Here is a 72,089-nt window from a genome sequence, read left to right on the forward strand (position 1 = left end):
GAGAAGTCTTTCCTCGCTTGGGTTTATCATCCCTGCACCAAAAGGCAGAGTTTCACTGTTCACCCAACACAGAAACCACTTTGGTGGTTAAGGTCATGTCTCCACATTCTTATTTTACATGTTCTTTAGCTCTCTGACAAACTGTCAAAAAAAGTAAGTGAGAAAAATGGAGGAACTTGGATTTATACAAAAGGACACCTTAAGAAAAATAATGATGGCTCTGGGGTGCTGTACAGATTCTGATAAAATTAAGATAGGAGAAGAGTTAGGCACATAGGAGAAGAGAAAATATTCCCTTTTAGGCCAAGACACAGAGACACAGAAAAGAAGACTCTTTACAGAATTACTTCTCTTTCTTTCTTTCTTTTATTTTCTTTTTTTTTTTGTTTTAACTCATTGGCATTTGTAGCACACCAGCATTCCCTAAAATCATGAATGTAGTGTTTACACCTTCTTCTAAATCATTAATAAGACTGCCAAATGAGAATGCACCAAACACAAATCCCTTTTATAAACACTTTCCCCTTGGCTTGCTGCCTTGTTATTTATCACCAAAGCTTGTTTATATACCTAGGGCACTTTTTACTCCATCTGACGGAATTCAAATTCAAGTCAGCTTGGATTAATTTTGTTCATCAGCTAATTTTATAATTTATTTTTAAAAGTCAAGACTTTCTGGGGTCTGTGTTTTGGCTTTTTTCTTGCTTTTTCTTGTTTCTTTTTTTCCCTTGCTTTTTTTTTTTTTTTTTTTTTGTCTTTCTTACCTGCTCTTTTCTTCTGCCTGTAAGCCAAAAAAAGGAGGACATACATATTACTGATAATGAATATGCTATTCAAATGTATTAAATGATTTTCAGATGCTGTCCCTGACATGATGCATTTACACAGTGAAATTAGTGAGATAATTGTAACAGTTGCCCTTCACTGAGGATGACTGTACTCACCAATTGTGTTATTAAACTAATGACTTCACAGGTGCTTAGGATCCATCTGCTGCTGCCAAACATAAAAATTATTCCAAATCTTAAAAACTGTAAGGGGAGAGGAACCTGAAAGAAGACAGGACACTGAATAGATAAGTAAGGATTAAACAGATGCTCGAATACTTAAATTATATTGTGCTGCACAAATCTGCAATGGAATATTTGGCTGGAAAACACTGCGTGTCCTAAAGTATGTTCTGTATTTCCATATTTGTTTTATAACATTTTGGGCTGTTCTTGATACTTGATAGCTTTGTGTCACTAAGGGTCCCACCAGCGTGGGATAGTGGGAGACAACTTCTGATGAAAGATTTCACTGTCTTGGCTAACAACTTGATGGTATCTGAAGTGGAAGCTCTCATATCTCTCTTTGGACCTATTTCTTCTGCTGTACATGATGGAACAAACTGTAGAGAAGAAGATTAAGCCTAAAATTGAATTGAATTTAATTGAAATCTGATCCAGTGATCTTCTCTCAGTGTGTCTCTCTTCTTTCTTTCTCTCCCTTACATATCCACATGTTCAGCCCTTCCTGTTTTTGAATAACACCAGTCCAGACATAGAATAGAAATACTTAAAAGACTGCAGCCAAAGATTGAAGCTCTGTTCCTAATGTTGCCTTAAAAAAAAACTCCAAAACAACACTTTTTTCTTGAGAAAGTAATCCACTAAAGAGAGAATCATAGAATGGTTTGGGCTGGAAGCGACCTGAAGGATCATTGGAATAAGGTAGTTCCAACCACCCTGCCATGGAAGGAACACCACCCACCAGACCAGGTTGCTCAAAGCCCTGGATACTAAACTGATTTTCCAAAAGCCCCAAGAGGTGAACAGCAGAACTCAAAACCCAGCCCAGAAATTTACTGTTCTCTATTTTGGCAGTAGCGCTACTTCTACACACTATATTTCAGATTTTGCCAATGAGGGATGTTTCTGCATGTATGGTGCTCCTTCCCAAACATTTTTCAGCATAGCACTTTATGACTTTCTATACTGGGATTTCCTGGAAAAAAAGAGCAAGCGTCTACACCAACCTGCACCCCAAGGTTTTTTAATAAACTCCCAACAAATCCCTGTAGATGTCTAAGTATCTCATTGTCAGAAATGCAATAAATTTCTGCACAAAAATGGTAACACTTTGAATTACTGACTGTCCAGACTCTTCTTATCTACCAGCAAAAATGATAAAATAATCAATATTTTTCATTTTCAAAGAGTCTTAGCAATAAAGAGATAACATTTTGCTCTACTTTATTTTTTCTTTTTCTTTTGAGGGGGGGGAAAACCAGCTGGCCTCAAATAATGCCATAATGACAATTACCACCAAGAGCCAGCTATGTGCCCAGGTGTAAATATCTTTTTACTTCAGTACTGTGTGACCACACCTCACTTCACATGGAACATGATTGGACATCATCATGGAAGACATGCTTGAAAGTCTTGGTTTCACCACAAAATCCAATTTTAGGACATTAAAAGTTTTCAAAAACCTAAATTATTCAAGCTAGGTAATAACCTTGGCTCCTCTGTCCTTACATGTGTCAAATAATAGCAAAAGTACATTCTTTGAAGCCTTACACGAGCTTTCTGTCAACAATCTTGCTCAGTATAATTGAATGTAGGTCAAGCTGGCTAAACACTGGGGAGAACATTTAGTTGTCTATGCATAGTCACCCAGAGCAACTTCTAACCTCCTTTTGTCTCTGGGACATTCACCAGTGACAAAAGATCTACAGGAGATCGATGCCCTTCTGGAGAGGCACCAAGAACTCAGGGGAAGCAGGGGATGATGAGCTCAGAATGTCATGAGGCAATGACACTTAGGTCAAAGACTTGTATCTTCAAACCATCCCTGGACTCAGGAGCATGTTTTAGTCACAAAAATTGAGAGAGTTTCATCTGGAGCTAAATATCTGCTTGGAACATTACTTAACCACATTAGAAACCATTTGGTTTGCTAAATAACAAACTCCACATTTTAGAATGGTTGACCCAAATTCACATGTAAGCCTACAGCAAAAGTACATAATACAATTTTGGAAGCCTGGCTCCTTCACTTGAGTGTTTTCACCTGCCAGTGCTCAACATGGCAAAAGCCCAGAGTTCTGTCACTCTAAGAAGCAGCTGGGTATTGGGCAGAAGTGTCTTTAATTTATATATTCTGGCTGTACTCCAAAATCAGTGGTCATCTGAGTTCAACCTAAAAGGTAATGAAGGTTGAAGCAATTGGTTAAGGTTCTTTTATTACATCTCTGTTTAGCAACTACACATGAATACATGTTTTCACACATGTTGAGTATGGTTTTGACCTTATTATCATGTATTTCAAGGTTTCCATGTGCCTGGACACCAATTAATTTTGTTTTAACAAGTGATCTAGTCTTACCTGTTCCCCAACCTACATATCTCACACTGAGCAGGTCAAAAACCTTGACCAAAAAAATGCTGATCTGATAAAAGAGGAGGAGAAGAGAGAGAGAGAGAGAGAGAAAGAGAAAGAAAGAGATAAAGAAAGATAAAAAGATTTTAAAGATACACATTGAAAAAATGGTTCATGTTCAAGAAGTCTGTACATCAAAATTCATAGATGGTATGAAGATGCTTACTTGATATATTACAGGACATTCAAGTTCTTTATTCCATAACAAGTAGCGCAGGGATTTAATAATGTGCAAGGATCTGAGGCTAAGTGTTTAATATTCAAGCAACTACTACATTATCAGGTTATTTCAGGTGGAAATCAGTGTTTCTGGTGGATGGGTGTTTGTTGGTTTGGTTTGGTTTGATTTTAGTTCTGATTAGCTTTCTCAAATGAGTCTGATTTCCCTCCTATACTTAAATGCAACCACAGTTTTAGATTATGTCCTCACATTCTTTCCTCCTGCTGTCCTAGCAATTGGCCCTGACTTTTTTTTTTCTGAAATATAATGGAAATGTACAGAAAAAAAAATTAAGAATCTTTGTTAATTCCACCTGCAGTGGGATTTTTCCAAATATATTTTGGAAATGTATATCCTTGCAGTGATTCCATTCAATCCTGGATAAAACAGAACAGTCTTTATTATTCTTTTTGCCATCCATCAGTGAGAAAGCTCAGTCACAGATAACTGTTTACAAGTCACTTCACCTGAGCATCATCTCGGTGTACCATTCATGACAGCCAAAAACATGTGCCTCCGTGACAGCAGAGATCTTTGATGTGGACCATGAAGCTAACCCACCCCTAGGCCTGTATCCTTGACTGTGACAGACTCAGTTTGCGAGTTGAATGTCTGTCATTCTTCTGCATTTCTGGTTGTCTGTTTTGTGTATCTGTTTGTCCTAATTTTCCCCTTGGGAAGACAGGACAAAAATTCAGTGTCAGTCAATCACTGAGGGATCTCTGGTCCTATCAGAACAATTTTAAGTATATTCAGTGTCACTTGGAGCTCTGGATATATTTTGTTGGTGCTTCAGTAGCCGTATGCACTGGCCATGTGGAAAAGCGACGCTTGGGGGAACCAAGGTGATATCTCAGTGTGGTGGTGCAAAAAAGTATTTTGCTCTTTAAGTTGTTATAGAATTTGTTTGTAGTTAATTGACCAAATCAAAAATCCTCATCTAATGTCAATGCCTCATCCAAATTGTTTTTCTTCACGGATTTCTACTTCAAGTTTAGTCTACTATAAAGCATCCAGGTATGAAATACAGGGCTGAAAATCCAGGGAGAGTTTTTGGCTTAGTACAGCTAGAGTTTGAGGATGGATACTGTGCATCCAGTAACAATGGCAAAACAATGGCATGTCTTTATTCTTTCGTATTTCACAGCAGCAGACTGAAATATCAAGCTAGTGTTCATCTTCATTCTGACTCGCACAAATCCAATTCTGCACAGAGAGAACAGAAATAAAAATTAGATTTTAGGATTCTGATCCTTTAAAAAAATCCAAAAAAGAAACACATTACTATATTTCATTATACCTTTTCAAAATAATGTGGTTATTGAATGGTCATAAGTACAACTTGGCCTCTGTAGTAACTGATATAGATTACTAGGATTCATTGAGTTAATCCCAAATTTTCATTGGTAAAAGTCTGTTGGGTAAACAGGGATTCTATGATATAGATGAAGATATTCTGAGCCACACATCAGCTACTTGGACCAGAAGAAAGTAGATCAATTTGTGGTTAGTAAATGACTGACATTTCATGTAAAATTGCAAGATGATTAGTGAAAGATTTAAGAGCCTTTTCCTTAAAAAAAAAAAAAAAAGTCATATATGGTTGGAAACTAACATGCCAGCACTTACAGGAAGGTGTAGGTGTAAATTTTGCTAGTTCTTGCAGCCAGCAAGATCAGGAGCCACCTCTGACCTTCTGTCAGTGCTCTGAGCTCAGTCAAATGCTTGTAATTCTCACAGTAAAAGGGACATCTATTAAAAATGAGGAAATAATGTTTACTGAAATTGTTAGCTCCTTTTTCTAATCATATCTAGTGCCACTGGGCAACTCTTCTTCTTCCTCTTCCTCTTCTTCTTCCTCTTCTTCTTCCTCTTCTTCTTCCTCTTCTTCTTCTTCTTCTTCTTCTTCTTCTTCTTCTTCTTCTTCTTCTTCTTCCTCTTCTTCTTCCTCTTCTTCTTCTTGCTCTTCTTTCCTGACTTTTTTTTTTTTTTTTTTTTTTAATAAAGTGAGGAGAACAGTTGACTGGGGAAGCCTGGGATAGCCAGGATTTAAGCAGAAAACTTTCTTAGAAACAGAATGCTAAATAACTCTATCAAAATGATTCAATGCTTGTACTGAGATACAAACACTTTGCAGTCAAATGTCAAGTCAATCTGAATATGCCCTGGCAAATCTACCAAAGAATAGTCTTATCTGGAGAGCCCTGAGGTTAATGTGATGCTTACACTGGGTTTTAGAGGTGAGTGAGTAACAGCCTGGGGTTTGGCCTGAATTTAGTCTTTCCAAGTATGAGAATTTTAAGGGCTTTTAGCAGGCGGAGCACTATGAGACTCTTGACAAACTTGTGTCTGATCTGAGAGGGATTTTAAGAAGTTATTTCAAAGGAGGATAAGCACAGCCTTCTTAACAGATGGACAAAGCTGAAGAGACTTTGCAACACTGCTAGCCCAATAATAAATGTTTATTTGTTAGCATTCATAGAAATCTACAGCAAAAGGATGTGGACTTTCATTTTCCTCACTTTCCCTGTGAGTTTGTATGGTGGTTTATAAAGAGAATAATAAAGTGATTGAGTGAATATTTCATATATAACTTTAAAGCTTACCTAAAATCCTTCAATCTGTCTATGTAGGGAGCTACATCAACATGATAACCTGCGTACCTATTTTAATGATATATTTTCTGAGCAGAAAAGCCATATACCACCTTTTTTTCCTGCACAGTGAAACCTAATGAGGAGAAATTCAAGCTATTGCAGAAAATTAGAAAGGGGTAAAAATTCTCAGATGCTGTGGATGAAGATTTGTAAAGTTAGCTGCAAATACCATTTCATAGCCCCTGACCGTTATTTTTAATCTCTCATTGACAAGGAGAAGCTTGCTGGGAGTTGGGACTTGTTATCTTCATTTTATGGGCCACTGCTCTCCGAATAACAGCGCTGATAGAGCGCTGGTGGTGAGTCGGTTGGGAAGGAGAAATGGACAACAGAGCCACACCACACACAGAGTGTGAGGACAAGAGAGAAAAGTGCTATTAATGTTTCTGGCAAAGAATAGCAATTTCTTCATCAGTGGAAGGAGCCCTTCTGAAACAAAGTATCATGTAAATAATTTCTTTCCTTATTTACTCATTCATTTTGATGTTGATCTAATTCAGAGTGATGTGAGCTTACTTTTATTTAAAACCAGTTAGATGAGAAATGAGAAGTTTTGAGACACATTTGCAAGGAAAGGTTTGAGGCATGGTGTGCTTTCTTTTTCTTTAAAATATATTAACATGATTGCTATGAATACTGATATCTGAATATCTCAGTTTTGATGTCATTACCCATGACATCTACCCATGGTAGCTCCTCTCCTGCTACCAGCTCCACCGTCCCCCACATCAGAAAAGGAAAAGCAGTGCAGGCAAAAAAGGACAATGGAGATAATCTGTCTTTTAGTTACACCATACCTCAGCTGTCAGGTTTTTCATACGAGGTCATTTAGAGATCCAGGAACACGGAGTGGAGATGAGAGCTCCCACTCACACTTCCCTCTATTGAGGACACAAATATTGTGTCACACTTTAGTGAAGACTGACCTGTTAAAACCAGCAGAGCTCTCCAAATTGTATGTAGCACAATTTTGTGCAAATCACGTGTGATATAAAAGTCATTCATGTTTCATCCCTTCAGTTTATGTGGTGTTTAAATGACAGCCCTTGCACTAGCAATACTTTATATGCCACTCATTTCTCTAATTTTTGGAATAAAGCCTATTTTCTGCCACATACTCATTGACACTAATGACAAAACTTCCACCAGTCTTAAAAAGCTAAAGTTGTTAGGTGAAGGAAGTTAAAAACCATTGCTGTGTGGAGAGCTCCAGTAGTACAATTGCATGTAAGATTTCAGTTTACTGTCCTCATTGACTTCTTTCACGGAAGTGGGGCATATGTTTATTTATTTGTTTAACTGAAAATGAGATAATTAGCTTAGCTCGTCTGTGTAAAGAACAAGCAGAAGTTTTGTTGGGAAGTAGGCATGTGATGTGAGCATTAAATTCCTATACTTTACCTCGCAGTGAAAATTTAATGTCTGACGTCCACTGGGATTTTAGTTTAAGGTATATTAACTACCCCATGGTCAGGATTTGCAAGAAAGACCAAAGTAAAAACAGCAAATGGGATTGGAAGATGATTTTATACTCAGTACACAGAAGCAAAAGGGCTGCTAGTTCATAGAATTGTCAACATTTTTGACACAGATAATTCTGAAAACATCCCCCAGTTTGATATCCATCTGGACCTAATGAGATTCGACACAGTAGACCCCCTTGAACTTCCATCCCCAGAATGTTTTCACCTTGCCTTTTGAATGTGCTCACAAGGGAGATGTGTTGGTCCTTTCATGTCTGACCTTAATTGGAGCATACATTCCCTTCCTCACTGCATCTGTTTCACTAGGGACTTTCATCAGACGGAGTAAAGGGCTTTTTCACTCTCTCAGCCCCCTTTAATACAGAGCATTCAGCTCCTTCCACAAAGTGTCTTCATTTTTTCCCCCGTTTTTGAGGTCTCCTACTCATTCTACGATTGAAATGTTGTCTTTGTGCAGTCGGTCCTCTGTATTAACTTCTTCTTGTGCATGGATCTGTCTATGGAGTCTGCATTGGAGGGGAGAGTGAGGGGTGAGGCTAACTTTGCATTTCATTCTTGCTTTCTACATTTATGAATGTATTTTCCATCAGCATTGTATAATGTGGGAGATTTTTGTGTTTCATCTTTTAACCTGTTCTCCACATCTATTCATCTCTGTTCCCTACATTTTTTAGACCCAGAGATCCACTTTTTTTATTACCCCAAATCTCTCTACTTCAGTCCCACTTGCCTTATCACTTTTGCTTTGTAAGTCCTTTTCAGTGGGTACTCCTTCTTTTTCCTGTACCCTTTCTTTTTTCCTGTACTTTCTTTTTCCCCTTGTTAAATGCCACACAAAGATGTCTTTCAGTAGACAGAAGGGTCCCTATCGGTCTGATAATTGTGTTGGCTGTACTCATATAAATGTTATTACGAACCAGAAGATTTGACCTTGCTGGGTGTTTCTCAGTCACTGTTGTGGCTCAGATTTTGGATCTCAGCTGAGCAAATCATGTAAACATCTGCTGTTTTCTGCAAGACTGCTATTCTTGCTGATTTGATTCAATTCGATTTGATCCAATTCAACTCTATGTAGAGCACTGCAATTCCCACTGTATCACGGTATTTAATGCCTCCTAATACCACAGAGACCAACAAATGTCTACTTCTTAAGGGTTATTCTGCTTCTCAGCTTCACTTCTGTCAAAAGAAACTGTGCTCTTTTTTCTCAAATCCTGTGCTGAATTATGATCTCTACTCTTTGACTTCTGTGAAACTGTGTCTGCCTGCAAACTGTAGGCAAAAAAAAAAAAAGTGCACATGTAATAGGCTAATTTTATCCACTCCTTTCTTACAACCTGTTTAAGAATTCAGTTTTGTGAAATCAAATAACAATACGATGACAACACTGAAGATAAATCTATCATCTGTGAAACAAAAGGTTTTGCTTTATCCATATTTCTCCATTGCTTGGATTGTAATAAATGATTTTGAACTTAACTATGTCATTGCAAACCCATATATAAAGTACATGATCATGTTTGGAATGCATCCTGAATTTCAGCTGTGGTTTTTTTAAAAATGTGACTCTTAGGTGACTGCTTCGAAAACTGCAGCAAACAATTTTACAATGACTGACTTCTGAAAGCAGCCTTTAATGGGACTGAGACAGTGAGAGTCAATCTGATTTTACTAGGCTTTACCATACTGTTTCACTGTTAGGAAAGTGACTTTCAAATTCACAAAAAGAATGAATTTCATAAAATCCAGAGGAAATTTATTTTAGGTGTATAATTTAACATATATTTGACATGATTCAAATAGTTACTTGTAGAAAAACAGAAAAAGCTCAATTCTAAAATAGTGTTCAACATTTATCGCAGAAGAAAGACAGCCAAAATAGAGGCCACCACTCTTGAGACTCTGAGATAGCTGGATAGATCTGACTATTCATTTAGATTGCATTACTGACCAAAGCATACCTTCCAAACTGGGTGTAAAACAACCTCTCTCGCTACAAGAAGGTGTGCTCTGATAATAAAATCTAATAATTACTTTTCTAAAGTGTCTTTCTCACCCAATTAACAGGTCATTACTGTCAAACACTCAGGACTTAACAGGTTATGTATCATAATGTAGTGTACCGAGTAACAAATGGAGTGCAAGGACTTTTCTGTCCAACCTGATTTTGTAGGATCAGTGATACCCAGTACATTTATTACTGTTGCACTAATTCTAGGATGCTTGACCCTAAAATCCAGATGCAGAATGATATGAGTCAAGCCTCCAAATAAAGTTGACCAGAGGTGTTCAGAGAGATTTGGTGTTGTATGCAAAGACAGTCTTGTAGGACAGCACAAACAATTCTTTCTATAAAGGTGTGTGCATAGCAGAGGTTTAACTGCTCCAATTTCCATGGACAGGAATGACAACTCTATTCTGAATGCTTAGTGAGACAGACTTCTAGAAACTCTTCCAACCAAGAGCACACTTCTGAAATAGTCATCATAGAATCACAGACTGGTTTGGGTTGGGAAGAACTTTAAAGATCATCCAGTTCCAACCCCCTGCCATGGGCAGGGACACCTTCCACTATTCCAGGTTGCTCCAAGCCCTGTCCAATCTGGCCTTGAACAGATCCAGGGCTGGAGCATCCACAACTTCTCTGGGCAGCCTGTGCCAGGGCCTCCCCACCCACACAGGGAAGAAAATAAGCTTTTTTTGACACTTTTGTGCAATTATTATGAGCAATAAATAAACCCCAAAACTCCAATATTAGCGAATTGTCAACATTAAGAATTTTTTTAAGTCCTGCAAGAAAATAAGTATCCATGAAAGGCAGAGGTTGAGCCTAAGATGAAGCTCAGCTTTCAAACAAGCATCAGAGACTCCTCTGCTTTGGGGAGAGGAAAATGGATAACCTGAAAGAAGCCCCAGTAGAAAGTCACATTGTTCTAGACATGACTTCTTAAAATAAAAAATAAAATTCACAAATAAAATCAGAGGTATGATGATCTACCTTAGACCATCATTGGAAACACGCTGTAAGAGGCATTTTTTTGTGTAGCTCACTTAGTTTCTCAATAGTTTGAAAACAAAATGCCTTTTTCCTTTTCTCAAAAAAAATCCTCCCTTTGTTTCAGCACCTTCTGCCTAAGCACTTCAGCATATTGCATTATACACACTGTGAAATTTGGGGGTGTAAATCTTCTCTCTGTGTAGAGTCCTTGGTTTTTGTTTATAAAAAATAGAGTGTAAGGGGACATAAAATGTAAGTGAATCAAGCCCTCAGCTAGCATTTAATTGATAAGAACTAAAGCTAATATTAGATAACAAATAAATGGTCTGTTGCACAGGCATTTAATTAAACACCAAATTAATGCAGTAATGACCTACTGGAACTAACAGCCAGAAATGCTTTACTGCAGGCAAGCATCTGGAATGTTTCACCGTTTTTTTTCTCCCTCTTCCCTCCTGTAAAAATATATTGAAAAGACACACATTCATTTTTAATACTCAGTCTGGAGGGCTTCTACTATGTCCTTTACCCTGCCTGAAACCCTAACATCACTGGACACCAGACAACCTTTGCCAGTGCCTCTTTCCTGATAAGCATAGCAAACAAATGGTGCATTGGTGCTCCTTCCTCGTCCCCCTCTGCACCGCTCTTCTGTGCCATTATCGAGTTGAAACTTAGCCCTGTACACCTTGGGTGATTACACACTGCCCAAAAGATTAATTGCTGACGGTACTTTGGATAATGGTCTCAGGTACGAAGCCTACCATGCCATGGAGAAGGCACAGGAATCAATATATTTCTTTATCTGTACAAGTCCATGTCTATAAAAGTGCTTTCAATCATACCCCAGAATATCTGAGAGGTGCAGGAGATTAACTCTGCTTGGACACACTCAAAAAGGTTTTAATCCAAGCCAAAATATGCGAGAGTCTTTAAGGGGACCTCAGCCATGGCTTGTTGTCCTCTGCCATGCCTTATGGAGCTGTACTACAAAGCAAACTTGTGGAGCTGTTAGTGTGTGAATATATATATGTAAAAATACAGATTTATATGAGTTTCTGACTCTGCTGGCTCTGAACACTGAACAGGGTCAGGTCCACAGTCTCTCTGGTTGTCTCTGCATTCACTGGAGAGAGATATCCACCTCCCCTGGCAGTGCTTTTCTCTCCCCATGGGACTGGCAAGGGTCCTGTGTCCCTGTCTCAGCTAATTACCAATATTTATAATAGATGTGTCAGGGCCTATGTGTCTTTCCATAAAAACCTATCAGTTTTATGCTTATTAGAGTAGATTTGTGCTCTAGAGATCCAGGTTCTAGGCGAGTCTCGTCCCAGTTTCAAGTCTCTCTAGTTTCTGCTCTTAACAAAATGGAGATCCCCACATGGAACAAGTACAGTCCTCTGTCCTGTTGCAACATCATTTGAGCTCAAACACACATGTAAGGGTATGAGGTAAGAGCTGAGGCAAACATAGCTTCAGCTGTTATCTCAGAGGGAGTGAGGGGACAGGTATTTGTTTCTCCACCCTTCACGTAGGACTTGATGCTAGTTAGAGGCATAGATTATTCTAAGGTCTTGAAGCAAAACTCAATGTCTCACAGCAGCACAGAGGATGTGAACCATATCTACCCAAACACATTATTCAATAGAGTGCATTTTCCAATCAGAAGGGATTTTCTACCTCCAGGTTTTGCCTCTTTATTTATCCATGGGCTTCGCAGGCTGAGATAGAAACAGAATCAATCTTACATTCAGCATCTCTGGTGTGCTCATCTTCAGATTTTTAATTCATCAGGCTACACTGAAAAAAATGTTCATATAATACTTATTGCAATGTGCTCCCATCTCTGAAAAAAAGCAGTTTTGGAGCAGGACTTCAGATATCTGTTCTACAAATCTACATTATACCAAGTGACAAAGATTTGTTGTATTATCAATAGAATACTAGTTAAAATAGCCAGTGAAGTCTAGAATACCTTTAATTTCACTGTAAAACACACACTTGTATGTGTAGAACAGGATAATGCTCTAGACTACATTCTCTATACTGATTAGGTCTTCACTGCCCGTGGGTTAAATGGGAAATCTGAAATCAGGTGAATTTATCACAAACTTGGTACTAGCATAATATTTATCATGGTAATAACAAGAATCATAGTAATAATAATAATCACAACAACTGCAGAAAAATTGAAGAGGTTTGTAATGGTCCTGATGATTCAGTAGGTGCCTGAATGCTGAATGAATCTTCCAGCTTGTGCCTGGGCATTAAGTGTCACCAGAGTCATTGTTTTCTTGGATGAGGGATAAATCTGAGACCTTTTCTTGCCATTACAGGCTCTTATCATTTTATAAGACGTAAGTGTTGACCTCAGGGTCTTTGCCACAAGACAAAGGGGAATTATAATCTAGTTACTTAAATTTCTCTTGCAGCTTTCAGTACAGACCTTCTTTTCGTATCCTCTACAGTTAGGAACAAGCACCATCCATTGAAAAAGCAGTTCTTGTGTGCTGTATAGAAAGCAGCAACTTTTGAAGGCTTTGATGCTAAATGCATACACAAACACGTCCATGGAAATCTATGATTACTCACACACTCTTCAGGCAAATTCCATTCCTGTTTATAGTCACTAACTCTTACTGTGATCACTTTGATGCTTGGCTTGAGAGCATTTATACTGATATAAGTAATGCAAAAACTTCTGAATGAGGAGAAAATTCTCTTTTTTTTTTCTCAGGCAATAGATAAAGTGCTAGCTACATCTGCTCTAAACAAAAGTACAGGTAACACCTCCCATCAGAGCATGGAACAGTACTAATTAGTTCATTAAGCATCCCAGCATCCCTGCGGGGTAGGTATGTATTTTATTATCCCCAAGTTAGCAGACAGGTAGAGTTGACTACCTCAAAGACACACTTAAGGTAAATGAAGGAACTCTAACGCCTATTCTTTTGTCCTACTGGGTAAACAGGCAATAGTTCAAGGCAGCTTTAGTTCCATGTCCCATTATCTTTGTTGTTTTCTGTGTGTCACGTGGCAATGTAACAATAACATACGAAGACACTTTTTCCAGTGGTGAAAACAGGCGGTTTTAAAACTGGATAGATTTCTGTTATAGTAAATGCAAGTTTGTTGAATATTTGGGGCTTCTATTAGCAGCCCCCTTTGTCCCCCATACTCACACACCTTTTCCTGTAAGATTTGAAGGAATGCATGGTGTAACTTTGACAACAAACCGGAGCCTTTCCAATGCAGCCTGCATTGTACACATGTGTACACAGTATATGAGCTGGTGCTACTAGGGATAAGGCATCTGGAATATCAAGTTCAGATGGCTCAGAACCAGATTGAGCTCATAAAATGAACATTACCACAGCCACAAAACTAACCAAGGTAATCATGTAGTATTTAGACAAGCAGCAGCATTGCCCTTTGTGAAGGGCTTTGGAATGTGCAAGTCAAGTGTATGGTTGCATAAAGATTGGGGATATTACACCCAGAGAAATCCTCAGAAGACAACAGCGTCATTAACTATTTACATCGTGACTCTACCCATTATCACATCTGACAAACAGTTTAATCTGAAGGAGGAAAAACAAAAATAAAAAATAAAACAAATACACAAAGACACAAAGAGGGAAAGAAGAAAGTTGTGCATCAACAAAGGCAGTTCAGAAGTGAAAAGCATGCAAGATGTCAAGCACCTTGAAGGAGAGAAGTGGGAAATAAAAGGTTCTGCTGTTTTCCCTGTTTGCTTACTTTCATTTGGGATAAATCATGACTATTTATCAAATTTAGAATTCATTACAACGTGACATTAATTTAAAGACATGCACAGAGAAACAAAGAGCCTTAACTCTCATCCCCTTCCTTCACAGTGAATTGAACAGTCACTTTCAGCAGCAATTGACAACAGTCAATTGTCCCATATATAAGCAGCATATATCACACCCAAAATATCCGAGTAATTGTTAGATTGAGTGTTTGTGGTATATAAAATTAGCCCAAGGAATAATCTGGTCTTTGTGTGACTCAGCTGCTACTTCCTTGACCAGACAAAGTTCATAGTGTAGCAATTATTTGAAAAGGCTGAGGGTATAGAAAGCTGATGTGATTTTCCTGGTCGTTTAAAAAGGCTCAGGAATATGTACTGAACAACTGACAACAGCTAATGTATGAAACACAAAATGCCTGAGCAATTTCAGCCACTTAAGTTAAGGTCAGAAGACTCCTGAGGAAAAACAGACTTCTTAGACATGAGCTATGGAGAGTTAAGGCAATCCATTGTGTTCCTTTCTGTGTCAGACTAAGGTGAGAATAATTTTTTCACATAAGCAATTGTTAGAGCTACCCAGACAATCTGCTAGGCTGCTCAAATCTTGATGCAGATATGCCATGAAAATACAGCACTAGGATGAAGGAAACAGAGTCAAGTTGCACCAGGGGAGGTTTAGATTGGATATTAGGAAAAATGTCTTCACTGGAAGTGTTGTCCAGTCCTGGCACAAGCTGCTCAAGGCAGTGGTAGATTCGCCATCCCTGGAGGGATTTAAAAGATTTAAAAGGGTGTGACGCTTGGGGACATGGGTTAGTGGTGGGCTTGGCAGTGCTGGGTTAGTGGATGGACTTGATGCTCTTAGAGATCTCTTCCAACCCAAATTATTCTATTATTTTAATTGGATAACATATAGATCTGAAGAGTAAGCTTCTCAAGAGCTGTAGGGTAGCTCAGACAGATCCAATGACAACGTGAAACTGTGACCAAGAAGGTGGCATTTTCTTTTTAATCAACTCAAAAAAACTCTTTGCAAATCATCCAAATATTATCTCCTTATAGATGGGGTTTTCTCTAAGGAATCATGCTTTCATTGTTCCCATTGCCTTTGGTAGATCACAAAAATATTCACAGGGGACAAGTTATATGGCATCATGCTTTGGTCCCATCAATTGGGGATAATATGCGAACATTTCCATACCCGTATTTTAAGGGTGAAGGTATGAATAAAAACGTAAGCTTTTATGCCAGTCTGCTTTTAAATATATGATATACACACAAGAAAAGGAATTAAGGCAGCACACTTCTTTAATTCTGTCCATTTTAGCATGTCATTAATTGTTTTCCACGGCATTTTTCATTTCCAAAAGGAGAGTATCTGCTTAGCGAGCACTTATTAAATGCTTTCTTTTTAATTCATAAAGGAAAAACAGTCTCATATGTTTATTACATATTATTCAACTTTTATTTTGAAGACAGATTCATTTATTTCTTCACAAGCTTTTCAGCAGTTCTCAACAATATACCATCTGTCTGCTTTGTAGGCATGAATATATTTAACTTCACAACAAGACTAAAAATGTACTCTGTAGGTGGGGATATTGAGGCACAAAGCACTAAGTTGAAAAATGTTACCTAATTTTGAGAGTGTGCTTTTTTTATGAGAATAATATGGCCCAGTCTTTCCTCTAAGTCCTTTAAGGATGGTCACAACCATTTCTGAGTGCTTCTTATGCAGCTTGACCTCAGCTGCCCCAAGAAGGAGGATGAGCCAAGAGGTGTGGGTAAACCAGCACAGGTACAGGGGGACAAAGATGAGCTGAAATGTGGCTCTGGAGTCATGGGCACAGGTCAGATGAGGATCCTGACTGGGGCTGGTCTAGGCCATGAAGGCCTCTGACTATCCACAGGGCTCAAAAACAAGTTGTAACCATTCTTCCCATCCCTTTCTGCTTTTCTAACACCCTTTACACAGTGAATTTCAGCCTGCTTCTTTTGCCTCTGCTCCTTGTCACTTTTAAAGCCTGTCTGACCTGGACACCTGTCTCAGACTCCCATACTCAAAGCCAGATTTCAGGCGCAGTTGCAACATCATCTTCATGATATCCTCCAGGCTGGCTTTGTGTTCCAATAGATTAAAATTCTCTGTCACACCAAAGCCCATATAATTTGTTTTCTTCCTACCCATCCAGACCAGCTGACTCCTCACGTCAACAAAATCATTTGCTTTTCTTTTGACCCGCTTTTTTTTTGTCATAGAATCATAGAATATCTTGTGTTACAAGAGACCGAGAAGAATCATCAAAATCCAGGCCATGCACATTGCAACCACAGCAATCGCACCATGTCCCGGAGAACATTATACAAACACCCTTTGAACTCTGTCAGTCTTGGTGCTGTGACTACTGCCCTGGGCAGCCTGTTCCAGTGCCCAACCACCTTCTGGGGGAAGATCTTTTCCTAATATCCAACCTAAACCTCCCCTGACACAAATTCATGCATTTTCTATGCATCCAGATCAGAGTATGCTTAAGCACTCAGGGTGAAGATGATTTTTTTTTTTTTTTTTTAACTGCAACTACTAAATTCTAAGGTATCTTTGTTAAGCAAATAATTTCATTTTGGAAGAACCTACAGTCAGTCACAGAGAGACTCCATAATAGCAGTATGCATACACATGCACAGATATAGACATGAAAAACCATCTATGAACAGCTACATAGCATAGAAAATTTAAATTTGATTATAAAAATTGTCAAAATTATTATTAAAAGCACATGGGAACTTTCCAGTAGGTGTTGTCGTCATCCTCAATGAGAATATTTTATTCAGCGATCCCCACTCTATCTAGAATAAGCTCCAAAGTTAATGTAAAAGATAAACAAAACATGAAATATGCATACCTTACACAACATATGGCAACTCCAGTTATATTTAGACCAGCAAATTTCCTTAATCTGAATTTAAATATTAGCAGACTAAAACTTTAGGAGATTACCTTCAGGATTTTCATGCATTCATGCATAAATTTAGACATTTAAATCAGTATTTAAATAGCTAAAATATGTCTGTTTTAAGACTTCTCAGTACACCATTTCCTCCATCTTTTCTGCAGAATTTTGGATAGTGTTTGTTTTATTTCTGGTTTATAACAAAATTCTAGAAAAGTACAGTTTATGAAGTACGAAGTTATTTACTTCAGAGAATTGAGAAAAATTTAGGGAAGAGGTTTAATCAAAAAAAAAAGAGCAGAAAATAAAGTACTAAAAGGTTAAACCATTTTTTAAAAAAATCACTTTTCTCTTTTTAAATGGCTTTTGAACTTCACTACTGACTCACTATCACGTCAAAGAGAAAAGGCATCAAATGTAAGTAATGTTTTATGATAATTAATGCTCTTGCACACCATATGGTTGGGAAGAATAGGTGATCCTTCTTTTCCTTTTTTTTTTCTCCTTTCCTTTTTTTTAATAAAATAACATAAAAAATTATTTCTCTGCTCACAATTTATTTTCCTTTAATTTTTTTTTTAGCTTACCCAGGAACTGAACTTTTTCTTACTTTCATAATTCTCATGCAATTAATCTGAAAATGAGATGCTGTTTTAAAAAGACATAGTCAGAAGCCTGCCAGCATTTTAAATGATGTTGTTTAATATTTTTATCTTTAGGAAAGCATGTGGCAGTGATAATTACCTGAATTTGATGATCTGCACAGCTAACAACACTACATTGTTCTGTGTCAGTGGTATAAACAGTGCCCCCACAGTGCCCTGTGAAACATCCCATTGCAGTAAAATCAAGCTGTCATGATTTCATAAAATGCAGATGAAGGTTTTTTTCACTGTCATTCTTTGGGTACAAATCAGGGAAATCTATAGAATGAATATAAAATTAAAAAAAAAAGAAGTTACATGTTCTGCAGAACAGAGAAAACACGGTTTTAGACTGTGGGGCAAGTTGTCTCTAGAACTCCTCTTAGGTGAGTCTTTAGAATAAGTACTTTAATTCAAAAAGCAAAATGAAGACAAAATGACACAACATTTCAAAAGGCACCCACTAGTTGCTGGGTATTTTTTTTTCCCTAAATTGATGCCTTGAGCTTGCTTCCTTGACATGATGCTGCAGTGTCTTATCTCCTGCTTGACTAGACAGATAGGCCATGTCTCCTCTGCTGCAACTGCTGTTATATGGTATTTATTTTGCTGTCACTACACATGATCTGGTTTAATCTTTGTGGACAGCACTGAATTTTATTAATCCACCTCGCCAGACACGGAGAGGTACTGATTCACCTGAATGCCTGTATTCCAAATGTACAGAAACCAACCCATTAAGTTGTTCATGGAAAAGCCGACGAAAAGCCATATCAGAATTTTCTTAGGAATAATCCAAATGTTTCAGGAGGAAAACATTACAGGGACTTATTCAAAGCCTATTGGATTGACTGCCACTTTACTGAAGTCAACACAGCAATATATAAGCACAATTGCTGTACATTCCTTAAAAAGGAATTCCAGTGCAGCAAACACTTCTAACAAAGTAAATTTTATTGTCCTTACATATTTGCTGTCCTTTTTTGGGAGATGTTTTTCTCCCTAGCTGATGTGGAGCAGAAAGTCATAACTTCAGATAGTTCAGGAATAGAGCCAAAATGCCACAACTTGATTATGAATGAAATGCCATCTGGATTCCACATTGGGGCTGATCGACAAAAGTCACTAGAACACTCAGTGCCTCCATACCCATTTCTAAAGCTAGGCAAATGGTAATAAAAACAACCTTCCAATAGGTCTTTTTTTTTTTTTTTTCTTTTTCCCTATGCAGTATTTCTAAACCTCTGTTAGATCCTAGGACAAATAATGTCATACTTCCTCTCATAGTACAACTTCATGTGTTTCTTTTTCAGATTGGACCAAGGACTTTAATTGAATGGTCTTGCCATTTTCCCACACAGATTGTTTTTCTCTGACAACTTCTCACAAATGCTTTTTTACAAAGCATAGTTATGTTAAAGTGCAAATGTCATTCCCTTTGCTGAAAAGTCCTTATTTTTATTCTTCTTGTTAGATCTTCCATGTTATTCCTGGGTCTCACTTCACCTTGCAGAGCCTCATATGTCCCACTAAACCTTTCAAAGACACCACAGTATTTTTTTTTTTGCTAGGGACACTTTTCTTCTTACCATGTAGATGTTTGATAGCCTCTCCTTAAGATTCCCTTTTAGTGTGTGCTAGAAGACGTTCTTGAACTTGTCCACAGCTATTTCTAATTTGTCTCATCTTCATCAGTCAGTTTAAGGGAGCATAAAATGTCATCTGCCTCATCCGTCACCATGTGTGTATTAATGTATTTATCTGATTCACTTCCTCTTGCTCATCTAGGCTTGATGCAATTCTGAATCTTTCAGATCTCCTAATTTATTTCAGTCACTCTTTGGGCTTACTGAAGTTGAATTTCTCAGGTGCGCTACGCTGAAGTGATGTCATGCTTTAGCAGTTCTATAAGCAATTATCATCTTAATAGCCTGTAAGCCCTGTTTTGTATACTCTCTTTTGGTCTGCAGCCAAGCAAAGAAGTCTGTTTACTCCCAAAACTCTTCACTTTCTTTATGGAAAAGAAGCAAACCAAACAAAAACTGGCAAAAGAAACCTGTCTTCACTGGCTAGTTTGGCACTGACCTTTATCTTTGTGACCAATGGCAACTGATCTATTTCATTCCAGATAACCTGAGCAGCACATCTGGTTTAGGTAGTCAGTACACGACCTCTTTGTCTCAAAGTCTAGACCAAGTTGAGCTCAATCTTGCGTGAAGTTACAGATAAAGTTTGACAAATTTCCTTAAAACTTTGTCACTTTGGCTTGGGTCAAAGAAACTTCTTTAATGAGGATATTTCACCTCATTTAAACTTAGGGTATTGACTCATGAGTGCTAAGGTCCCATCCCTGGAAGTGTTCAAAGACAGGTTGGATGGGGCTTGGAACAACCTGGTCTAGTGGAAAATGTTCTTGCCCATAGCAGGGGGTTTGGAACAAGATGATGTCTAAGTTCCCTTCAACCCCAAACCATTCTATGATGATTCTAAGCCTTATTCTCCACTGAGGCAATTTTTCGTAGTTAGGAGATATGGATCCATTCACCTCCAGAGCATGACTCTGTCTCCATACAGAAGGATCCTCAGTGGCCAGTTCTGAGCAAGGAAGAATAGGAATTATCTCATTAAATATGTGTACCTATACCTGAAGGAACTCCTATAGATTCTTTTTTATGGGGCTAACCAACATGTCTGATATGTAGCTGGCAGAGTTCTTAATTTCATCTTAAACTGGAAATCTGCATTTTGTCACCTGGGCTGCACTGTAATCTTCATCAGCTGTATTTAATAAGTCCATTTTATGTTTTAAGAATTAACTTTAAGTGAGATGGCTCTTCTCCCTGCAGAATGAGGCAACCAAAAAGCAAAATCATTAGGACCATAAGCTTGGATTTTTGGTATAAAGCACATGGATAATTAAGGTGGGATGGATGAGATTTCCATCATTAACAACTCCGAGAACTTTTGATTTTCAACAGCAATTAACACTAAAACAATTCTTGAAGAGAACGCTAGACTCCGTGTGTTTCCAGATTTCCCAAGTCACCTTGTAATTTGTTGTCACTTTCTTTCCTAGTCAAACTTGGAATCTTTCCCCCAAAATGTCATGTTTTCAGCAGGATAGAGATTTCTCCCTTCCTCACACCTTGCACACAGAGAAAAGCACAGGTGTGAGCTTCAATGTAATTATCAGGAGTTCTAAAATATAAAAACATTGATTAATTTCCCCTTTTCCACTGCTCTAGATAACTTTTACTAGAGTGGAGTCTTTAGGAATATTTGACAAATTTGAGAAATAAAGAAGAGTTTTATTTAAATTTGCTGGAGATATTTTTGCTGGCAATGGAATATATACCTTCCCTGCCATGTTAATATGTCCTCTTTCTGCTGTTTTTATAATACTACACTAGTGCATCTGCTGAAGCTGACCTGAGAGTTTCCATGATACAAACACAGCCCCTTGTGTGAAGCAGTGAGCTTTATTTATAGTGACAGGATGCTCTTTGTGCTTTTTTCTATTTCTGTGTTACGCACACAGATTTATTTACAAGTGGAAATACAGCAGCAACTACCCTTTGCTGCCGACAGCAGATGAGCTCTGCACTTTATTTAACTGACTTTGTGTCAGCTTCAATTTCTTGACTGCTTGGAGTGCAGGTTCTGTTGGTCCTTCCAAGGTACCCTTTGATCTTGCTCTGTGTTTGGTTTCCTGGTTTACCCCTTGGGCCTGTGGTTTGCTGCAGGACTCCTTCCCCCACCTCTTTCCTTTGTGTCTTGGAAGAACACAAGTACACTTTCACATGTATTATTTTACAGACTGCTGTGATCATAGACAAAGGGGAAATCAGCTCTTCCATTACAAGACTACCATCACTGTAGTTCTGCTTTGCAGTCATGTCAATAGTAAAAATTCATTTTTTATAGTTTTGAAACAATCCTTGCAAGGAGAGGTCTAATTTTCTGTTGCATCACTTAATTCCTGAACACTGGGCAAAGCTGAATGAGGGTCAAGGGGACTAAATTTACATTGGTCTATCTCCTTTCTGGAATAATGGATGGATTTCCCAGTTGTGGGAAGACATTAGATCTTATGGCTACTGTCCTTCCTGACTCATGGGAAAGGAGAATTTCCCTGTTTCTATGGTGCCTGGTCAACTTCTGCCATATTCCCTTGCTTTCTTCTGATTCAGGTTAAACACGGCCTAGAAATGCTTTGTAGCTTCCAAAGACCATGGAAACTCCTTAAGCAAGGAATGTTGCTGGGGCCTTCCCCCCTGCCATGAAGCCCTGGGAGATCGGCCCTGGGGGGGGAGACACGGGGTTTCCCTGCCCCTGCTCAGTCTCATTCCCCATTGGTTGGTTTGTGTTCCCCTGCACAGGCAAGGACCCTCGGGTCCCGTGACTGGGGGAGTTCCTGAGGAGAGCCCTGGCCATGTGGCTGGAGAAATAAACATCTCTGAAACATCTACCACGAATCTGTCCATATATACTTCGTTTCCACAGGACTCCTGGTTTGAAATATGCTTGTTGCAGTAATCCCCGCTGCAACAAAATGTTCTCTGGTTCGTTCTCCCAATTACTCTAGTGCACTATGTAGGGTGTATTTTCACCAAGGTGAAATAAAAGTATTAAGGTTGAGTTCAGATGCAAGCTCTAGTAATAGAAGAGCTAAATAGAAGAAAATGTGAAAAAAAAAAAAGATAAAGTATGAGAAAATTATTCTTTTAGGTTTCTTACCAGAAAAAGAAAATTGTAGACTTCTCAGTCACAAAGCACTTTCCTCATATTCCAGAAGGAACCCAGGAACACAAAATCAAGCTACTCTAACCTTACAAGGTATTTAGACATCTTTTGGGGATAGTTTTCAACAAGCTGAAGTTTAAAAAACATTTAACCTTCTAAATAATTCTACTGTGAGTTCCTCCACAGTTAACTAACAGGAAAATAAAACATACAATTAAAGTAATACATATATTTTTTACATCCATGTCTGTGTGTATATGTGGACAATTTTCTGTGTTCAACGGCATATTTAACCATGGTATCTAAGTAAGAAAAAAAATGAGATATTCTTTTTACAACAAAGACATGGGAGAACTGTACTTTTGGTTCTATAAGCAGGAACATATCTAAAAATGTAAATGAATGACCCGTAATAAAGGGCATCCTCTGTTGACAAACAATACGTTGGCTCCTTCCATACACAGCAGAGCTGTCTGTGACCTGTGTGCAGAGTCTATATCGTGGTTTTAGTGCCAGCCAAGTCAGTGTTTGTCTGAACTAGGCATGAATAAAAGAAAAAAGGCATAGATACTGGAAATGATAACTTGATGTAAAACCAAAATCACTGTTTATTCCTTAAAAGTAGGGAAGAAATGTTTTTGTTTTTTCTTGCAGTGTTACATCAGTGGTCTACATGAAATAAGTTTTTACGTCTAGTCCGCAACAACTATGTATGTGTGCCATTAACCACTATGTCAACTTCAACAGACTTCCTAAAAACTTCCTCTCATCTTTTTCAGCAGTTATTAACGCAGCACGTATTTTTCACTTTTTTTTCTCTTTTTCCCTTTTTTAAATTAGATTAGGAGAGAAGTTGGCAATAGAGGGCAGGACTGACTGAGCTACAAAAGTGGTTCCTCTTACAGCTTGGGGTATATCCCAGCCATACCTTGACAACCTTCTCTTTTTTTTGAATTCCCCATAAAAGAAAACATATGTAGAGAGATGGAAATAATCTGCAGAATGATTCATCCAGGTTCTTGACCTGCATAATCAAAGCACCAGGTCTGCTGAGAGCATCACTGAGCTCAGCAGTTGTTGGAAACAAGTTGGGTTATAGAAATTTGGGGCTTCTCAGACACTCTGTGAATTAAATTACTGTGATTTAGGAAACCACTGAGTGATGCCTCTGCAACTAGGAAAAATCATATTTGGAGAAGACAGATGATGAGATAGATAATAGAAATTGCATTTATATACCACAGAAATTAAGAAAAGAAATCTTGAGGAATTATGGTAAAGGACGACAAAGGTAATATTCTTTTCCTGTTTGAAGTCTCTGACCAAATTCAGGCTGACTTTGAGTTTCATCATTCCTAAACTTAGCAAATTTTCAGTCCATGGATAAATGAAGTCCAGTAATGGCATATAATGCCTTTTCTTTTTCATGTTTTAATCGATTTTTAAAGTGCATGACAAAATAGGACACAATTGCCAGTTCATATGTTACTGCAACTATATAGGGAAAATGTATTCATATTTAATCAAAATTTAATCAACTGTGATAAAAGTGAACTATATAAGTTAAGATTAAGTAGAATTTCATGTCTGTATGCCAAGGATGCTCCACATTTTCAGGAAGTCTCTATGCAATCTTTCTACATATCTGTGCTTAATTACTTAATTGAAAGTTTCTTTTTGAAAGGGCAAAACCAGGAAAATATTTCTTGCACCAACCTCTTCCAAAGCCCAAAATCTGACTTTGAACTGCATAAGCCAACAGTCTAGTAGGAGAAAGTGAGTTATCTGTATGTGATGCCAACAGAGTGCCTGGAATTAATATGGACATCCCTTAGTGGCTTTGAATGACCATGACTGACTATGGTCAGTAGGTTTTGTCTTTAATGTCAGAGTTTTTGATACAGGTCACAAAACTTGGCTGAGAATTGAAGGAAGCCCTTGGATCATCAGAGTGTTTCTGCTGTGTTCTGCTACCTGTCCAGACCACAATCACACCGTGAACTGCAGTGTAGTCATCCTTCTCATACGTGGGACTGGTATTGCCTTCTTTACATTCTCAGGCCAATTGTCTCCTCTAATACTTTTCCATGTCCCAGACACATCCTTCATTCATTCTTATTCAAGTGCTTCCCACTCAAACCATGTCATTACTGAAGATATTTATTTCTGGAGTACTACTAAATTTTCACGTCTATGTCACTTAACATAACCCTGGAAAATATGATTCTCCAGAGAAGGTATAAATTCTACTTATCGATACTCAATGTGACCAATTTTCTTACAAAATCCTTTGTCACTACTTGAGTAGTTCTATTAACCTAAAAATCATATAAATTAGAAGAGTTCATTTTCTGTTCAGAGCCTTACATTCCCAAGAGTTCTTTGCACAACATAAAACTCTGCCTTGCTTACAAGCATTTTCAGTCTTTGTCTGAGAACTTAGGCAAAACTGTTTTGATCTTTATAAATAAAATAACTGCTTCCAAAAGGCTGCACTCACATGATTTTTGGCCTCTGCAGTCCTTCATGATGCTTCTTACAAAGTCACATCACATTTCTCTTATATGATTCTTAAGCAGATATCTCACTCTTTTCTCTCTGTATTTCAAGTATTGCAACAGTTTATGTTATTTTCTTATTGTCAAAATTTGAAATTTTGTCTTCTTATTATCTTAACTTGATAAATTTTAATGGCTTTTTCTAAGTTTAGGTCAGAGTGCTCTAGGACTCTTGTCTCTCTTTTTAGTCTTTGATTTCTACTGTAATCTGATCTCCCACTGGAGATTCATTGAACTCTCTGAAATTATTCCAACCACTCATGAATTTTTTTCCTCAGCTGTGTTTCAAGGGATCCAAAGTTTCTCTCCAAAGTCTTCTGTGAAACCAAGTTCTTTCAAAAGTTAAATTTTTTGGAAGATCAAAAAAGTCTTCAAATTTCTTTAGTTCTTTTTGAGAGGTACCTTACATTTCTTCATTCATGTGTAGAGTATTCAATTAAATTTCCAGTGGTAGCTCCTGTTCTTTGTCCATAAACCCCCATTTTCTAGTTTTTGCTCTCTAGGTGCAGTTATCTGTCTGTAATTCTATTCTATGTAAAATGTAGGGTTTCTCATGTGGCAATTAATACAGAACAATCAATGCTAGTAACTCTGAATAAAATAATGTAAATTATGAAATATAACAGGTGAGCTAATTTGTCAGCCTTTTAGCCTTGGGAGGGTCCTGCAAGAGGCAGGAACTTCTATATACACCATTGTTTGCCAGCCCATCAAACCCTCCCAATTAACCAGAATGTTTAGCAAATGTAAATTTAGAACTTCAGTCCTTGAAGGGCAAGACACCCTTTCACACATAAGTATTCTCATCCCTACAAGACCTTAAAACTGCAAAGTATGAACAGAATAATGCACTCATGTGTTCGTGCAAAAGCAAGACCATGATACAACAATGTAGATTGAAAGATATTTAAAGCCACTGTTCTACTCTATTTTTTGTCATTATATTCACTGATGAAATATGGTGTTCAAGAAAACTGTAAGATAATTAGACTGAGTCCAAGGAATAGCAACAAGGATTAGAGAGCTAGAAAACACACCTTATGAAGAAAAAACGGAATATCTGGAGTTGTTAGACTTTAAAAAGGGAGGTGGCTGAGAGGAACGGGATAACCAGTCTCCAAGTACAAGAAAAGCTGTTGCAAAGAGTAAAGGCAATCTTCATTCTCTGTATCAATGGACTAGGAAAAAATGGGATTAAGATTTGGTTTGATTAAATTCCTGAATAGAAGGTATACTGGAGAACTGCCAATTACTTAGTAAAGTTGTGGAACCGACGCCATTCTTGGTCCATTTTTGGACCAGCCATCAATGCAGTTTTTCATAGATTTCAACTACTTTGCAAAAGTTTTGTGCCTCAGGGTGCTCTCTGGCTTCTGGTTCAAGTGCTTCACAGTGATTTATATCTACACTAAACAAAGGCATCCCTCCTTCAATGGTAAATGCTGTGTCCACACTATCTGTAGGTCTTCTCTGGGCCCTATCTGTGCTCCTATATAGTTCTAAGATAACTTGTGTTCGTATGTTTCTGGTTTATTTCACATTTAATGTATCTAAAATACTGGTGCAGCCCCTTACAGCTGTGTCTTTTTACAGTGTGAAACTGAGACCATGCATTATGCCCCCTTGAGAACAGCAGGAAAACATATGGCAATGTCTGAGGATAAAAAGGAGAACTGTATAGGGCAAAAAGATCAAACCAGTACAGCCTGGACTGCATTGCCTGGTCTCAGAATGCTCCACCTCCCAGGTTATCACTTGGTTTCATCCCTGAGGGAGTGAACTGTGGTACTCCAACACACACCCAGAAAACAACAACTGCATTATGAGGTAGAGGATGCTCTGTTGCTGAGGACTGGCTCTGAAGTCCTCTACTAGCAGGTGTTTTGTTTCCTGCTGTGGAGATGGCCTTTATTGACTTGTATGCACTGCCTAAAGATCACTCAAACATACACGGAGGTCTACAGGTCACATATGTTCCACAAGATCCCCACCAATTCATTCTTTATGATTTTTTGTTTAGTGGGGTGTGCTATGAGCCTAACTTGAAGCTGTGATCCCACTTCATAGGGAGGTAATGGTGGCTGGCCTTCAACTCTGCCATGGATGGCTTTTGTGCATGGCTAATATATTCCCAGAAATGACAGAAATTATTCTGATTCCTAGAAAAATGATTTCTCAATCCATGAGAGTGCAGGATCTCTGGGATGCAGAAAGTTGCATCCACGCCTGCCTCCATTGCTGTATCTCATACTTTAGCTTTACTGAAGGATGTGAGAGTAAGAGCTGTTTGGACTCCATTCCATCTGGATGGATATCAAGGCTGCCATGCACAAACAATGCAGAGGGAGTGTGTACCTTATAGCATCACCACTATGGGTCCCTGTGTTGCCTTCTACACTGGCTGTGCAGAAAACACTGTGACGAATTCAGCCAGAAAAGTTTGTCCGACAGCTTCATGTAGTCTCACTGTGTGTGAATGGGTGCCTGATTTTTCTGCTCTAAGGTTGATTGAAATCATTCCCTTTTCTTAAAATGATTCAGTCACTTCACAGCAGTTTAAGCAGGCACTTCCCAGAATTTCCACTGGGCTCACCATGTGGCAGTGGCTTGGTTGTTGCAATGTGCAGCACTTCATGAAGCCTTGCTTTTATCTCCTTACACCAACACTGATTTGCAGCAAACTTTTTTCCCCATTGCCCTTAGAAAAGGTGAAGTCAACAGCATCCCACGCTGAATCCAACTGCTCTTACTCAGGATGTGAGAGCTTTGCTTTGTAATAATCATAATAAACAGAGAATCCCCCACTAACATTTCCAATGCACCATGCAGCTTGGCATTTTCAATATATATTTAAAACAACAAACCAAGACAAGCAAGTGCCTTTCCCAGAAATTGCCAGTGTATGCTCCGAGATCTCTTGCATTTTGCATTGTGTCAGTCTGTGTCAGAGGCTTCAGGAAAGGTAATATAGAAGATGAATGGAAGTCTATCATTGCAGTGCCAAGATGAAAAAGTGACAGCTCATAATGAAAAGAAAAATAGTTTCCATTTTGGGCCTCTGTAAGTAAGAAAGTGACAGAGCCATGGGAACTGTGAGGCTGAAAAATGGTCCCTTTGACAGACATGCCTGTAAGTGAAAGTGCATGGGATATAATACTAGCCATAATATAGGGCATAATGATTATTTTAGGGATCACATGATTTTGAATAAATCCTTGACTACTCCATGGAAAATGAAACTGAAAGAAAGTTAGGAAAAACTGTAGTTTCATTTACAGAATAAATGACCTAAGGATGTTTTTTGGTTTCTATATCTGTGATTGAAGCTTGTGAAATGACTTCGGATATACGCAGGGTAACCAAAATGAGAGTCAAGATCTTCCTGTAAACCTAAAATGGGATGCATTGCTTTTTTTTTTTAAAAGACAAAAAAAAAAAGCTGTAAAAGAAGGCTCAGGATGATGAGGGTGAAGATTCTGGTTATAAAATCTTTCATAAAACATCTTTTTATTAAAACCACATATGAAATTTGTGGGTGGGGTGAAATAAGAAATATTTCCTATTTATGGAATTTCCAACTCAAATATCATCTATAGGGGCAAGTCATACCATGTAACTTAAAGCTTAGATTGAAAGTGCTTCAAAATGCTTCTGGACATTCTTATTGTCTGTCTAAATCAGTGCTTAAAGTCGGTTTAAAGTGACTTGAGACTGTTAAGTCCGTGTATATCAACATAAGACCTTTTACAGGCTTCAGTGTATCTGGTTTAGAACTGACTCTGGTTAAACCCGTGTGGCATCACCTGATTGCCAAGGCCTTGGGGCAATATTCACCCCTGTGCAGAGGGCCAGCAATATCGCGCTTAAAAGGGAATTACACGGTGCGTGAATTCCATCCTAAAGCATATTTAAAATAGTTTTCCCTGCATGGCTTCTTTCTTCACTAGCTTTCCTCAGGAGGAAAGGTTAATAAGGATAATACTTTCTCCTTCCACATGAGTGTCTCTTTCAGGATCTCAGTGAATTCTGAAGTTCTTAAAAAATCATTTATAGATTTTTATAAGACATTGCATTCAATTCTTTTTGCAGGTTCTTTCAGAAAAGAAAAATTCTAATAATAAGATGGGGAAAGAGTAGATAAAGGTGTTGCTTGGGTTTTCTGTTTGGGTTTGGGGTTATTTTCCAGACAAGGAAACTGAAGACCCAGATGGATCTCTGCTAGGAATACTTTGTGCTCATTTAGTGCCTTGCCTTCATATAAAAATTAGAACCATCTTAGAATAGTTAAAATCAATGAGAAAAATTACTGACTTCAACTGGAATAAAATTATGGTCTAGGGAAATATTTGAAAGTCACACCATGCACAGTGGGAGGATTCTTTACTGTGTGAAGATTAAAAGCTAGCTCTTTGCCATTAAGACAATTGTCTTTCTAGCTTTAAGAGAATTTTGACATAGCTAAACAGCGAAGGAACATGGATTCTATGGTCTAGCATTGAAAGAATTTAAACCTTAAGCATGAAAGGAAATTTTAGGCTACTTAAAGAGACTACAACTAGGACAAATGGGATGAATTTAAGGAAAGAAAAGGCTGACAGTTAGGGAAAAAAACCTTTCCTAGCAGTGAGGACTATTAGACTGCAGGATAGTCTCCCAAGGGAAGTGGTGAAAGCTCAGTTTCTTGACTCATTTAAAACTGGACTAGACAAATCACTCTGGAATATACTCCAGGGAGCAATCCTCTCTTGGCAAAGGGATGCACAAAATAACCCAATAGATCTCTCCCATCTTTCCTTCCTGTGATTCTCCTGTTTCATAAAGCTCTGTGATTGAATGGATAGAAGAAAACTTTAACCCCTTTTTCAGAAACAGAAAGCATGTTTGACAAGATATGGTGAGAGGAAAATCCTCTAGCAGAGAAGAGAAAAAGCTGCATTTTTCATAGCAAGTTACCAGCTTTTCTCTATTTAGGGTGAAGAATTGTAAAGGATGGTCCAAGACTCCCTACTGGATGGCTGCCATTTTCAGTACAAGTCAATGTTCGTTTCTCATCTTCTCTAAAAACTCCTGTGGTATAGGTATCACTATCTATACCACAGGAGTTTCGTGTTCACAGGTTTTTCGTGTTCCTCCTCCCCCCCACCCCCCACAAAAAAAAAAAAAAAAAAGGAGGCAACTAAATCCCTGTTAACTGAATGATTATTCTTTTAAAACAGGACTGACTGGCTGCTTTCAGAAAGTTGGACTTTGATTACACCATATCCCTGCCCAGACTCATACTGAGAAGGAATTACCATCCCTACCCTTGCATGACCCAGGCTCTGAATCAACGTTAGGAGCTATTGGGAGCAAGGAGATATTACACTCCACTATTCCCCTTCTCCCTCGAGCAGGTGGGGAAGCAATGGCCTTGGCTTCTGTCTTGCAAGACATCAGCCAAGGGCACAGAGCAGGTGCAGGTGATGCTGTAATCTGCTGCTGCTAGAACCATAAATTTGCTGCACCGCCTACACCAAGGAGAAAAGTTGGGTGTCTCTGCAGGGAGAGAGGAAGGGAAGCCAAAAATCTGAAAGAAATTCCAGAGATGGCCAGACTCCTGTGTGAGTATTCAGGGAGCTTGAAGAAACAATTTTGTTGCCCTGTGTTACAGTAATGGAGGCATTCAGTAACAAGCATTTTTTTAAAAAAAATTCCATCTGTTGGTGCTGCTCTGAACCCCACTGATGCAAAGATCAGCCCATCCCTCCAAACTTGGAGAAGGCAGCAGTAGAAATGGCTGAAGTGAAAATTTCCCAATAACTTTTTGAAACCTTGAAAAAATTTAACATCCATAATATCCCTGAGTGAATATTTCTAAAGATTAGATACAACCACCTCTTTTTGAAGCTGTGTACAACTTCCTTTGATTCTTTCCCCACCATTTTTGCATGGCAAAGCGTGTGACAATGGATACAGAAGTATGTCAGCTGTCACTACTTCAGATGACATAATTTCTTATTTATGAACAGAAAAGTGCATAAGTTTGCAACTGTAAAAATGGTCTTTTGGGAAGAGGATTCTGATTATGGCACCCACAGCAAAAATAAGACAAACAAGTCCCAGTTCTTCCCACATTTGCAGATATACCTGTAAGAAAAGCATGTGACTGAAGAAAGAGTCATTTTAGTTATTCAGATGCCAGTGGAGAGTACCAAAGCACTCACGGCTTAGACCTTGTCTTCCTTGGGAAGACAATTAGGCATGCAACTGAAAACTTCTTAATCTGAGTTTTAAAGATATACAAATTTGGAATTATTACTTATTACTCAAGAAGAAGAGAGACGAAAAGATAACTCTCTTTCCTTTTTAAGCTGAGTGGAGCTTGGTGACTCTGGATGATGTTTGAACTGCTTAAGCCTTTTCACTCCTTCCTAGTCAATGGGACAGGAAGGATCTTCAGCAGCTCAGGCAAACCTCTACATTGGAAATATTTTGATTGAAATTTCCATTGGAATGGAAATATTTTCTCAAGGGAAATGTCCATTCTGAAAGAATTTTCAATGTCCTCTCTGGGATAAGGTCACACTGACATTCTCATTTCATTGTTATTTTAAAATATTAAATGATCGTCCTATATGTCACTGTTCAGCCTCCCTGTTTGAGAAACATGTATTGTAGCTAGTTCTCTGTTGATCCTTGCTGTTCTGACAAAACACAGCAAATCTGCAGCACTCTGTAAGGATTAGAGAAATGCTGCCCAGAACTGGAGTTGGTAATTTACCAGGAACCTGAGCTTTGTGCTGGATTTGCTCAGAGCACGCATCTGTTACAGAAACCTAGCCCTCTTTTTGTCTTCAAAGCACTCTGTAAATATTGAACCATGCTGAATACTCCCTTGGAAAAAGAAACATGGGGCAACTTCACTGACTTTGCTGTGTTATAGCTGCTTTGCATTTGGGTATGATTTCCATGTCTGAAGGAAAACCAACATTACAGCTGTTTTTTTCCAAAGTAATCAAAAGTATTGAAAACATTTGGTAAGGTCACATAAGGAAACGTGCATTTAAAGCCAGGTTGGAATAACTCAAAAGTTGTGCCTCGCCACTAAGGGCTACCAGAATTTAGTTCTCCATTCCTGACACAGGCTGAAGATATCTTGACAGGATCCTGACAGGATCTTTCAGTTCTGGGACTTCTGCCATCTTTCTCCCCAAATTTCCTGTTATTCTTTGTAGGCAGTCTCTAAAAGATTGGCCAGATCCTGCAGTTTTGGCAACTAAAAGCCTTTTCCCAGTGAAGGAGAGGCTTACAATGGCAGACTCTGAGCTTGCCATGTGTCTGCTGATGACCTAGGAGCAGCATACTGGACATCTCCAGCCTGCCTGTTCTGGAAGAAAATCACTGTTCCTAAACTTTGCGTTAGAAAATAGATTCCATGCCACTCGTGGCAGCTGCAGTTCGTATGGATGATTGGTTAGAATGGATAAAAACAGATTTCCCAAACCAACTGTATTCAATGCAACATATTTTTCATATGTTTAATGGAACAGAAATTTTTATTTTAAGAGACATTTATGAGCACTACTAGCTCTCTGCCTAGGGAGTGAGGACCTGGTAGGGGGGAGAACTAGCGGGTGTAAGGATAAAATTAGTTTTATCACAAAATTGGAGAGGAACTGAGATTTTCTCTCCCTACTTCTGCTCTTAGCCACTGATGAAACACAGTCTTTAGGCACAAAAAGATCCTCCTGTGTTCACTGTTTAACCCTTTCCTGTAGGAGCTCAGGCAAAAAAACTTCACTCCAGTGCTGGCACAAGCAACTCAACAGTGCTGGCATCACAGCCTTCTGTTTGAGCCTATACCATTAAACAGAACAATTCTTCATTATCAATCCTGGAAGCTTTCTCCATTGCAATCCATGCTTCAGAGAGTCAGGGAGCATTTTGTACTTCTGTGGTGAGTCCTTGCAGCCCCTCAGCACAGGAGATGAGACACCCTGTCCTCTGTCCTCATACCCAGGTTCCCAGGTTAGTTTTAGGGAGGATTTAACACTTTTCCCACACACCCCCTTTTTCCTTCCATTAACTGAAAGAGTATGAACCAGAGATAGAAAAAAAACCTTTGAAAATGGCTTTTCTGTCACTCGATTCCTATTAAAATTATTTTATGGAACAAAAGGAAGGTAGCAGAGTTCCCAGGTTTGTCTAGATCTGGATCTTACCTCAAATGTGTTCACACATCACCTGTTAATGTCTCCTTGCAGTCATAGGGGATGTATTCAGAGAGCATGAGCACTGATTTTTTTCTTCAGAGAATATAGTTAGGGGTCTGTTTGCCCATGTTGCAATGAGTTTGAACAACTGATTTCATTGAAAAAATTAATTTCGACTTTACGTAGAGCCCTGTAACCCTGGCCAGTGTTATACTCAGTCTTATTGTAATCATTTTTGCCCAAAACATCAGCCAAGGGATCTTATTAACACAAATTCTCTCAAAATTGTACCATAATTTCTGGGTTTTGTGAGTTTGAAGCTGTGGTAAAAGCTCCTTCTCTTGGTAAAACCAAAAAAATTATTCCTTCTTGGTCAAACTTGGAGAGAACAATTTTAATTCTAAATTTTCAGTTTTCCAAACAGAGGGAAAGGGTGAGAAAGAAATTATTTGTGCTTCATTCCTCTTTAAAGCTGAGGTTCAGGTTGGGGTAAAAAAAAAAAAAAGTTTTCTTTCTAAATTCAATTAATTTTGTGTGTTAAAAAAATACGCTACTCCATATAGAAAAATAGAGAAACAATTTCTAACCAAATTGGAGAATAAACACATCAAGAGTGGGAAAAATGATGCCTCCCAGCAAGAAGAGTAGGAAGGAGGAAGATGAGTAAAACTCCCTGAAAATAAAAGAGTAGATAGAAATTGAGAGTCGTATGAGATGAATAAATAAACAGAAGGTTACAAGTTCACAAGCCCACCCTGCAGGCACTATTAGGACTTTAATTTGCTTCAATCAGCAGTGTACGTGGTGTGTGTTTACTTCAAGGGGAATGAAGTCGATTTTCTGCTTCTGACTAAATATGCTACCAACATATCATGATGCCTGGCCAAATTCACCAAAGCATGTCTTTGCTGCTCTTCACTGGATTGTGTTCAGAGACACTTGTGGTACCTGTTAAAATACTTTAATGAATCTGATACTCATGAATGGTGCTGAAATGACAGCCTTGGAAATTGAAGTCTTCTATCAAACTACAGAACTCGCACAGTATGGATGAAAATACTGCCAGGTTCTGCCATGCTATACTCTCGATGTGTCTCAAATTTAACTTGGAAAAATTATTTCTGGTGGGAGCAGCACTTCGGCCTCAATGTCTGGCTATTTCTTCCTGCCTCAGCTACAGTTGCCAGCAAGTGTATGGATTATATTGGAGATTTTATACTGCAGACAGAAGCTGGGCAAGATATTTTCCACAGAATTATTTCTTATCAGAAAAAAAAATGTTTCATTTGAATCAGGGTGTGATTCACTGAGAAACACTGAGAAAGTGTTAAAACTGCAACATTATCAAAAGGCAGGTGCTGAAATGAATGGGGTTTTATATATTTCATTAATTCTTTATAGTTACATAATGCCTTAATTGTATTATAATTTTCCCTGTAATATGTTTTATATTATGTACCAGATTTTGCTATTTTTGAAATAAAGCATTTTATCTTATTAAATTTAAGAATTTCAGTGCTTCTAAAATGAGTCACTTCTGAATTTCAATAAGAATTTCAAAGTCAGAAAATTTATTTTGACTGAGAAATAAAAATAAAAGTAGACCAAATAATCTTAATTAATTTGTTGTTTTGTTTTTTGAGGGGTTTTTTTTGGTTTTTTTTTTTTTTAATTTCTTCATCTTTAATCTTTTGTGGAAAGGGAAGAGAGTAGCCCTGTTTCTGTGTACTCTATATCAGGCAGCAGTGATCTGGGAAGCTGGAGGGAAAGGAGACTTTGGGGCAAATTTTAAGTTTTGGTAATGCAATAACATTCAAGAATATTTTGGAAATATTGGAGCCCCATGTCAAAGTAGAAGGACAATAGTCTTAGTATTAGAACTTATTTTTGGTTATTTAACAACTTTACCTCTGTCCCAAATGCTTTAATCTGAGCTGGGTCTAGTGATGGGAGGGGGAGGAAAGGTTGTGATCTCAGTGCAGAGAAGAGACTTCAATTTCTGCTTTCTGAAGGAGATTATAGCAGGAGAGGAAGAGAGGGTGGATCCCTCTGGTGCAGTCACAGAGGCAAGGGTGGGAAAGGAGACACTGGTGAAAGCCACACAGAATGAGCAATGAGAAAGTTAAGAGAACTCTGAAAAGACCAGTATGCTGATTGTGCGGCTCTCCCCTTGAAAAAAATATGTCAGCTTAAATGATAGGTTGAGAAAACAAGCGGAAGAAATAATCCCTTAAGGTGGTGTCTGAGAGTTGATACAGCAGACCTTTACACAGAAAAACAATGTTTGTGGTGTGTACCAGCTGGTAGCTGTTCTCTCTTCTGACCTTTATCTTCAGGTGTGTGGACAGACCTGAAAACTCACTTGTGGCTTTTCCATTTGAAACTTATCTTTCTCTTCTACTTATCACATGCCTACAAACAGTACTTGGCCATTACCTTCGTCTCAGATAAAAGTATTATTGCATTCTCAGTATCCTCACTCTCACCCTACTTGATTTCTCCAAGTAGATTGATTTCTTCAAATGATGTACTGCACATCGTTTTGGGGGTTTTTTATACTTAGTGAAACCTTTTGGATCTGCCAGCCTTTATTTCATCTGACTGGTTTCTGAAATAACCTGTTCTGTGAGATGCAGCTTTCAAAGCAAGCATAATTCTTGCCTTGTGGGTTTCAGAAGAGAAATAATCAGTGAGCAATTAGTTCAAAAACAAAACTGACATATATTGCCAGCACCATGGGCATGACTGACTCATTTCTACTGTAAGTATCCCATTTGCTCCATTTTGCTTCTAGTTCTCCACTGCCCAGTCATTGTGGGTACCCTAGTTTGAGTGGGGCCTGAAGGTTGAAAACAGACTAACCAAGAAGGCCAGCCCTCGAACTGTGTTTTTTACACAGCATTTTTAACTCAGATGTTCAAAAATAATTTCTTACCTTTGCCACTCCCCAGAAACAGAGTTTGAAAAGTCTTTTCTTTTCGTGACATACAGACATGGCTGCCAGCCCTGTAATTTTGTGGGACCCAGTACCACCTGGAAGACTAGATGCCATGGTCAGTTCCTGACTAATCTTGTCAGATCAGCTGTGAAAAACTGACATTCTGCCATCAGGAGCATACCCAGATTTGTTTTTCCACCCTTTCAGGTTTTAATGACTCAGGCTTGAGCAGCCTTCTTCATTAGCTCATCAGGTACAAAAGAATCTCAGAAGCAAGGTCACAGGCCCTGTACAGCTTTTATCTCCTGGACAGATCCTGTCTTGTGGAACTGTTGAAAAACAAACCACAAAGAGGCCTAGCATTTTTTTGGGTTGGTTGATTTTTCTTAAATCTTAAGAATTAATGCAAAGCTAGTGTTGCAAGGTCATGAATTAACTCCCTCATTTAACCCTGGGGCTGAAGAAGGGTAGGATAGGATAGGATAGGGTAGGATAGGATAGAATAGGATAGGATAGGATAGGATAGGATAGGATCTCTCATATTCTCCAAAAAATGTTTTCAGATATGCTTCTTATCAGATAGCCATACCAAAGGGACTGAGGGATGGTGACTGTGCGTCACAGAATTCATGCGACAGCTCAGATCAAGCACCTTTGACACAGAAGCTGATCTGTTCTCAGGACTGATGAGACCAGGCCACAGACACATGGAGTCCCCACCCCTGGAAGTGCTCAAAAGGTGTGTGGCACTTGGGGTCGTGTTGTAGTGGTGGGCTTGGCAGTACAGGGTTAAAGGTGCAATTTGATGATCCTAGAGGTCTTTTCCAACCCGAACAATTCCATGATTCTATGAGTCTAGGATCCTGACTAATTGGCCTTGCAACCTCCCAAAGGCCCAAGCCACGTCTCAATGAACTGAACAAACTCAACAAATTCAACAAACCGAAAAAAAGTTAAACTCCTATACTTGCAATGTGGGGTACCCAGAGCTGGTCTGGACCTCCTGGCTCAGACCTCCTGATCTGATTCGACAGAACTCCTGCCTCAGACTACTTTTCTCCTAGTTAAACCCTTTGTTGCAGCTCCTGAGCCAGCCCAGTAGTTCTGGGTCTTGGCTTCCCATCCTTCCTCTGGCTAATGTATCAGTGCAGGACTTCTGCAGACCCTCCTCTGGGCTCATCACAGAGCACCATGCAGATAAGCTGTATTTTAAGAACTTCTCCCCGTCCTAAATGATGCTGAGGCCACTGTCAATAAGCTCCATGCTTTGGACAGGGAGTCACATCCCTCCTCCCTTAAGAACTGAGAGTCATTCTCTTCCTCAGGTGGAAGGAGATGACAGTCTGTAGTCTGGGATCCTCCATGGCGTAGCTTTTGGGGTCTAGCTCTGCAAGACTGTGCACAATATCCTTTTTCTCTATTTTAAAGCTATTTGTAGACTCTCACTCCAATGATCTATAATTGGAGTTATGCTAGACCTAAATTAAATTCAAAACTAACTAGTAAACAGGTTGTTTTGCACAGGTATTTCATGCATGCAAATATCTATAATTATGCAGTAGTGTGTGAAATTCATACATATTTAAATATATGGCAATAGAGATCGTGTTAATCCTTTCAAAACTCAGGCTATCTAAGAAATGGCTGAGTTAACATTACCTTGTTGTTCAGGAGCAACCAGATTATTTTTCTGCATTGTTATGTTTCTTAACTTGCCGTGGTTGTTTCCTTTTTTCCTTTGTCTGTTGCTCCTGGCTGATGAAACCCATGCAGATCCGAAAAGCTGCAGAACCGCATTGTCTGCATATTCCTTTTGCTGCTTCTCATCTGAAAACAGTACCTCCTGGCACCTGGAAAGCCATCACAGATGCAGAACAGGTGATCTTTACAGAATGCTATTCAAAGTGAACAGTCTGCCAGGCCCATAGACAACAAAACACATTGCTGACTCCAGCTGGAGCGAGCGATTACTTTGATAACAAATTAAAACAGGCTCAGAAATTGGAAATGAAGGAGCTGTGCAAGGATGAATAAACTCCTCAGATGGCCCCAATTTTGTGCAAGTCTATCCAACACATGTGCTATAGATTGGCGCTCTTCATTAATAGCTACTGTTTAGACACTCACATCTTTCAAAAGGACGAATCAGGATCTGTCTCCTTCCACAGTACTAACTTCCATCCTGATTGAGGAGACTATTTTCTCTTAACATGTTCAGAGCACTTCCTTGGGATCTTAAAAATTCTTTATGTGTCATTTTGCTTCTTGCATATGCAGACAATTGTAATGCTCAATTTAAAAATGTTCATATATTTTCTGTCTATGGGATTTTTACAGCACTGGATAATTCCTGGATGATTACTGTTTTTAATAACCACATAATTACTGTATTAATCAGAACTGTCCTATTGGCTTTTGTGTGACACAGAAGGGCAGAAGCAAGATAGAGATAAAGATACACCGTATTTAAAAGAGCCCTGAGACGTTTTTTTGAACTCGCTTTATGGTATGGCACACATAGAGGTCAAAATACAGGAACAACCTTAGCAGACATCAGAAGTCCATGGAGCCCAATGCCTTTCAACAATAGTCAATTTGCAATAATTGAAAGCAGGTATGATATGTGAAGCTATCTCAAATGACAGCTAACAAGACAGAGTGCTAACATGGGAGTGGTCCAGGACTCTGGGTAAGTGCACTGGATCTCGTGGTGTGAAGGGGCACGTAAACACAGATGAGACCCATTCTTCTCCAATAACTAATGTTCTAAAATATGATTAATTGTTTTTAAAATCAAAGAATAAAAAGAAAGGACAGAAAACTACAGATTATGTAGGAAGAAAATAAGTGGGTTGCGCAGGACAAAAAGTAAAAATAGCAAAAGGTCAATTTTACCAAAATATGATGCTTGACTGATTTGGTGCCTCAAGGTGAAAACTTTCCTAAAGTTGGGTGCACTTCTTGTTCAGTACACTCTATCAAAAACTTCTGGGATGGTTGTAGGGTGTCTACAGAGCAAAATGCTTTGATTTATCACAGAATCATAGAAAGGTCTGGGTTGGAAAGGACTAAAAATCATCCAGTTCCAACTCCCTGCCATGGGTAGTAACACCTTCCACTAGACCAGGCTGGTTAGGTCCCCATCCAACCTGGCCTTGAGCAGTTCCAGGGATGGGCCAGACACATCTTCTGTGGGGCCAGGGCCTCACCACCGTCCCAGACAATAATTTCTTCCTAATATCTAATTCAGATCTCTCCTCTTTCAGTTCTAAACCATCTCCCCTTGTCCATAGAACCTTTGTCTCAAACTGAAGGGGCAGGGAGGAGCGAGGGATGCCAAGCTGAGTCTGTGTGTCCATCCTCAGGGAACAGAAAGGGCAGAAGCAGATCATGCTCAAGTCATGAGGAATCACTGCAGATCAGCAGCATTTGAAAAGAAGCTTGAAATTATCAAATGCAGTCCCTAAAGTATTGTCAGTTATGATGAACAACATTAAAGAGTCCTCTTTACGTATAGGGAATGAAAAACAACCAGAGTGTTTAATTCTAAGTAATTACCTTTACCAGTCACTTGTAAAGATTAAATATGTCAAAGACAAATTTCCTTTCTGTTTTTGATATCTGCTTGAGCCCTCTATATTTCTTCTTAGGATACGTGGCAATGCTTTTTCCCAGCTGCTCAGCTTTCCTTTACTGCAAGCATACATAAGCAGGCAAGATGCTCAGTGTTCACTATCTGAACCCCACACCCAAGAGGCATCCTTTAATGGATGTGAACCCTGACAAGAAGGTTACTTTCATTAGTGGGATTAGGAAAACATCCCCTGGTTTGGTTTGATCATCTCCTGCTTGAGTCTGATTGCATGAATCTGAAATGGAAACATCATCTCTTTCTTTTTTTTTCCCTTTTTTTATTTTTTTTTAACCAACTTTGATGGACAGATCCTTTTTATAATGTACAAATAATCTTTGTGACCCTGATAAGCAGGTCTGATGATACTCAGCTGAGTAATGTACCAGAACTGAAATTTCCATCTACTTGATGTTTTGCATAGGGCTTTTGATGAAGTCACTGTCACCTGCTATTAACTTAATATCAAGTCTTAATAGGGTCCTTTTCTTTCCATCTTCACGCTGTGGGGTCCGAATTAATTACTAAGGGGGAAAAAAAAATCTTCACATAAATCCTTAAGCTTCACAGGAAGGAAAAAGTTTCCAGTGCTAGTTGAGATCTAATAGCTTATTAGGAATGTCTGTCTCAACTAAACATCAGTGCTGCCCCTCCCCTTTCATGTACCTTTCAGAGAGACACTTGAAAATGTGCTTAACTTTAAGCTGGTGCATAGTTATGTGCAAAAGGATATCTGATGTATTTGAAGTTAAGCACATGCTTAACCAATTTGCTTAATCAGAGACATATCCTGGCAAGAGAAAACATCTTCTTAATGTTTCTTTATGTTGTGTCTCCATCTACATCCTGCCTGAATGCTCTCATCTTCGCTTTACCTCACAAACAGGAACTGGCAGCTTTAGAGAGATTATCAGGGAGATTGACTCAGAACTGAAGGGCACATGATAATGGAATCAGATTTACCTACAGATACTAAAATCTTTATCCTTGGAGACTCTGCATGGGCAAAAGGTATTAAAAAAATGAAAATACTCTTTCCTTTTTAAAAGGAGCATAGCTCTAATGGTGTATATATCTCAAATACATATATCATATATATATCAAATTATAGAATATTAACAACTGTAGATATATTGATTTTACATGAGTTACTTCACTCTGGTGGGTCTTACTTTGTGACAAGTTGCACTTCTGCTAGGGTCATGCAATTAAGATTATCATTAATAGTAATAGGAAGAGGAAATAATTCTATTTTGCTTGTGGAAAAAGCATACTTAAAATATAAATTTGCATTGCAAAAATATTTTACTATTGTTCCCTCCATTTCCCTCAATGCTCTAATGACCAGGGATTTAAAGGCAGCTGTAAATAGCTGAAGTGTGTTCTAAGCCTTTCTTCTTTTTTTGTGCATTTCCAGGTATGTTGTATATCTAAAGAGGAAATGAGTGACAGCCCAGTCTGCAGCGTGTTTTGTAGAAATATATGGCAGGTTTCTGTTATGAGGTATTTACTGCTTCTCAATTCTGTGCTCGCTTTGGGGGTATGTTTGAATTACATACTTCTTTGCTGTAGAGAGGGATAATTTCACTGAAACTAGTGGAGGCAGGCTTGCTGGCAAACAGACTGAACTTGATAATTTTCCCTCTTATCCTGGTCATACTATTCATTTGGCATTTTGCAGATGGGGAAATAGAGACATTGCTATGCAGAGGGGCTTTGAGGAACTCTTTCTCATCTCTCTTTCAACACCCCTCACATTATAGCAAAATAGGAAATTACATGTTTAGAGCACTCTGTCTATTCTTTGACAAGCAATATTCTCTCCAGGAAACTCTACAGAATCTAAAACCAGTAAGCACATCACTTCCCTTAGAGAGAAACACCCTGGCCCTTACAACAGTGGCTTCAAATCAGGTTTAAACCTTTCATGCCATGATGGGGGTTACTGGATGTTACCCAAGTGTAAATAAAAGGTATTGAGAATTCCTTTCTATTAGAAATATAGCTCCTCAGGAAAATGGGGTTTGCTATATGGAGCAGATGACACCCACATTTATTTAGGTTTTTTTAGGTGCTGCCTGTTGGGGCATATTCTCTGCTTCAGTACAGAAGTTTAATTCCCTCTCAAATAAGCTGCCAAATGCTGAAAAATACCCCCACAACAGAAGGAGGCGAGCTGCTTTGAATGCAACCTTGTTGTATCAGGGCAAGGTTGTCATTCCCACCCCCAGGAGCTGCTCAGGAAGGTGTAGGATGCTGAGCAGGGGGTAAAACACAGCTCTACATCAGGGACAGTGCTGGGCAATGCTCTCTGTTCCCAGCTCTGAGTGCACAGAGACTGCCAGCATGGTGCTGCTTCACATTTAGCTCAGGATAAGCCAGAAATCTTTGCTGGCTTGGATATGCAAAGAGTTCCTGGTTTTTCAGGCACACTCACAGAAAATTGTCTTTTCAGTTTTCCTGGTTTGTTGCAATGTCAACTTGAGCCTGGTCCCATCCAGCTGCATCAGTCAAACTGAGTTCCACAACATGACATAACCTGACACAGCTGACACAGCCAGGTGTTACAAACCAATGGACACCATGGTTCACAAACTATTCAAATTACTTTCAGATACATATCCTACCTCTCTGTTCAAATCCTTCCCAGCTGTCTCTTTTCTCAGCTCCATATGAATCAGGGTTGGAGAAAAGAGAAGCGGGGGGAGATGGGGGAGGAAAGAAGGCTGCAGGAAAGAAAACATCCTGCCTGGCAAAAATATAAAAAAAACCTAGCTGAATTCTTGCAAACCATATTGCCTGAAAACAGTAACTCTTTGAGGGAGGCTCACCACAGCCTTGGAGCCTCTTTCAGGCTTTTTAGGAGAGGGTTGTAAATATAGCAGCTGTAAAAGCACATCCTCTAGATTAAACATTCATATTCTGGAGTACAGTATACTATAATAATAATAATAATAATAGTAATAATGAAAATATATCTCATGTTTATAGGAGGTCACAAAATTGAAGACTTGAAGCAATTCCACAGTCCTGGAAATAATCAAGCCTGGCAGCACCAGAGAGAGAAGCAGCCAGCCTGGACATCCACCCATGCCTGGGCAGAAGAAGTGGCTGCAGCAAGTTGTGTCCCAGGGAAACCAGTGAGACAGTCCATGGGAACTACTGCTTGACAGCACCAGCCTGGGGTGGTGCTGGCCCATGTCAAGGCAGGCCACCTCCACACTGCAGAACAGAAAAGATGGGTTGCAGAGTTGAAGTGACTTGATGAAGGTCATACAAAAAGTCTGTGGCAGAGTCAGAAATTCAGGCGTGAATTTCATTATCCAGATAGCCATCAATCACCTTGGGGGAAGGGAGAGGTTCAAATGCAGAAAGAATGGCTGGGTACCCAACTTCCAGCGAAGATCAGTGAGAGTTGAATGCCTCATGTCTCCCATTACCACGGAAATCTCCCCCTCAGAATACAAATGCTAAAAAAGGCCACCTCCCTCCTGAATATAAATCTCTGTGATTCTCTTTTGCTCTTAATTATAATGGTCTGAAGCAGGAGAAATTGGTTGGCAGCCAATGAATTTACACCTCCTTAGTCAAAGAGCAGAATTCACCCTATAACCTTCATGTCTTTGCTTTAATGTTTTGTCAAAAACAAATAAAAATATGGGTGAAACCAGCACCCTAGGCCATTAAGCAGCATTTCTGACTGGTCTTTAATGCAGCATGTGTAAGAGAGCCCACAGTCCTCCCCCAAGGTTTGTGCTCCTTTTATCTATTACAGGCTTACAGGCGGTCCCCGTGGGATGCATCTCTCTGTTCCAACTTATCTGTGAGCAGAGAGGAAGAGAGAAAGAGGGAGACACTGAGAAAAAGGGAGAGGGAAGAAGGAAGGAAGGAAGGAAGGCAGGAAGGCAGGAAGGCAGGAAGGAAGGAAGGAAGGAAGGAGAAAATAGAGAAATAATGAAAGAGAGAAAATGAAGACAGAATAAAAATTAAAAAATGAAACCCTAAATATTAGTTTCTCTGATTTTGTATATGTATCTCCTTAAGAAATACAAGGAAGCAAAACAAGCACACAAAAAACCCCCAACACCAACATTGTCTGTGGAGCAGCTGAGCCAGCTGAGTACAGCAAGCAGTGTACAGGTGTCTTGTGCTGCTTTTATTCGTTGTATAATAGGTGCCTACTGGAATGGGAGAGGGGGCATGAGAAGCTGTCCTTGTCTTTGCAGAGCATGAATAGCATTTATCTCAGTGCAGTGGGCATCGCCAAGTTGGGTTTTTGTCAACCTGTCAATTCCTTTTTTTTCTTTTTTTTTCTTTTTTTTTTTTAAACAGAAGGCAGAGTTCAGTAAATAAAGATAAATGATTGTGCTCCTTGTCTGCAGACCCTGGAGCTAAACTGAACAGGCCTCTTATGGTTTGGACCTGCTTCATTGACTGTTCAGACAGCCCAGTAATACGACAGATGTACCCAGCCGTTCCCTCTTCCCCGCTGTCCATTAGATTATGTTCATTTTGTCTGAGATGCCATTATAAGTCTCAAGGTCAAATAAGTCACAGAGAAGAAAGAGGAGGACTAATTTTTTTCCCTGCCACCCTCCCTGCATAAGGACTCATTCGCAACTTGCAAAGCACATTGTCTTTTAAGGTGCACATACAGCTCAGCAAAATTTATTGAAATAAAATGCAGGTGTAACATTCACCCAGAGGCCGTTCTGGCACGACAGCAGAGGAGACTTCTCAGGAGTGATTTGGACTGCTTTCCTAAATTTCTAATGAATTATTTGTAAGTAAAATACATTAAGGGAGAGCTTTCAAAAAGAGGAAAAGAAGAAGAAAAAAAAAAAACCCAGAACAAAAATGCAGGAAAGAAGACTGAGGGGTCTGAAAGCTTTTCAAGGGACACTGGGCAAGTTATCACACTCTGAGCAGAGTAGTTGAAATGTGGAGATGGGAGGGGAGGAAGAAACAGCAGCACTGATGTAAGAGTACTAAAGATTCCTAAAACCCCAAACCTGTTAAAAATATGGGAATTAACTTTATTCTTGGATACAGCAGGGTGTGTGTCATCCCACTTGAGTCTTGGGTAGTGACTAGAGATCTACATTATGCTTGTAACAGCAGAACTAAACATTAACACATCAGAGACTGAATTTCTCTTCTTTATGGAATTATTTCTATTCTTTAAAGAAAATTAAAGAATGGATACTGAGGAACCCCAAATAGGATTATTTATGCAGTTAGCATGATTTTTGTTTTCCCAGAGCTTGATTTTCAATAAGTGGGAAGAAGTCTATTTATTTCTGTGACTTTTGGATTGTGTTGATACAGAAAGATTGAGTAATGAAATTTAGGATTAGGAAAGAGGTTTTTGTTTTGTTTTTTCTAAAATAAATTATATTTTCCTTTTTTATTCACTTTTACTGTTAGCAAGTAGTTACATTTAGGAAAAAAAAGATAAATACTATTTAGGGCAAACCATTCAATAATCAGAATACCCATCACAAGCAAACAAACAAACAAACAAACAAAAACCAACAAAAAAGCCCCACAAAAAACTATGACAATTTAAAATTCTACAAAATTTTAATGTTCTCAAAATTGACTTATTCACTATGATTGGGAAGAAGAAAAGCAGGGTTACTCAGATTTTACTGATCAGTCATCAAGGACTAGAGAGATTAAGGGGCATAGCAGACCTGAATCTGGTCGATTCCAGCAGAACCTGGAACTAATTCTGCTTCTCCTGTGTGTCACATTTAAATCCTTCCATTGGACAGTCTCCCTCTTCAGACTGAGGAGAGGGCAGACGTGAGGCAAGTAAGCTAGATCCAGGACATCTCTGAGTAACTTTATTTTAAAAAACGAAAATAATATGTTTTTAAAAGCATGTTCAGGAATTAATTTGTAAGGGCAAGTTCTGATGCCCAGGGCATGTCAGGGGAACCAAACTTGACCCAAAATCTCTTAATATTCAACAGCTGAAAATGCCTGACTCTCCAAGCCCAGCCCTTTAGGAAATCAGAGTAAGAACTAGACAAATATAAGGAGTACAGAGGTATTTTAGAAGAGAAGCATAAACTACTACATTTAGATCAAATTTAAGTAACTTTTAAAGTCTACTACGGTTCAGTTTTACTTAAAAGAAAAAAAAAAAATAATTCAAGCACTGAACCAGTAGCATTCCCAGCGAGATAATTCCTACTTGTGGCACGTAAAGCTGCTCATTCCTGCCCATGCTTCCCGAGGCTGCTGAGCGCATCAGGGCAGAGCCGCGCTGGTGCGCACGGGGAGGCTCAGCCCACCCTGCCCCTGCTCTGAGTCTGTCAGACATAAACCAGTTCTTGCCCAAAGCCCCACAACAGCACTCCTCTGTAGTTTGAGCTAATAAGTCTCCCTTTGTTAGGACTGTACAAGGAAAGAAGCCTGAGGGAAGCACGGGGAAATTCTCAGCAACTGAGACACTCCCCGAGGCCACCCTTGTGCTCCAAAAATGCAAAAGGCAAAAGGAGCTGCTCTGCCCTTATACCACGGCCATAACCCCCCACAAGCTGGTCAAGACATTGCTCTTCCCCCTTTCAAGTCCCCATGGGAAGTCTTAACATTCATTTCTTTGCAAGGCTATTTTAGTCTTTGCAGTTACATGCTATGGTGATGAGAGTAGATTATTCCTTAGGGGAGTGAGGAAGGACCGCTTTGTAGACACTTTCCTCACCCTCTGCATGCAAGATTAAACACAAGTTGATATGAAGTATGCAGGGTTAGAAAGAATAGAGCCATAAGATTTTTAAAATATGAATCCACTCAAGTGAAACATAGACTAAAGTCTTGCAAATGCATTTTTGAGTGTGCTGCATTACTTCCCCATCGAGAGTTCTCCACATGATCCCTTGAGATATGCAGTCCTCTGAAGCCTGTAAAATTATTCTAATCAGCATTTGCTTAGCACTTCAGAAGTTCTGGCAAACACAAGCTAATTAATTCTCACAGTTCCCCCAGAGAAGGAAGATCTCATTTTGTTGATGGTAGCACAGAGGCAAGAATAGTATAAGTGACATGCCCAAGGCCGTATTTTGGGCTGGTGTCTGGCACAAAATCAGAAGTTTGGGACTAGCTACCAAATCAGGCCAACTCAACCATTCTATGACTCAAGAACATCAGATGCAACCCAAGGTATCTGATAAAGTCAAATACCTTTACCTTGTTCTTAGCATTAAGTGAGTCTGACAGCACTTCTGCCTGCAGTTATTCAAAGGAAGATGTTTCTCTTCATCAAATGCACAAGGAAGCTGTGCACAAACTTGAGGCAGCTAAAATGTAGAGGTGTTTTAGCAGGGAGAACTATATCCATTACTTTTGCTGCAGGGGGAATTATGTGAAACGGACATTGGGAGGAAAATAGTGGGAAAGGCAGGTTATGTATCATACTTTCTTTTGATCATCTACTTTTTATATTTGTGAAAATATTTTGGGTGTGCTTTATGTTTTTCCTCTTGGTATGTGACATAAACTTCTGGTGCAGGAAGCACATTTTATGGAAAACAAAAAGCAATCATTCAGACTTGGGCTGGATGGGGATCTGAGTAGCTTGGAGTGGTTGAAGATGGCCCTGCTCACTGTAGAGGAGTTGGAGTAGATGGACGTTAGAGGTTCTAGCCCAAACCATTCCCTGATTCTGCAATTCTGTGAAATCAGGAGGTGTCTGGAGTGTGCACTGGGGGATTGGAGCTGTGAAAACCTGTGATGGGTCATGTTGCATAATGTACATCATATTATACTAAGGTCAGGATCATAAACCCCTAATTTTTAGAATTATTCATAAATATTAGAAAAGTAAACACTAAGTAAAACTCCCATCAAGATGATCTCAAGTAAGGGCCATTCACAACTGTTTATCATTAATTTGTCCTGAAAAGTCTGGAATAGACTGTTTTAGACTGTTTAAAGTTTGTCAAGGAAATGGATTTCCTGACCTACTCCAACCCCCCACCCATTTTTTCGAATAACCTTCACAATTTTAACTAAACAGGCATGGAGGGATGCCCTCTGTGAGTAGACAGTTGAGCAAAGACTATCCTCAATCTAATATGTGTTGATAATTGTTACAGTGCGGATACTGCAACACACGTGTCAATCAATGAGGCTCATGGAAAAGAAATATATATGGACCGATTCTTGATAGATTTTTCAGAGAGATGTTTATTTCTCCAGCTGCATGGCCGGGATCTGCTGAGGAACTGCTCAACCATGGGACCTGAGGGTCCTTGCCCATGCAGGGGAACACAAAACAACCAATGGGGAATGAGGTTGACCAGGGGCTAGGGAAACCCTGTGTCTCCCCCCCAGGGCCCCTCTCCCAGGACCACATGTCAGGGGAAGGGACCCAAACAACAAAAAACAACAAAAAGAGATTTAAAACTTAACATTAAAAACAACTGGATAAGCATGAGATAACAAGGACAGTTTCAAAACAAAACAAGCCACCCTCCTGAGTCTTTAAATGTCCAAACAGATTCTCTGGAACATCTTAAGGCTGACAGAAGGGAGACAGGACTCTCCGGGCATGCTTTGTGGGGAAACTGAGGCAGGAGGGGATTTCTTCCATTTGTACCTGTTGGAACTCTAAACAATAATTAAATTCTTCCCTCCCCCTCTTCATCCCCCACTCAGCATTGGAAAGGGATTTTTGGGGAAACAATTGGCAAAGGCATGGTTTTGTGAAGGAAACCATGGGTGGAAAAACGGATTGGGAATACACTGGGGGTAATAGGATATAGGGTAAAAGGGAAAGGTGGGATTAGGAAAGGGAGACTTTAGGGGGGGCTTACAATGGAGATATTGTCTAACATGACTACGATTTTTAGCATATATACTGCCTTTTACAGGAACACCATCAGGCCCAGTGACCTGCGATGCTTGTAACCCTTTTCTACCTCGTATAATTTTGAATTCCACGACTTCTCCATCTCCCAAGCTTGGGATGCATTTTTCAGGGTTATTCTTTTTAATAGCAGTTCTATGCACGAATATGTCTTCTTGGTTGTCACATCTTGTTATAAAACCATAATTTTGTTTAACATTATACCATTTTATTATTCCTAAAACCTCGACTACAATGGTATTTTCCTTTTTCCAAGTGGCTGCTGTTTTCTGTCTCGCTGCGTTCTTGCTTTCTCTTTCGCTTGCTCCCGTGTTGGAATTGAGAGAGCTGCTAGTGCTGCTGGGGCCGTCGGGGCTGCTCGTGCCTGCGCGCTCTTCCCAGGGTCACATTCGGGGCCGCGTGGTCCGGGCTGGGCCGCGCCACTCAGCTCCCTGCGCGCTGCCGCCTGTGCTCTCAGCTGCGCTGCTGCTGCCTGGCACTGCACGCACGTCTCAGCTGGGCCCCTGAGCGACGACTCCCCTGCACCTGCTCCAGCGCGCTTTTCAGCTGGGCGCGGCTCCACTCCACCGCCACCGCTGCCAGCCGCCGCCTGCGTGCCGCCCCTCTCGGTCGGGCGTTCACGGGGCTCGCTCCACCGTGCGCTGTGTGGGGCCGGGCGGGCACCACCAGGTCGCGCCGCTCCCACCGCGCCTCACTCTGCTGCCGACACCACAGCTCGCGTTGCTCCCCCCATGTGCGGGAATTGCCTCGCTGCTGCTCGGAGAGCGCTCGGTGCACGTGGCCTGTGTCGTACGGACTCTGAGGCTTGCTTCCTTTTGCCAAGACACAGCTGACATTGCTCCACAGTCTCGGTAATTAAATAATATCCACAAAAATATTCTTCCATCGGCATATATTTTGACTCAGAAATTAACTGTGTCCAAATGGTCTTCCAAAAGTCTTTGGTAAGAATTAAATCCCAAGAAATGTAGAAAAAGCTCTTAAACAACCATGAAAGGAAATGTTTCAGTTCCTTTTGAGCTTGAATTAAGCTAAAATTTACAAATCGTTGTTCAAGAATCTTTTCAAGTTTAAGATAAATGTCCATATGTGGCTCTGAGAGCCAAGAGTCTTTCCACGGTTCCTCCGTAATTTAGAGATGGAACAGCAAAACAAAACAAGAAGAGGAATCCAGAGTTTACTCACAAATCAGTCACTGTAGGGATCGGGGATCATTCTGCTTGCATTATCTACCATTTGTTACAGCAGGGAAACTGCAACACGCTTATCAGTTAACGAGGCCCGTGGAAAAGAAATATATATGGACCGATTCTTGACAGATGTTTCAGAGAGATGTTTATTTCTCCATCCACATGGCTGAGGATCTGCTGAGGAACTGAGGCAATCACAGGACCCGAGGGTCCTTGCCCACACAGGGGAACACAAAACAACCAATGGGGAACGAGGTTGACCAGGGGATAGGGAAAACCTGCGTCTCCCACCAGGGCCCCTCTCCCAGGACCACATGGCAGGGGAAGGGCCCCAACAAATAATTCCTTTTTCTGGTGGCTCAATGTGACAAGTGATTCTTAGAGGGATCTCTAAGAATTGAATAAAAGAGAGTGTGAGAGTGGTTAAGTAGGCGCTGAAATTCCAATGGAGGGAGAAACACATTCCTTTGGAGAAAAGGAAAGGGAAAGAGAAAGGGAAAGGGAAAGGGAAAGGGAAAGGGAAAGGGAAAGGGAAAGGGAAAGAGGAAGGAAGGAAACATTCCACCAATTCTTGCATTTAAATTTGGGTTCAAAGTTAGAAGTCTCAAAAACATATATTATAAATATCTGGGGAAAAAATCCTGAGTATTTCTAATTATTGTTTCAAAGCTTTTATTCACTGAAACTTTTCTCTTTTAAAATTCTTTATCCAACAAAAAAAGAATAAACAATATAATTTTTACACAATAGTGTTATTTTTATAGTCCCCTATTTTGCAAAGAAGCAAGTCAATATAATCAGTCCTTTTTATCAACAGTTATCAGTGAAATACTCTTAAAGGGACAGGGTCAGAGACAGACCCATTTTTCTTTAAATTTCCACTGATAGGGATTGTTGTGATACCACTGGCTTCAATCTGCAGAAAACCCTGCAAACTTTGACTTACTTTGTTAGCACCTTTTTTGCAGTGAGAAAAGCCCAGCAATAACAGTAGATTGAAAAGAGAAGGAATATGAAAAGAAATGTGAGTGCATGAAATGAAAATTATTTTCCCAGGGCAGGTTAGATTAAAGATCAAACCAAAAAATTTTCTAAGTTTTCAGGAACTTAGTGTTATTTCCATTGGATGGTGCTTCAGTGTTTTGTTCTTTATCTGCATTCTTACCATTCTTACTTCTATATTTTTACATTTTTTCTCTTTTTTTTCCTTTCTTTTTTCCCCTTTCTTTTTTTTTGTTTGTTTGTTTGTTTGCTTTGTTTTTTTGCTTGTTTGTTTCTGGGGGTGTGTCCCTTTTTTTTTTTTTTTTTTCTTTTTTCCCCTCGATACACTGGGAAAATTACAAAATTGCATTCTCAATCATTTGTTTTATACTACAGCAGCAGTCAGACCTTGCTGAGAAGTACTGCCATGTGGTGGGTGCTGTCCTGTAATGGCTGTAGCTGGAACATGGAGACAGGGAATCCTGTAATGCATGAAACTGGAGTGTCATGAATACATGGGAGAACATGAGAGGAACTGGAAGCACTACACTCATCCCCATGAATTTCCAATTTAAAATTATGTGTGAGTACTATCCTGGGGTCTAACAGATTAGAATTTTTTTTGTCTCTGATATATCCCTTTCTCAATTTCTTCTTATCCCTACATACAACACTAAAGAATTCCTCTGCCCCTTGTGATATTATTTCATCTTTATGGTGTCACAGCTAATTACAACTGGCATATGGGAGAAGTTGGATTTGTAGGGATGATGTTTTGCTGCAGGTGGCTGCCAGGAGAAAAGTCCAGCCAAACTAGGGAAATGAAATAAACAATTTTTCCTACAACAGGGGTGAATGGCATTTGATGGAAGCAAAATTTCAGCAGACTCATATTAGAAACTGAAAAATGATCTATGTCTCAATCTTTTGAGCAAAAATTAACATCAATGAATGCTTGATGCATAATAACTACCCAGTGTTTTCTTCATTATGCCAGTAGTTTATGAATCCAAAGAGCTGCACTTACATCATGTAATTTGTTTTCCTAAGATGACTCGAAGAAGAAAAATGTCAAGTAATTATATACTTGTTACTCTCAAGAATTTTCATTTCAGGCTCAAGATGAAGACTAATACAAGAATTTGGGAAATAGTCTATAATTTCTGTTCTCTTATTTGATGTAGTTTACCTTTATTGCTATGGGGTTTTAATTGATAATTCAATAGAATATTTATATTCTGTCTTGAGGTTGCTGCACTAATTCTATTAATTCCTGCAGTGGCTACACGACATTCTGTTAGAAGCATTATTTTCTTTTTAATAGAACATAGCACCAGACAGCAAGTGATTCAGCATACGGTAGATTGTTCCATTTATTGAAAATCAAGATACTGTATTTGCTCTATTACAATAATGAAGTTGATGATTTCCAATCTGTTTAATAAACTGTTTCTGCATTTGAATATTTATATTAAATCAACCAGCTGGTGAGATCACATCAGTGGTTTTACTCTGAAATATATACCAATTATTAACACTGAACATATTATTTGCTCTTTTTGCCTTAGACAGGATTGCAGGATTTTTATGCCCATCTCATGCAAAGCAAAAATTTAGAGTTCAGCCTTAGTTTTTCAATTTTAAAGTTCCAACTATGGATATTTACAAAACTGCATAGAAACATCCCTTGGGGAAACTGAGGCATAAGGTAATCATAGAGCAGATGTCAGAATGGACTCCAATCCTCTCCAACCTCCCATACCATCCCACATTTGCCCTTAATCACTTGAATGATTGCTCTCAGTCATGCGGCAACAGGAACAGTTTAACAGCGGGTGGTGTGATGTGATGTCATCAAGTCCACTTGCCCTTGACACAGTGCCGTTGAAAATTATCATGCTTTATATCCAATCCCCCCCAAAGGCAGGGGGGTTGGAACCAGATGACCTTTAAGGTCTCTTCCAGCCCAAACCACTCCGTGATTCTATGATTTATGTGGGTATGTTGTCAGTGACTTGCAACCAGCTGTTGCTGATAAAATGTGCTAAAACTTCTGTTTCTTCACTTCCTCACACTGTTGGTGCTCCAACCCTTCCATTGCCTACATGCTTCTCACCCCAGTGCTGATTCAGCTTGCCATAACCTCCTGTGCCATGGGTTTAAGCATGGCACTGCTCCCACTCTGAAGTCTGGGATTTGAGACTCCAGATGAATGCAGTCAGTGAAAACAAATGTCAAAGAGGCAAAAATTTATTGGTAGATGTAATTTGCTGGGTATGTGGTGGTTTCCACCACTGAACAATGGGCCAGATTGGTATGCAAGTAGCAGATACTATTTGTTTTACACATATCTGCTAAACAAAAGAGCAGCCAGGAGAGTAATGGTGAGTTTTCTGCAAGCCATTGGGGGGACTGAAAGCAGCAGGAAAATCTTATTATATATAGATCCATAGAGAGAAATGGCAGAGCAGTGTTTTGGTCCTATTTCTGTGCCCTTTCCAAAGGAGCCTACGGACATACAGGGGAGTGGAATTGGCAGAGCTCTAAAGAAACTTAATAGGGTTATAGAAATTACTCCAAAAACCTACAGGATGTATTAGAGAGTTATTTCTTCTCCACAGGTTTCTTTGAACCATCTCAATAGAAGTATATTTCATTGTATGTTTGATTTTACAAGGTGGTTTAAAAAATTGTATGAGAAAGTTTGTAATTTTCTATGAAGCCCTATAGGATCTTTCCATAAGGGAAATATCTCTCTGTATCTAATACATGCAGGATATTACACTGCACAAGAATTCCTAATGAAAAATTTAACTCTTGGTACTTCTTTTAACACTAATGAGAGAAAGACTGCTCAGGAAAATGTGCAAAGCATCCAGTAAAGTGCTACCCTGGATAACACTGTGACTTGGGGAAAGAAGCAAAACAAAACAAAGGAAGCAGTCTGTGAATATTTAAGAGTTGATCTTATGACTTATCTCTGTATTGACATTTTCAAGCTAAGAAACATTTGACTAAAGGAAAATTGCTAGTTCTCAGCAGCAACAGCAGCATTCTGCCAATTTCCTAGCCTAGAGGCAGCATGCAGAAAGAAGTAAGAGCAAATGATGTATACTTTGATATAAAGTGTAACCTGGGGGGACTGCCAGCCAAAATGGGGGGAGGGAGATATGAAAAATTAAAATGAAACAGAAGAATAGGTCATTGCCTGTAGGATGAAGTTTAATCTCTCAATATTATTAGTTTTAAGAATGGAAGGATAATGGGGAGAGGGCACCAGAAAAACAAGTGGCTCATTGTTCTTTTGGTTTAAAATTGTTTACTTCAGATGGTTTCAAGTAATTAGGGGAAAATGGGAAAATGCAGTCTCTAACTATAAGAGAGATTGTTAAAGAAAGTTTGTCAGGGAAAAAAAAATATATATAAAGTTCATTGTCCCAATTAGACAAGAAGTGTTTTCCTTGTGAAAACCACCCAAGAAAACCTGGAGGGAAAAGAGGGAACAGGCATAATCACAGTTAGAGCTCAGAGAGTCAGACTGAAGATCAATCTGGGAAAAAAAATACCCATTGATTTATAGTTTCACAGACAAAGGTCCCCCAAATGATGGGTTGTGTAAATCACATCAGACACAAATTTACCATTATTGCTGTCCAAAACTAGGAAACAACATTGTCAGGATTCTGAGGCTGTTAATGGCAGCCCTAATCCTATAAAGACTCAGAAATGTGCTGATGTAAATAAATATACTGTCTTCAAAAATGCCTCACAGGTTTAAAGTTAAGCACATGCTTAAATATCTACAAGATGATAGCCAAAAAAACCCAGTTATGTTCTTTTTTCCTAACCAGCACATTAACAGTCTCTATTTTGCATAGCACAGTTGGCATCAGGGGATTCGGGGGTTTGTTAGCCTATCACTGAAAAAAGCATATAATCATAAAAATTAAATAGCTTGGGAAACCAGAAGATGGATACTAACAACTTCTTAAACTTGTCACTCATGTAGCTCAGATTCCTGCTATGGTACCCCCAACAGTCCATCTTAGAGGCTCGGAATCAGATTCTTCCTCACACAGGAGGTGTGTGACCTGCAAGGAATAATGTAGAGTGTGCACTGCAAAGAGGGCAGGAGTGTGCTACAGGCCCTGGGTAACCTCTGCTCTAGCACAGCTGGAGGAACACATTTCAACCTCCTGCTAGAGCCTGAAAGGATGCTTTACAAAGATGTTGTCTTTCCCCCCACTTATATGTGTTTGGGGAGGAGGGAGGCTGGTCTAATTTTGCTTTGGAAGCCAACAGGAACTACCAGATGCAGGGATATGCTCACCCAAATGTTTCTGGTGATCTTTTTAAAATTCTGACTGATGGAGTCACAGCCAGGAGCATCTGTGGAACAAGAGACAATCTTGTCTCTTGTTGAGAGGAGACTGTGTGGGTTTCAATGTATCTTTCTATGATTTCTTACAAGCTGTGGAGCATAAAGGTTTTCACTCAGTGTATGTTCGAGTGAGCTTTCTTGCTCCATAACATAACCCAAAGGTACTTTAGAGTGAAAATAAAGAACCAGCATCTTCACCTACTACCTTTACTCTGCTAAACCAGGTCTGCTGATGTCTTCCCACTGGTGAACAGTGACAGGACCCAAGAGAGTGGTGTCAAGTTGAGCATGGGCACGTTTAGGTCAGATACAACGTAAAGATTCTTCACCCAGATGGTGGTTGGGCAGTGAGCAGGCTCCCCAGGGCAGTGGTCGCAACACCATCCTGACGGGAGTATTTAGACAGTGCCCTCAGACACATGCTGGGATTGTCAGGATTGTTGTGGGCAAGGCCAGGAGCTGAACTTCAGTGGTGGGAGCTGGACCCACTTCCTTGTGGGTCCCTTCCAATTCAGGATATTCTGTCATTCCATGATTCTATGCTCAGCTCTAGCATGTTATGAAGTAAGGAACATCACTGGCTAAAAGAAATGCTTGAATTATCTCATCTATGGTGTTAAAGTGACCCTGGAGCATCACAGAATTTGGGAGGACTGATGCCCAACAGGGAGGGTGTTAATAACACACTGGCTAATAATAACTGGATGAAAGGGCAGAAGATCTTTCTCCATTTGCTTCTGACCTAATTCAGAACTGATTTATTGTATACAATTAGTTTGCATTCAGTCTCTCTCTGAGCTGTGAGGCCAGACAATGATGTTCTTTGCTGCCTGCACATACACTGGAAGAGGGCTCTTCTTTCAAGGACCACTCAAGCTCTCCCAGTGTGGGGGCTATTGTCAGGGTTGCAAAGATCAAGGTAAAGGAGGTAGCAAACTCCTTCCTTTGTTGTCCATAAAGTTTCACTGTGCAAAGTTTTGGCTGCTTTTTAGAGCAGATTCCTCAGGTAGAATTACACTCAGCTTGCACACTTAAAAAAGGAATTAACTCTTGCATTTCAGCCTCAGCTGTGATAAGGGATGCTTCGCTTGAGCTGCCGAAAAAATGATGGTCCCTACCTGTGCAGTATTTCTCCCAGTGTATGAACATCAATATTATCCTTTGCCTGTCTGAAAGACTTCAAAGTCCTTTCTAAATTTGCTCTCCAAGATGTCCTTGTAGTGCTCTGTGATTACCAGCAATCAAAATGAGATAGTGCATGGTTTATGCCACAGCAGCTTCTCTTGGAACATGGACCACAAGATCAAGGAACTCTACTGCTACTGCTCTCATCATCACTTGTGTTGCTGTTCCATCTGTACGATGGGGTCAGGCATCACAGTCTGGCTGCAGTCAGTGGTGCAGACCCAGAACAGAGCTGAGCACAGGTGCCTGCTGCCACAGACAACTTACAGCACACCTCTTAGGTTTATCTAAATCTTTAGACTTACCTGACTGTAAGAGGAGAGACAACAGATGGAGGCTGCAAACAGATGGAGAAGCACAAACTAGCACTGAGACAATCATGCTAATTGTAATGGGCAAAATGCACAGCACACTGGGTGCCTTGCCATGGCCATTACCCTGCGTCATCAGCAGGGAAACAAAGGCATGGGAAAACAGCCTGTCCAGTGCTGCAAGGTGCAGGCTCAGGATGTTTAATTTCAGTCCTTAGATGTCTAATAACATCAGCAGTATCAGGGGTCCCCATAAAACCAGTGGAAAGAGACAGGCAACTCCAGAGAGGGACAGATTTTAAATAAAAGTGTCTTTCAGAGGTGTTTCTCTAGTCTGTCTGTAGCATTGAGTAGTCAGACAGGCAAGGAGACAATTCTTCCTGTCTAGATGTATATTTTAAGGGCTAATTTTTAGTAAAACAAAACCAATCAGGTGGAAAAATTAAGACCAACAGCTGCCAGTACCTAATCCTCTTCACAACTTTGCAAACAGGTACCTGAAAAAGCTGCTGAGGCAGTTTGGAGTAAACCTTTCAAAACACAGGGAATAAAGCTAAGGAAAGAAATGTCACGCCTTCAGCCATTCCATGGGTAAAGGAGATTGATAGGAATTGTGATACACATACACACACATGCACACACACATTTATATCTTTCCAATTAAGAAGGAAAAATATAGAATCTGCTGGGTTGAACAGGAGCGCTAGTGAATTATCTAGTCCATCCTTTTGCCTGGGGCAAGACTGATTTAATTATCTCTAACACTTCTCTGATGGATGAGTGTCAAACCTTCCCTTGACTATCTCCAATGAAGGTGATCTGACTACCTCCCTTGGGTGACTTGCTTCATTGCCTTAAATGTACTAATAGTTATGAAGTTTTCCATAACAGTCAAACTAAATATGCAGTGCTTCATTTAGAACCTATCACTCCTTTCTTTTCTTTTTTTCTTCTTTTTTTTCTTGGTTCTCACTGACTAATGAGGATAATTGGTTCCTCTCCTTTTTCAGGGACATGCCTTTATGTGTTTATGGACATTCATCATGACTCCCTTTAGTCTTTTCCTCTCCAGACAGGACGTGCCTGGTTGTCTGAAACTTCAGTGGTAAGAAGCCCGAGGCAGAAAGATGAACGTGTTGCGAAAGGCAGAAATATGGGCATTTTTTAAGGTAACGAGGAAGTCTGGGCATTTTGCATTGCCAGAGATTCAACAACTTTCATGAATACGAGGAGTGTGAAGCTAAACCAGTTAATATAACTGGCAAAACTAAAATGACCTGCAAACTCAAAATGTCATTAACCTGAAATGGGACACCACGTGAAGGAAACTGCCAGGGGATGGCACAAACAAGGGTTCCACCACTGCCCATATCCATGTAGATAAAGACAGGGCTCTGCTGCTCAACCTCATAAACAGCAAGCAAAAGTGAAGTCCCAAAGGTATATTCCCAACAAAAATAAAGTTTCCATAGCTAAGACTAGCTGCTTTGCTACCCTTCCACCTGTCTTCTCTCTTTAATCTATCCTCTCCTCATCTCTGATTTAATTTAGAAGAGCAGACAATAGGTTCTTCACAAAGAGGTATTTAAAAGGTTAAAAAGGGAGAGGGACACCAATAAAGCCTTCTTTGTATTTTATTCTGTCATGAGGATTAGCTGTCCCCCAGCCTATTCAGTCTGAAATGGCATCAACACTCCATGGAGACCAATTCATTCTCCTGTTCCTGAAGTGCAAACAATTCATAGAATAAAACAGCACCAGAAAGCACGAGGAAAATCTCTGTGGGGCTGCCAAGCATCTAGCTACATGCAGGGAAATCACCAGACTTCAAAACAGGAAGGAAGGGGGGTTAACTCAGTCCTTGATGGATGGTTCAGGCACTAGACATGGAACTCTCTCAGAGCTATTTAGAGGGTCTCTATGTCTACAGCACAGAGCTTGCCACAGACCTTATTGTGTTTTTTTTTTTTTTACAACATCATTTTTCCTGATTCATGGATGGTAAATTTAGGTAAAGTGAGAGTAAGACCCAGGTTTTCAGAAGGACTTTTTCTGATTTCACAAAGTTTTGGGCAATCAGTGGTACTCAGGCTCCCAAACACTTGAGAAGCCGAGCTCTAGCCAAAAAAGCTCTTGGAAAATCCTTCTACAGTAACTTGAATGATTTCCACTTTCTCAGACTCTCCTTTTAGCAAGCTACCACTCCCACATCATCATCAGCTGAAAGAAAAATATATTTACACCTCCAATATCCCTACATGAAACTCTACAGCTTAACTGAAACTACCAGCAAAGACTGGGATGGAACTTTTCAAACCATGAAAGATGAACCATGTCAGCTGACACGGGGCTGCATGCGCCCTCTGACACCTGTTCAATAATGGTGCTTCCTCCTATCTTTGTTTTTTCATGTTCCTGAAAGCCAGACTGAAGGACATACTTTTGAAAGAGAACTTATAACCTTATGCAGAACAAGGTGATGTTTTGGCCAGGGGTGTATGCCTTCCTCTGACAGAGCTGAGCTCTAAAACTCTGCTGTTTACCCTGGCAGGATCCCTTCCTTAGGTCCATATCTCTTCCCAAGACTCATAATCTGTGATTCTACTGACATGGGACTAATTCAGATGTAGATCAGAGGATGCTTAATTACCTGTGTGAATATATTTTCAGTTGCCATAAATAGGATATCACAGAGAGGACAACAGAAGTAAGGTGTTCGTAATCCCTTGTCAGTATCCCGGTCTGTGTACTTTCCTTACCATGAAACCAGTGATTGACCCCATCCATATTTTTACTCCCACAAGTAAAACTACTGTTTTGGAGAGAGTCTGGGGCAAGCTAAGAAAATTCATCCTCTACCTTATCAGAGGTTATAAATGGCTGCTGGGAAGTCTTGAGAGATTACCTACTGGCTGGATATCACAGCTTCATATTGAAGAAGCAGCACTTGACTGTTGACATTTGTTATTAATGTTGAAGAACAAAATGCCTGTGGTATTTTTATTTGGTATTTGTGTATCCCTAATGCCTCATCTGCTGCATCCTGGGCTCTGTCATGCTCTCACTGACGTCAATAAGGGTCTTGCCAATAGATAGGAGGCTCCCTATTGGCTATTTCTCCAAACACTCTATGAATCTTCTCTTATTTCTCAAGGCTTATCTAATTATGATTGGGAAAATAATTTTCTTGGGTTGACACTTCCAATGCCCTGTCTTTATTGGGCCTGAGTCATGAACAAAGTGTTGTTTCAAGTCTTGCCTTCCCTTATAATGAAGGACATTCAGTAGTGTTAATATCCTCTTTTTTAAGATTTTATATCTATATAAATTTGAGTACATGGAAATTCTTTTGACAGTGAAGGCAGATACATCTCTAGGGTCTTTCTTAGGTAGATCCTTTACCTAGGTGTCTTCCCACTCCTCCCCTGGAGAGAGAGCGAGGATGTGTCATTAAGACAAGTCACACAGATTTTTTATTAGAAACGTTTTCACTGCTGTGATGTTTGAAAGCTTGAACAAGGATATCAGCTAAAACATATGACCAGAATGAGTCAATATTAAGAAAAAAAAAATAAAGGCTTGAAAATGGGAAAGAAACTTTGAGACTCCAAAGACTTGTGAAATGGAATTTTCTTTCTATAAGAGTGAGTTAAATTATGGGAAAAGGTGACAGACTAATAGTTCTTCAGGCAGATGTTCCCCTGCTAGTCCCCAAGCATGACTAGAAGGGGGACCAGCTGCACATTTTTCCATGAGACTGCTTGACTTGAGGGCTTTCACTCTGTTCAGAAACGTCAGTATCTGACAAGTAGTTTACCTTTAGATGTGAGCCCAGTTTTGGCTTCTTTCAGAGTCTGCCCACAAGCATTTCAGTGCAGACAAAATGGTAGCAGCTTGGAGAAAGCAGAGACCAGCTTCAGCCAATGAAGACCACCAACCATTTGGTAGAAACTTCCTTGAAAACAACACATATCTATGTTCACTTGTGAAAGAATTACTTCAGTAATTGATGAGCCTCCTGTTTCAGAGGGAAAAAGGTGGTGTGGGATGATACCATGACACGGGAAAAAGAGAAACTCTGACCATTAAAACATGGGTCTGAACTCCAAATTATGCAGGTTTGGCTTAGGTAATTAACTCAGATTCCTCCTGTGATCTCATGTCTTTGCCTCTCTCCCTCATTGGTCATCATCTGAACAATGAGGACTGTAGCTCCTCTGAGGGCTTGTGAACTTGGGCTGTAAGACAATCATATGTCACTGACAATAAAATGTACTGTGATGAGCTTTTTATCTTGGACTTATCATACCTAGATTTTCTGGCATCTTCTTGCACTTCCTTGATCAAACATTCTTGTATTTCATTGGCTCAGCAAATAAACAAACCTTCATTTCATCCATGTGATTTCCACAGATTTTCTATATCTTGCTTAAAAGCCAATGAGTTGAGGTTGGGGGATATTTGCATGAGCTCAGGACAGCAGTATTTGTTCTCAGATCACCCCAAAGCTCTCCCAAACCCAAAAACCCCCAGTCCATGACTGTTGATTACTGGAATACAATCAGTGCTTTCAATTAAGTGTTTGGAGTGCCTCACAGATTCACATCCCCACAAATGAGTAGGACTTCTGAACTTTCCTTTTTCCTTCTAGAAATCTTGAAATAAACTGAGAGCCAAAAATCTCAGCTCAATCTAATCTTAGTTTTCAGCAAACATTAATGCTACCCCTGAACACCTTCAAATGGTAGAGAAGTTTTATTCTGATGCCAGCCCAACACCAGGTCTACCCTCACAGTCATTTTGGACCATCAGCATCTCTGTCATTCTTGCAGCTGCTGGAAAGCTCTTTGATCTCTACAGCAATTCTGAGTTTGTCATTTTCTTACTTGCTCAGATGCTTTCCCATAATCTCTCTTCCAGAGATGTCAATCAACAAGACAAACAACACAAAGTTTTTTTGCCCTCCAAGTCTATTTTAGTCTCTCTCAAGCTTACTTATACTTGTATATTAATTTAACACATCTGGGGGATTTCTGATGCATGGATACAACAACATATTTTTCTTTTTTTTTTTTTCCCCACTATCCAGTTTGCCCTTGTTTTTCCCCTTTGATGTGTAATAATGAGGTGGCACAGGGGAAATATCTTTAATCAATTGCAGAAACTTACAGCACTATCAGGATTGCATGTATCTCAAAACACTTTATCACTGTCTCTTTCCAACGTTCATAATTCTGATGTATCTGGTGTACCAATGTCATGTCATTCTATTACATTAAACAATCTAACATAACAACTGAACACGGTGAAATGATGAAATGCTGGCCTGCTTCAGAAAATATAAAAAGATAATACACTTGTTTTCATCTGGGAAAGCTGCCATTAGTTTATTCTGTGGTTTCACATGATTAGAGGGAGAACCAGATAAGCAGGCAGACAGACAGACCAAACATGAACACATGGTACTCAGGGAAATGCAGCTGAGGTTCTTCAGTTTAGGCTGTCCATTTCAACACTTTAATAGAAGCAGAAAGATTTCTTGTCTTTTGTTAATTAGAAATAAGATGGGAGATCAGAAAAAACTCACCTCATGTCTCTGTTTCCAGGTTCTTTTATTTGTATATGTTTTACATTTGTTCCAAAACCAGTAACTCCTTAAAATCTTTAAACCCACCTTACACTTTTATTTGTACTGCATCTCGCTTCACTTTAGATATGTTCCCAATGAAAGTGATTTTACTGCAGCCAAAAGTCCGACCATAACTCACCTAGCCACTTTGAGTTAGTTTTGATTTAGCTGGCTGTGTAGCTCTGCATGTCAGAGCTCAGCTGCACTACTGTCACAGTATTTATTTCCCCCCTTTTCCCTTCTCTGGAAAGGTTTATAGCCCACACCAAACCTCAAGCTTGCATGGCTACATGGCTGTTGTAGCTGACAGCCACTTCCAAGCTTGCCCAGAGCCACACAACTGCCAACCATGCCTTTGTCTGCAGAAGACACATGTAAAAATGGCCTTGGTGTAATTTAACACTCAACATAAACGTTGCATACAGGCAGGTTTTAGTATGGACTTATATGCAGATAGACATTTACATAGTTGGCAGCGGTGAATACAGAAAATTTCACGAATGTCATCAGGCAGGGAAGAGGTCTATGTTACATATGATAAAGTTCTGTCAAAAGTTTATGTGTGTATTTATTGCCCATGACAGTGACTGGTTCCAGTATAGGCTTGTTCTGGACCAAGAATAACTACTGACAGCCTGGGGAAAAAAACAACAGTAGAGATAAAAAAATATCTATGTAAAATTTCTTATCCTTCTAAATGTTCACTTTCCTAATTCTTAAACAAATCAGCTCTGTTTATTGAGTCAAAAATCTCATCTGATCACACTTTCTCACACACTCACACCCCTTTTCCTGTTCCTGTCATACTCTAGCCACATTAACCCAACAGCAGTCCATGGTAATTTCCTTGTTATCCTGTATTTCCTCACTATGACTTGGTAGGTGGTACACTTTGTAGGCATTGCTCTGGAAAAAGCACTCTGGAAGTACTAAGAGGATAAATGGAGATATCCTGAGAAGGGGAACAAAGTCTTTGCAGTATCTGAAGGGGGCCCAGAGGGAAGCCAGAGAGGGACTGTCAGTTAGGAGCTGTAGTGATAGAACAAGGGGTAACAGGTAAAAATTGAAAGAGGAGAAATTTGGGTTAGACATTAGGAACAAATTTTCATTGTGAGTGTGCTGGGACACTGGAACAAGTTGCCCAGAGATGCTGTGGATGCCCCAGCTGTTGTGGTTTTCAAAGCCAGGTTGGATAAGGCCCTGAGCAACCTGGTCTTGTGGAAGGTGTTCCTGCCCATGGCAGACAGGGTTGGGACTAGATGACCTTTTAGGTCAATTCCACCCTTAATGTTCTATGATTCTGTGACTCTGTGACTTCCCTGTTCCCTAGGGTGTGCCTAGGATCTTCAAGACATTTCCTAAGCCCTTCCAATCAAGAAAAATTTATAGTTAAAGAATTATCCCCTATAAAATTGGTAATCAAAACCAGCCTGGGGTTAACAGCACTATCTGAAATCCTAACTTAGGGCATTTTTTTCTGGGTTGGAAGATACAAGGATCACAATTATTGATGCTGTTTGGTTGTCAATGGCTTTCTTTACCATGAACTCCATGGTGGGATAAATAAGGTCAAGCAGACCAAGTGTCAGGGGCTCAAAGTGTGAGTGACTAATGAAAGAATAGAGTTATTGATTCACACTGGGCAGAAATAATTTTTGTGTTAAAACCTTGGCATCCCCATTCCTTGAAAAGCCAGTGTCATCCAAGAGTGTCTGATATGCTGCTGAGAGTATGCCAGATGCCAGTCACTCAGAGGACTGTATCTTTCCAAGAAAATATTAAATGACTTTATGGATTTAATAATACATATATAAAAAGATATATACCATATAACAGATTTGCTGCATTAGCAGCAGCAGCTGATTTCTAGCAATCTTATCTCTGGGTCATCTTTCATGTATATGTAGATACAATACCAATTACACTCCATAACACTTGAAATAGGACCAGTAAATGTATGTGTAATTCATCAATGAAACGACACAGATTTTTCTAGTGATGCTTGACCCTATATTTTTTTTTCCTCCTCTGCTTCTATTGTGTTCATTCATCATGTTATAGATCCATTCAAATCATAAACTCTTGAGGGTAAGATTTGTGTCCTTAATTTGTTTCTGAAAAACCTTGGTTACTATTATATACATAATAAAGAACAGTACTTTTCCTCAAACTTGTGTAACCCTCAATACAACCAGAACCAAGGTCATTCACCTGACTTAAACTGAGCCACTGAAGCACAGTGGCCAAGCTAAGATGACTAAACTGGCAAGCAGACTTAAAGACTCCAGCATGGGGGTGAATAACACAGAACCAAAGCTCTATAAGTGATGTAGTATTTTAATCACTTGTGCTCAGACATTAAATAACTCTGCAATATAATACACCAGTAAATGTCTCAGACCTATAAAAATTTCAAAGAGCTTAAGCCCCACTGATTTCAAAGACTAAGAAGACAGAATATCTTGCGAATGGAGATCTACAACCAAAGGCTACAAACTTTGTACTCTAAATATGCTAAATGAGTGGGTATTTGGTGTAACAGTCTGGCACACTTCGGCAGAGAAGTCCCAGGTTTATTTTGATTTAATACCTTTGTGAGTGAGAACAGAAGTGATATTGTTCATTTTGACCGGTGATGCACCAAACAGGGAAGGAAAGGTGTCTGTGGGAATCTTTAGTACTTTCATACATATAATTCCCTGGTGCAATTCCAACAGCTCATCACCTGAGCACTGCTCACCCTGAAATCTTTCAGAAGCAGGCTGCCGACAAAGGATGAAAGGATGAGGCTCAAGAAAGAAGATGACAGGGAGGAACCTTCCCTTTGCTTTCTTAAGGCCCCCGCATCTCTTTCTTGACCTCCTGTTAAGGACTACATCTCTTCCCACACGTAGAAATTCTGCTCAGCAGTCTGGTTAGCCATTTTTAAATCAATTGTCTCTTCTGAAACTAATAATCAGTTTCCACTAAATCTTTCGCCTTGTAACTGTGGTAAAATGAGGTGACTGTGAGACATGGGTATGGGATAACTCTTCAAAGCTTTGCTATGAAACACTGAAGAAAGAGGTTTTGCCTCCCCCATGGCCTACTCACACCTTCCTTAAGAAACTGGCAGCTGGAACAAGGCAGGAAAATAGGACAGAAGAACAAAGAAAGTGGATGAGGTTTATTTAAAAAAAAAAAAAAATCCACTATAATTAGAAGCTAGTATATTTTTTTTGTGGCAGCTTTTATCAGGCTTTTACAGGATTGGCAACCTGAAGTGAAGTAGTATCACATACCTTGTTAATCGTTCTTGTCATATATATCTTGTCACACCATTCAGTGAGTCTCCACATGGGTTAAATTAACAAACAAGCAAAGAGAAAAACATTGAAACAAAATGAATAAGTTAAGTATGAGCTGCAAATAGGCTGTGTTCAGGCAATTATATTTTCTTTATGGTATCAAAAATTCATTGACAGCTTTAGCTTAACAAGCCTGACTTTGCCATCCCATAAAAAGAAAAAAGAAAAGGATAGTAAAGACAAACAGACAGCTGTACCAACAGGAAATAGACAGCAAGATATTATCTATGTCTTGATGTATGAGTTAGCAAAACCACAACAGTATATATATACCCAGGAAGAATGAAAAAAATGAGTTTTGTCTACAACAAACCCAGAAAAGATATCCATCAGCTTTACAGGATGGTCAGAGTGACAATGAAAGGATCTTGTTTCCCAGATGTCTTTCTGGGATGACTTTGTGTTCACTTTTTTCTGCCATTAGCTGCTGCCCAATATGACGAGCCAGTTATGAACTCTTCATTCAGCTAAGAGAACACCAAGATGACTTGGTAATGAGCAATATAGGGTGGTGGCTCTCTCACCTTCTCTCTCTTTGTCTCTGACTCATTTTCAGGATTTCTTGTCTGACCTTGTTGGACAAATTTTATAACTCCACCGTAGAAGGTTACAAGACATCAGGGCTTTTAATTCCAAGCGCAGCGCTTCCTCACCCCACCAAAGTTAGCTGGCAGTTCCAAGAAATAAATGACTTTTGCTGGGCTCTTAAATAATATGATTTGCATGCTTGAAATGAGATCACCAAAGTAATTGTAGAATATTGCTTGCCATTACAGTCATTAAAAACAGGCAGATGTAGGATCATTCTCATGGAAAACTTTCCTGCTGGGTTTTCATGGAGATAAGTGCACAAAATCCACTTCTGAAAAGATGTTGAATAGAATGAATTTGCCATTCACTGACTGTCTGATGATGATTTGCTTGTTAATTGGGAGTTTAGGCTTTAGAGAAACCTTAACAAATGTGATTGCTAAGTTCTGGAGGTTGCCTCCCTCTTTGCAAGCCGTGTTTACAGCTATAAATTCTTCTTTCATTGTACAGCATTTTAATAGGGATTTGTCAGTGGGGAAAGACAACATCACTCATTTTTATAGAGGGACTTCCAAAGGTATTTTCAACTTCATTGCATGGCAAGAATGTGTTAATTTAATTCATAAAGGTGTTTAACTCTGTGCTTAATTTTAAGCACAAGCTTAAATCTCAATGTCTTAGTGATTTCAGCAAGTGATAAACGTGAGCAGTGTTTTCCCATCCAAAAGTTCCTAAAAAACTGTGTCACAAGTAGCTAATTATTTACATTGGTAGGGGGAGATTCAGAGAAACAGAGATGTACATCAATAACTAAACTTGGCCACAGAATATTTAACCAAAAGTCTGCTCAGTATTACATCTGAGAACCAATTGTCTGGCATAGAACCCCAGAATTGTCTGGATTGGAAGGGACCTTAAAGATTGCCCAGTTCCATGGGCAGGGACACTTTCCAGTATCTCAAGTTGCTCCCAGCTCCTTCCAGCCTGGCCTTGGACACTTCCAGGGATGGGGAAGCCACAACTTCTCTGGACAAGTTGTGCCAGGGCCTCACCACCCACACAGTGAAAAAAATTCTGCCTAGTATCTCCTTAAATGATAAAACATCGGTTTGAGTGAAAGGAAAAAAAAAAAAAAAGAAAAAAGGGTTATTGTTTATAATTGGGATTATAATTGGAGTGAGTTTTATTGGAGACACAACCCTCCAAAATAACTTGCCAAATCTGGGAAACTGGTACTTCCTGAAGACCACCTCTGCAAGGAGCCTTTCCAAACCAGGAGGAGAAGGAGCCATGGGCTGGCTCTGACACTGCTTTGCTCCCTCTAAAACTGCTGGACCTCATGCTGTGTGCATCAAGGCAGTGTGGCTGCATCGTCACCCCACACACCAGCCTTTGTGTTCAGCAACAGGCTCATGAGTGTCTCCCAGCTCCCTCACTGGACCTCAAAAAACCTTTTTTACCTCTCAAAAGGGATATAAAGTTTGGAAGATATGCCCATAAGGTACCTCATGTGCCAACAGAGCAGAGATTGATGAAAGCAGGAAAAGGTCAGTCAAAAGTAGAGGGTTAAAAGAGGCAAAACTGCTAGATTTCTTGGCAAATTCATCTCTTCATCCCTCTCCCTTTGTAAAGGAGGAAACTAATTTCTAAGCTACAGCACCATGTGTCCCAGGGTACAGCCTCCACTGCAGAATCCCTCCTCACCACAGGCTGCAGGACAAGCCCAGTACCTGGATTTTCTCTGGGATTTCTGGGCACAATGAATAGTTCTGCCCAATGGTGACTTTCCTGTTCCTCCCTGTTTTTGAGATGGAGAAACTGAGTCTCAGGGAGATGAAACAGCTCACCCAAGGTCACTAAAAAAAGACAGAAGCAGAATCCAGGAGTTTTGCTTGCCCCTTACCTCTGCTGTAACCACTAAATCCCCCAATCAATAATGAATCTGTTACAGCAGTCTCATATTATACCTAATGTCAGGGGGAGAAAAAAAAAAGAAGACGAAGGGAAGAGAAGAAGTTGTAATAAAACCACATAGGATAGAGATACACATTTCTCTTTAGAGCAATAAATCTTTCCAAAAGGAAGTTGGTTAAAATTCTTTACGTTAAAAAAATGAGGTCCATGGGGACTCCAAATTTCAGTTCAATTTTTAGCTGAGGCATTTTTTTTCTTTATCAAACACTTGGTGCTGTAATGTGATAAGGGCGCCATGCAGACCATAAAACTAATTTATCATCTGTAAGGTGTACAAAGAAAATGGTAACTGCCTGCTTGTCTGCTTGACATATGAGGTCATTTTTGCCGCTAGCTTTCTAATACTGAGCAATTTTATCAGCTATTTATATACATTAATTGTAGGCACCCATATGTTCACCGTTGTATTTAATAATGCATTGCATTGAATATGCATTCCTTAAGTTTTAGCATGCCATGTGCATCTTTTATTTAACTGTTTGGTTTGCTTATTAAAGCCCATTATTCAGCTCTGCCGTGTAACCCTTCCTTTCTCGAAGGGGCTTATATTTCTTTAAATCTTGCTCACCATGTTGAAAGTCAGTGGTGTGAACAAGGCCACATCTCTCGTCCCGAAGGAGTAGCAGCAAAACAAGCAAAATCAGGGCCATGGTCCACTTAATAATACTAAACAAAAAGGATTATTCAATGAGTCTCTTTTCTCAAGGGACAGCAATGCATTCATCCGCTGTAGTGTGCACACAGACATGCCTCTCTATCAATATGGGAAGGGAACTAAGCAAGGGCCTGATTCTGATGCCAGTTCAACCCACACCAGAGCTCCTGCTGATGGAAATGAGAGCAGGAGCTTGGCTAAGCATGTAAAGCACCACAAACATCTGCAGTACCCTCCTCTGAAAGATGGCTGGGGATGAGGAAGACTTTACTCTCTGCCATGAACTCCTGTTTGGGTCTAGAGCCACGTCATGTGTTATACACACTAATTCTGGAGTGTCCTAATCCCTGCTGATAACTATCCCTACAAGTGAGTGGAAACCAAGGGAGAAAAATCCAAGTATTTGCAGACAGCAGCTCTGGTAGGGACTGTTTCTCCTGAAAGGCCCCTTTCTCTAATGCAGCTGTTTGATTTTCCCTTCCAAGTTCCTGTACAATTCTTTTGTGTGTGATCTATAGGAGCAGCAAATATCACAGACCTTTTCACACTCAGTGAAGGTGGATGGAGCATCTGGAAGGGAAGGTCTGTCCATTCCCTCACATCATAACTTGGAAAATGAGAGCTACACACATGTGAGAAAAAACTCATTATCCTGAAAAAAACTCTTTGAAAAATCAGGTGCTTTCCTGTAAGAACCCCAAACCTGTTTCACAGATTCAAAAATTCCCAGCAGCTGGTCTTATCAAAATGGTGCTCTGAGTATCACATCCTAAAATGGGTTGAAAAAGTCTCCACTGCTGCCTTTTTGGGACAGGATGAGAAACTCTCAGCCTTGTATCCTAGGCACTGTGTTGCCATCAGATAAAGAGAGCTGTTGCTGGCCTCAGAGATGTACTCTGATGCTTTCTACAGATCTGAATTTTAATCTCCTGCTTACATTTCCAAGGAGCAAAGGAATACTATATATTGACAAACACTAGTTTTCAGGCAGAAACAGATTCCTTATGGCATTCAAAAACATGTCAAGAAAAACATCCAGGGGGAAAAAAGTTCAGTCTTTATGATTTATACTTTCTTGCCTTCCTTCAAGTCCTCTTAAACCTGAAAATCCAAAGTTGCTCTTTAAAAACTTCACAAATTACATCTCAATAGAAAATTAATTTCCCAAAGGCTAAACTTCCAGGTTTTGTTTTTGAAAAGAAGATTCTCTAGCAATTTTGTCTGTCTTTGTAAGAGGTTTTTATTGTCTTCCACCAGGTAATGAAAAGCCTAAGTGGAGTTCGTGGGCAACAGGTCTGAAACAACAGAGATGCTTTTTGACAGCTGAGTACGTCGGTGATCCTTCCCAGAGACCACGGTAAGAGCTTGTGAGTGCCTCAGAGCTCCACTAGCCTTCAGCCTCATATGTCAAACTCATGCAAACTTCTAGCTTAGGTCTGTGTGTGATTAAATGATGAAGAGGAACATTCTCCTCTAGGCATTCTGTTTAGTGCGTGAAAGGGCTTTTCATCTAAATATTTGTTTTGTTTTGTTTTGTTTCATTTAGTGTCCGTGAAAGGTGCTGACAGGTAGCCTCTGCCTCCCTGAAGAATGTCGGAAAAGCTTCCAGCCTGTACTGGCCCATCCATGTTTCTCGGCATGACATGGAGATATCCCCTCTGTGGAGGAAAATATATTCTGGACACTGTGCAAGCACGACATGCATCCTTGGGTAATTATAGTGAGTCATTATATAGCATATTTCATACCGAGATCTTGCAGCATGTAAAGGACAAGCCCTGTGATTCACTTAGAAAACAGAGAGATGGGAAGGGAAATATGATCACTGCAACACAGCTGGGCAGCAGCAGCCAGCTAGCTAAGGCATTGTTTAATCCTTCCTGAATTTTAACCCCCCAACAAATTTGCACTGGCTCTAGCAAGGATTTACCTTAAATTTCTCTTCTTTTTATTATCTTTTGCTGAAACTAAGCTTCACCCACACCCATGAAGCAAGGCATGTGAGTCAGGGTTTATTCTGTGTTCCCACAGGGCCCACAGGACCTCTCTGACTCAGAAGTCCCCTCATGTCTCACTTTTTCTCTCTCACTTGTGGAAGTGGGCATGCACCCCACTTCACTCCTCCTCCCCCACATCCTCAATCCACAGGGCTGGAATTGAGGCAGAAAGCAGTCCTGGCTCTCCTGCATAAAGCCTGAACTGAAATCTTTGCCACAACCTCACTATGTCCCAGAAAGCAATCTACAAGATGAGCATAATTAATAACTGTAAAGAGGATTCTGCAGTGTTTTTAGGTAGGGAGTAATGAGAAGTCAGCATTGGGTGGTTTTAAGTATGATGAATCTTTAACAACGGCTAGGTTAAAAATTGTTGGGAGGAAGAAGAAAAAAGAACTGTTTGTCTCTCCCAAGCTGCCAGCACCAATAACAACAACCAGGCTGAACAGAAATGTTCAGGAGATGGTGCATTTCAACACTGAAAGAAAGAGGTACCCTCACAGTTTAGTCTTGCAGTTCAGTTACACGAGACCTAGCAATTTCCTGATTCCCCCAAAATACATCCTCTAAATGCAAAACCAGTAATTTTTTATTCATTTTATTCTTTTTGTCCTCCTCCTCCTGACTCCTGTCACATACCATTTTCTAGATGTCATGTACATATAACCAACAGCAGCTACCTAATTGTATTGACGCTTTGACCTCTGTCCCTAAACAATCAATTAAAGGTCCTGAAGGGACAGAGGACAAGATTAGAGTGAAGGGCAAGGCCTAAAAAGCCTCTCTCTCCCCTCTAAGGCAGAAGGGTAGCTTCTT

Source organism: Corvus hawaiiensis, chromosome Z (genome assembly GCF_020740725.1).
Source record: "Corvus hawaiiensis isolate bCorHaw1 chromosome Z, bCorHaw1.pri.cur, whole genome shotgun sequence".
Classification (NCBI taxonomy): Eukaryota; Metazoa; Chordata; class Aves; order Passeriformes; family Corvidae; genus Corvus; species Corvus hawaiiensis.